We start from the raw sequence: 71,567 nt of genomic DNA on the forward strand, positions 1-71,567 counted from the left end.
TCTTTCACACTCTTGGGATGAGTCTTTGCTCAACTCACAGTTCACCATATGTCGTTTAATGTCTCACTAATTCTATGATGTGAAAATTACTGGGCTTTACTGGAAATGCTGGTCTGTGCTAACCTGGCAGACTTTATAGGCCCTCAGCAACACCAGTCAATCTGGTCAAATAGGGGGAAATTTCAAGTGAAAAGGACTGACCCAAATCCTAAGACAGACCTGAGGTCACACTTATTTCCAACCAAGGCTTCCTATCACCAGGCAACACTGTCCTCCACCACCCTGGCCTCCTCTCACCAGGGTCTCCATGGTGGGTGTGCCCTAAAGTGCATGGTTGAAAGCACCTCCTCACATGGTTTCCATCTGGTATTGAGATGACGGTTCACTGGATTCATCTCTCCGCCACTCAGTCTCAGCACTGCCACTGTTCCGGTTCCAGCTTGTCTCTCTTTTTCTACCTCCTAACCATCTATTGTTTCACCGTTATTTTAAGGACAGAGCACTCTGAGTAGAAATGGGGAAGGGGATCACACATCTCAGCTCCCAGACCAAAGAAACACCCTGGCAGTAAGTTGAGGTCGAGTGTGTCTGCCTTCTCCTGCACAGAATCCAGGGATGGCAGCAGGACGCTTCCTCCTCTAAAAGCAAGGTCATGGGTGTTCATTAGCAATGACATCTGGAGAGAAAATAACGGTTGATTAAATGATGCTAAAATTATCTCATGACTTCTGTCTCTGGTGCAGCTCAGAAGGAAAGAAATCAAGACAAGGATCAATACTAACTGGTGGACTACCTGCCTAAAATAGATGAGAAATATCTCCTTCTCTGACTTCTGTGCTCCCATCCTTGAAACAACTATTCAAGAGGGATGATCCTCAGATCTGCATCTCCAAAATCAAACTTCAACCAGGATGTTCTGGAGAACTCTGCTGATTTCTTTCTAAATTAATTTTAAGAGGGTTCCAACCTTAGGCAGTGCCAAGTCATACCAGAAAGTTATGTTTATTGGTGCTTATTGAGACTTAGTAGGCTAATTCTGGCAAGTTCAAGTAAGTCTCTATGCCATCACAGAAGAAAAGTTATAATAGAAGAAACTTCAAGAGGCTGTCAATGATGAAATCATACTACCGAGACTATCTGAAAAACATGAAAGCGAGCAGCCCAGTCCAGAGACTAAATATTCCCTCTGCTTTTAGTAAACATCTGGGATTTGCCTCAACTTTTACACATAATGGTTTCCACTCCTACAGATGTTTGCATTTTGAAACAGCATTAAGAAGAAACAAACATAAGGAGCATGGAAATCTCGGGAAAGTAAAGGAAAACAACTTTTGAGGGTCATTCAGATTTCCGAATAGGTATGCGTGCTTGAGTGCATTCTAAGTCGCTTTAGTGGTGCTCGACTCTTTGACCAGCGCTATGGACTGAGCCTGCCAGGCTCCTCTGTCCATGGGATTCTCCAGGCAAGATTACTGGAGTAGGTTGCCATGCCCTCCTCCAAGGGATCTTCCCGACCCAGGGTTCTAATCCACGTCTCCTGCAGCTCCTGCGTTGCAGGCGGACTCTTTACCCCCGAGCCACCAGGGAAGACCTCCGAATAGGTATACACATGTGCTTTAAATACAGCACCCGCCTCTCACTGTAGGGGATGTGGGTTCAATCCTTGGTCAGGGAAATAAGAGGAGCAGCTCAGCCCATGTGCTGCAACCACAGAGTCCGCATGCCGCAACCAAGACCCGAGGCAGCCAAAGTAATTAATTAGTAAGTGTGAATGAATGAGTATAGCACCCCAAACGGCAGTGAAGCCTCCCTGTCCTATGTGCATGTGTAGAATCTTGGTTTACCCCCAAACCATAACAGATTCTTGTGGCTGTGCATGATTCTATCTTTTATCTTACATGAAAAAAGGAACATTAATGATAAGCTAGGGACTAGATTTGGGGGTAATGGAAGTAGGGGAAAACCCACATCTTTTGGCATATTTTTTTTTTTACTGTGATCATTGCTAAGGAAACCATTCCCTATCCATACACGGCACATATTTCCCCTACTTATTATTCTCACAGAGCACACAATACCACTTTTATAAACACGAGGACACAAGCTCAGTAACACATACCCAGAAATACTCAGAGCTCTAAAATTGGGAAGAGACTCCTGAGGTTGTCCCAAGCGTTAGGGACCAAGGTGCATTTAGCCGAGAGACAGCCTGCTGCTTGTGGTTAGTACTCACCATCCAACCCAAGGCAGAAGGAATGCCCCGGAGCATCAGAGAAGAGGCTACTTCTGTTCCCACGGCTCATCCTCCATCACGCAAGGATGCTGGAGCTCATGGGTCACAGAATCACACAGAATGTGAGAGGCGGAGGAGCTCTCACCTAATTAAAGCTCCTCCTTTTACATCGACGAAGCAGAGAGGCTTGTCAAGGTACCATGGCCACGTCATGGCTGAACCAAAACCAGGACTGATTTTCTGACCCCCAACACAGGAAGAAGAGATCAGGAAGTGTTGTTGGATGGCTGGAACCAAAAGACTTGTAAAGTCTTAGAGTGAAAAAAACTGAAAAAGAATGGATATATATGTATGTAAATACGTGTATCTAATTCACTTGGCTCTTCACCTAAAACTAACTATATGTCAACTATAAATTTTTTTTAAAAATTAAGAAGTCCAAAGCAAAAAAAAAAATCTTAGAGTGAAATGATACCTTGAGGTCTTACAAGTTCAGCTTTGCCTTGCAGTGCAGAAATCCCCCAAAAGTTTCATTTTTATTCACACTATGAACTTGGGTAATTATGACTCCTTCCTTATTCCACCAACAAACATTTGCACACAGTTCACCCTGACTGAGGACGCGATGGAGTTAAGGGCAGTGTGGACCTTTGTGGCACAGATGTGATCACAATGCTCGTTCAACTCTTAGGAGTGTGCCCAGGCCGCTCCCAAAGCTTTGCTCAGGGCCCTAGAAACTTCCTGGCCCACCATTTTCCTCTCCTCTTTTCAGTCCTCTCCCTCTTCCTGTGCCTTCGTTGGCTATGCTAACATCCAAAGAGATATCTATCCTCTGGAGGAGAGAGAACAGAAGAGAAGGGACAGGGAGCAGCCAAGAAACACCCAAGAAAAGAACCTAGCCTTTGCTGGGATGATATGGTTGATGACAATGATGGTAATGGAGAATTTTATACCACTTTGGCTTTCCATCAAGTCGGCTTTCCACTGCTGCAAATCAAAGTTTTGCTAAATAGCTAGGTCAAACTGCAGCTATCTAAACTCCTCTTCTCCCCTCTAACAGGAAATCCCTTCGATTGCCTGAAGTTAATTAGAAGTTTGCAAACATTAAATAGATTTCTTTTGTTTGCCAGAATTATTGCATTTTCTTTCCCACAAATGCCTTGATTGAAAATATTTCCACACAATGGCATTTATCAATCTGCCAGATGTCCATCAGCCCTAGGAATACGATCCTATTGGTGCTTTGTCTACAATCCATTAGTTCTATCCTTTCCCATACTCAGTCACTAAGCCATGAAAAAATGCACACACCACAAAATACTATTCTGCCTCCACCTTCTGAAAAAATGTTAATCTAATGATTCTGTTCTGTGGCATATAGGAAATACACATGCACTTGAAAGCAAATATAACAAATTTCTCTAGTTTGGATTTTTTTCCTTTTATGGTTCCAAACTCATATATGAGTCAAAGAAACTGCTTTCCTTAATCGTACACTTGATCTCTGGTTAACACAAGGGAGACATAGTCAGTGACAAAAAGAAAGCAAGAACAGTCTTAGCAAACCCATCTTTCTTCTTTTTTTTAATTTATTGGGAGTATAGCTGCTTTACAATGCTGCGTTACTTTCTGCTATACAACGAAATGAATCCTCCAAGTATATGAAAATATTCCCTCCCTCGTGGGCCTCCCTCCCGTTCCCACTCCCCAACTTTAAATTGTAGCTTTCCTCTTCTGTGCTTTTGAGACAGTAATGTCACCCTTGATATTATCAACTGTTTGTTCCCATTGTATTTCTTGTACAATTCCTAATTCTATGATCAAAAACATAATGTTGGTCCTTAGATACTAAGAAACTAGATTTGTCTTTTTCAAGCGTGGTGATAATATTGTTTCACATTATTAAATCATTAAAAGATGTGTGATATAAAAATTATGAAATCTGTAAGATTTTCTCAAGAGCTGTTTTCATAGTATTTTTTATTTCTATACAGATATGTACTTTTGAAAATACTTTCTCATGATAATAGCAGCTAACATTTACTGAACACTTATTTTCTGTTGGACATTGTTTTAAGTGTTTTACATACTAACACATTTCATTGTCTTGTCTGCATTTTAAAGAAGAGAAAACAATTGAGACATTTTTTCCTGTGTAAATGTTAGCTCTTCTATAAATCAGAAATTATCTCACTTAAGCCTTCACCAGTTTGTAAGAAAAATTAAATCTACAGCTTCCTATCTCTGCCACTGTATTTTATCTGTGAAGAAACCAAAACTCATTTATTTTCTCTCAGAGAAGTTATCATGTTTTCAATTTAATTACTTGGTTGTGAAAATACAAAGTCCCAAGTTTTCAAATATGAAAACCAAATGCCAATTAATATCGGTAACAAAAAAGAGAACAATTTGCAAGTTACAGACTGATTTTTCTATTAGTCCTATATGGCTTAAGCATTACCATAAATAAAATATCTGCCTCAAACAGAAAACAAAGAGGATTTATTGAACACAGTTCTTGAGTAAAATACAAAACTCTTGAATTCTTGGATTATGAGCAGAGCAATGGCCTTCCATTAAAGAATGAGTCTTCAAAATATTAAGTTGAAAAACAAAATGCACGTATTTTGCTTCCTTTTTCTTTTCTCACTGCAACCGTTTTGTGTGTGACCTTTAGCAGTAGCTCAAGTGCATCTGTGTTTATGTCTGTGTGTGCAAAGGGCTAGAGAAATAAATGGACAGAGTATCAAGCCCTTGGAGAGATATCCAGACATTTGTAACTGGAAGCCAGATCTTCTTTTAACTCAGAGAAATATTTAGGATAGTTCTAATCCGTAACATTTTTCACTTAGTTAATATATGCCCGCTAAAATACCTTCTCTATTACTGGGGAAATTAGTGCCATTGACCTAGTTCATCAAAGTAAAGTTGCTTTTGGACTTCCCCGTTGGTCCAGTGGTTAGCAATCTGCCTGTCAATGCAGGGACACGGGTTTCAGCCCTGATCCAGGAAGACCCCACGTGCCTTGGGACAGCGACACCTGTGCTGCCCAAATACTGAGCTCATGCCCTGGATCCTGGGCTCCAGAACAGAGGAGCCGCCGCGGTGAGCAGCCCACACCCCTCAGCGAAGAGCACCCCACTCACCGCAGCTAGAGAAAGGCCCTGTGCCGCAGCGAAGACCCCCACAGCCCCGAAAATGAAAATTAGTTAATTAACTTTGTTAAAGTTGCTTAAATGTATTAGTCACGTTGTCAAGTTGCAGAAATGCAAGGACACATCCTATTTATCCTTGCCTCTCCTATAATTCATAGCATAACACCATGACTTGACGGGTGAATCACAAAACTGGAAAATGGGATCCCTGAGTTCTAGTTCTTGGTTCTCCAACTGGCTAGGTGGTCTATGAGTCCCTACTCTAACCCAGACTACAACACCCTCTAAAGCTGAAGACTTTATCTTGACACTGTTCAAGTGTCAAGGCTGTTGTAACTTGAGGCTGTTGTTCAGCCACTAAGACATGTCCAACTCTTTGCAACCCCATAGACAGCAGCACTCCAGGCTTCCCTATCCTTCACCATCTCCCGGAGCTTGCTCAAACTCATGTCCATTGAGTCAGTAACGCCATCCAACCAACTCATCTTCTGTCATCCCCTTTTCCTCCTGCCTTCAATATTTCCCAGCAACAGGGTCTTTTCCTTGGTGAGGACAGAGTAGCTATTCATCAGAGAAAAGAAGAAGTTATGATTCTTTCTAACTGATAATCACAAATATTTCTCCAAACTGGAATCAGAGGTGATATATCATCTATATTCCAATACTCATTAATGATAGTACAAAATCTGCATCATCATTCAGAACATGTTCAGGCATTTTGGAAAGTACTCAACTGGTCACTTGTAGATAACTGTCCTTATTTATACATAGAGACAAAAACTAATATTTCTCAGTAAACTCCTTTCTTACTAGCAACCTTGCAAGGAGAGACCTCTGTTTTACTAAACAAGAAATTAAACATCAGAGAAGTTAGGTAATTTGCTCAAGTTCACATAGCTAGCAAGTGGAAGAGCCAGAATTTAACCCACGATTGATAGGTTTCTTGGATACCAACTTCTTTCTACTATATTTGGCCATCTCAACCATCTCTATTAAAGCATGTACTAAGGTAATACAGCTCCTCAAGGGTAGAAAATGAGTCCTAGTCATCCTTATCTTGCTAGCACCAACAGATAAGTCTACTGAATGAAGGAATTCATGCTCAACAACATGCAGTTTCCCAGCCCTCATTAGTAATGTGCCCTGGACTGTGTTTGCTTCTCAGGGCAGTTGGACCAGGCTCCATCCATAAGCAGCCTTGTTTGTTACCGATGCACCCCACTTTGTCTATGAATGTTATCATTGTCTCTATGTGCAATGCTGTGGGAAGGATTGGGAAGCAGTGCATAACTTGTCAGCATGAGCAAGAGAAAATTATACACTCATTGTAGTCAGAGTGATGTCCAGGCTGGGAAGAAAAGAAAACTTGAAGTTTGAAAGTCACAGCCTAGCCACAGTTGGAGTGGAAACCACAAGATCCAATGGACACCGTGACAATGAACTTCCTGAATCAGGAATGGAGGGAGAGTTCCTTGGCAGGGGAAACAGAAGAAATCCTGCACCCAAAGCAAAGAAGGAGAAAATAACACATTGAATCACTCATCAGACCAGTGGGTGGGGTTGAGGGAGAGCTGGGGGGAGGGGCAGGGAGGTGGGTGATGTGAGCTTCCTAGGAGTAAGACTAGATTAATTTTGCTTAAGGAGTCTTAGGAGACGCTCCCAGCCCCTGCGCCACTCATCAGGGCAGCAGTTGCTGTTTATTATGTATTGTATACCAGCCATTCTACATACATGTGTAATTTCATTTTTAAAATCTCACACAGCCCTCTAAAGTCTATGCATTGTTCTTATTTACACATCAGAAAACTGAATCTCAAAGGAGGTAAGTAACTTGTCCAATGTCCTACACGTGGTCGGAAAGGAATAGCGAGGACTCAATCCCAAGCTGTCCAACTCTAAAGATCACATTTTCCCCATCATGCTTTGCTGCCTCCATCTGAGAGGCAGAGTCTCCTTCGTCTTTCTTAGCACACATCTTCTATGAAGGATTTATCTGACTCCCAAAGCCCTATCATAGCTTATCGAGTCAACGGTGGCACGCACTTTGGAAATGCCGCTGAAGCTCCATGAACGGCTGGGGCTTTGCTGGGGCCTGGAGGCCCCGGGAGGCGAGGTGCCACAGAGCTTGTGTGTCACACCCCTGCCATGCAGGATTTCAGGAGCAGAACAGAGCCCTTCTCGTGGGAGGAGCCTTCGGAGTTCTGGGCTGCCGGGGGGATGGGAAGACATCTCACAGGAGTGTGTGCGTGCTTAGTCACTTAGCTGTAGCTGACTCTGTAACCCCACGGAGCGTAGCGTTCCAGGCCCCTCTGTCCATGGGATTCTCTAGGCAAGAATACTGGAGTGGGTTTATCCATGGGATTCTCTAGGCAAGAATACTGGAGTGGGCTGTCACACCCTCCTCCAGGGGATCTTCCCCACCCGGGGACTGAACCTGCGTCTCTCATGTCTACTGCATTTGCAGACGGGCTCTTTACACTCGCGCCACCTGGGAAGCCTCTCGCAACAGAGCTGTGTCCAGTTAAAGCTTCTACTCAACAAACGAGGAGAAACAGAATTTAAGCTTCCAGAAGTACCTCCATAAATTCTTATAAAACACACTGAGCAGAAAAATGGGATAAAAGAAAACTTGTTCTTTTAGAAGAGCCTTGAATTGCCTTGCAAAGATTTGCATGGCGTTAACTGAGTCTCAGGGAGCCTGGGGTGAGGAGGGTGTGGAAAAAAACCTGAAATTTCCCAGATAAATATTGACAAACAATTAAAAGCTCCTACCACTGGCTGGATCACTGAGCCACCAGCTTTTTACAGAGCTATAATTTGACCAAAAACCTCAGAAAGCCACCCAGAGAAAGACTGCTTAAGACAGCAGAGATAGCAGCATTTTCTTGTTTAGTTTTGTTTTGTTGTAGTTCTGAGACAAACCCCACCGTCAAATTGATTGAGCAGCATATAGCTGATTACGTGTATGGGAGAAGGCAGGGTTTTGATTCTAGAAGATACTAGTAGATACTAGAGGACAGAAAAGCTTAGAAGACCAACAGTTATGGCCGCTTGGTTCTTCTTCGTCAATTCTAATCTCGCTTCACATTTATATCACAGCACAATTCATGACGGCATGATTCCCCAGCCTCCACCCCTCATCTTCTTCGCTTCTCCCCCGCTCCGCTACCTTCCCAGGACCACACGAGCCGCAGGCAGCTTTCACTCTGTTACGAACCACTGCGAATCTTAGCAGCCTAGCACAGTAATCACTCAAGTAGCTCACAGTTGTGTAAGTTAGCCAGCCGTTTGGGCTGGGCTCGACTGTGCTGTCTTTCTGTTCTTGTCTGAGCTCACTCATGCTGCTTCCTAGCTAGTGACTGGTTCTGAGGCTGACTGGCTGTTAGCTGAGGCCACGGGGACAGCTAGGCCACCACCAGCCAGCAGGCTCGCCTTGGCTTGTTCTTAGGGAGCTTGGCAGGGTTCCAGGCTAGAGCAGAAGTGTGCATGGCCTCCTGAGGCCTGAGCTCAAGATGAACAGAATCCACTTCCCTCAAACTCTGTTGGCCAAACAAGTCACAAGTTCAACTAAATTCCGGAGGCAGGGAAACAGACACCATCTATTCATAGGAGGAACTGCAGACTTACGTTGCAAAGGGTCATGGGTTTACAGAGGGACATAATCCTGACCCTTTCTGCAAAATATCTAACATATCTGTGTTTAGGGGATGGACCTCTATTCCTTTGCTTCTCCTTCCCTTTCCTCTGCTTTCCTTCCCCCCTTTTTATTCAATGCCTCACTCAATCTCTATGGGTTTTTACTTCTTTGCTCTGCCTCGGTCTCTTCTGAGACGATCTGGTCAATAAGGTTTCATACAGCTACCTCCCTCTCTGTTTAGCTTCTTTGGGTAATGTCAAATATCCTGCCGACACAAGACAAATAACATTAGGAAAATAGCAGCTTTTCAGAGCCTAAAGAATTCAGTGTGTATTTTTTCCCTAAATTAACAATACACTTTGCACATAGTCCAAAACCCAAACCACTCTCATATTCTTGGCACACTATTTGCTCTCAATAGCTCCAAGCTTCCTTTTAAATCCTCTGTAATACTGCTGGAAATCATTAAACAGTGAGTCATGGAAGCTCTCTGATGGCCTCCAATAATGATTTTACCATCCACCCCAGAGTTTTTTTTTTAAGCTCCATTTAACGAATTTAGTCCATTGCTGAGATTTCTTCTTGGGAGGATCCCAATTTTTCCTTTTTTCCAGGAGGAGCCTTAGGGTCACTGAGCCCCTGGCACTCAAGGCACTGCAGGGGCCAGCTGGCATAGCCTGATAAACCAAGGTGTCTCCTGAAAAAAGCTACTCATTGCTGCTGCTTCTGCCCTTTCTCACATTCCGGAATTTGTTCTGAGATCTCCTGAGCCTCTCCTCTGACATATCTCCTGCTTGCAGAGTTTCAAGAAAGGAGATCATCCTCAGGTCAAAAGCTGGAGTCTGTGCTGGAGAAATGAGCTTCTTAAACCTTCAAGTCTATGTGCATCTGCATGCGTAATAGACCCTGAGAATGCACAACATCAAGCTTCATAATTCAAATATCGGTATAAGTCTGAAAAGACGCATCGTATTTCTTTGGAAATTCTCAGTGTATCTTCATATTCTTTACCAGTTGCTATCATCTTTCTTTTTGTCCCGGGGACAGAGGCAGCCCTACCCCTTTACATGGGCAGATCCATCTCACCAAGTCGTTCCATAGCCCCATCTACCTTGCAAATATCCCACCGTTAGTATTCTTTCTTATTTTCATTTCAATCTCTTCTCCCTTGGATCCATGCCCTCAGCTCCAGACATGATCAAATCCATGACCTCAGCCTGCAGACATATCAAGAGACGTATCAAGACAAATAAACTTTGTCTCACCCCACCTGCGGCCCTTCTCCTGCTGCCTGTCTACTCTTCACATCTCCACTTGTTCGTGTCCCACCCACAGCTCAACCCACTGCAATCTGTCCTCGGGCCCATCTCTCCACTGAGTCAGCAATGGACCAATCAAAAGGCGCCCCCTTCTCTATTTGTCCTCTCAGAAGCACTTGACTCTCTTGATAACTGCCTCCTTCCTTAAACTCTTTCTATGACTCCTCAGAGTTACCTTCTCCTAAATTTATTTCTCTGTCTGCTTTTCTCTATCAGACACTCCCCTTCTTCCACTTCGTCCTTACACGTTGACCCTCTTCCCTCTCTCTAAACTCCCCCTAGGTAAGATTGCCTTCCCCTGTCTATCTTAACAGGCATCTCTCACTAGACGTGCCACAGCCTCTTAGATCCTTCCCAACCCAAGTTTATTTCTGCCTGCCCACAACTTCCTTACCAAACTTGCTCCCCTTTCTGCATTCTTTGACTCAGTTAATGGCAATACCACTTATTGTCTCCCCAGTATTCAGCCTACCTTTTACAGTAATAGTTTTATTTGGGCACGTGGCTATCCAGCCAAGGACTACATTTCCCAGCCTGCCTCATCCGGGTGAGGTCACAGACTAAGTCATGGCAAACAGCCAGTGAGCATAAGTAGTGCCGCCTTCTGAGTCATGCCATATTAACCAGCGTGGGTATTGTCTACAAATGAAAAACACTGAGTAATACAGTAATTCATGCCAAAAATAAAGTTTGTGAGTTTGGTTCTCAATCATCAGGCTCACCCCAACGTCCTTATTTCAATTCTATGGGCCCCACTCTTCCCTGTCTGTGTCCTAATTTTTACTTGAGAGACGTGGCAAGACTGTAAATTCAAACTATATTGTAATTCAGCAACTCACAGGATTAGATGCTGAATATGATTTTCAGCTACAGAAGTCCTTTGCTACTAGACGTTGTAAAAATTCTTCAAGACAACCTTAGAAATTTCTTTGTCTTCTGATCACTCACTGAGCTGAGAATTTAAAACTTGAAACTGCTGTTTTCTTTATGTTTTTCAGGGTACTTTGGAACAAGAAGACAAACCCACAGATCTTAGATTCTTCATGTGGCCCCCACAGTGATTTTTGCAACAGCCACTCACATTCAAAGGCTTGCATGGGTGACCACTTAGGTAATGCTTCCCCTCACCCCACACGTAATAAGAGCTGCCAATGTTTCATCTTTAACAATAACTGATTCTGATTGCCTTCAAAATCCAACCCAAACATGTATCCAATCCTAGCTTCCGATTCCTTGACGATCTGTTTAGAGTGAATGTGTTCAATATTTAAGAATGATGCCATGGATGTTTGGATATTAAAGGATGATACTAAGGCAAAGAGCTCTAGTTCTCTCCTCCCTCTTAGTAACAGAGCCCTGAATTTATTTAGGATGGCAAGAGAGCCAGCCTAAAAGTCACATTTCCCAGGATTTCTAGCAGCTGGCTGTGGTCACATGTCTGGCTAGTAAGACAAAGAGGAGGAATTATTTGAGATTTCTAGGTAGCTTCAAGGGAACTGTCTCAGCAAAGCTGTTTGTCCTTCTGTCTCTCTTGTTTCTGGCCTGCATCACAGATAAGACACATTGCCTCCCAACGACCATCTTAGATTATGACATGATCTTGAGAATGAAAATGTTGGACTAGAAGTATGGGACAGAAAGATACAAGATGTCTGTGTTTCTGATGCTTGCAGAATCTAGCTGCCTACTTTCAGATTTCACTTACATGGGAAAGAAATAAAATCCTCACTTGTGAATCCTCTGTTATTTGGGGTTTTACTGTTATATGCAGCCTAACCTAATTCCAGCTGATACAGACAATGCTTCAAGGACCAAAAAATTTAAAGGAGACAGAGCCTCAGTAATAAAAGAGTGCAGGACAAACAGCAGAGTGATTCCAACACAAGAATGTCTCTCACCTACAGAATTATTTTAATTGCAAGCTTTTTCAATAACCCTGGGAAGTGACTCAATTATATTATCCTCATCTTTCATTGAGATAACCCAGGCAATGAAAATTTAGAGGGCCATGCTAGAAATTTGAGCCTATATGGCAGAAAGATGACCAAAATTCAGAGCACATTTGCCTCTATGTGTGGTTCCTATGGTCACCCAATAATAACACCAAAAACATGGGAAGGCCGTAACAGGACTAGCCAACCCTTCCCTCTTACAGGATAGGGTGAGTTTAGATGATTTATCACCTGATCCCTCTGGATAAACGATATTCCATGAGGGCTTGTCAGGCCAAGTCCCTCTATGGATCATAAAAAAGAAGAGGGTCCTGGAGTCACTTTGGTCTTCTTCTGACCTTCCTGAGAAGCTCTGGCAGCTCTTCTGTTCCACAGGAATTCTGGATCTAATGTGACCATGAGAGTCTGAAAGAAAGGATGTGCATCAACTCAACTACAGGTTTTAACCCTTTCCTTTGTTTTTACAAATTTGTGTTATTTAAGTATAGTTGATTTACAATGTTGTGTTAGTTTCTAGTGTACAGCGAAGTGATTCAGCTTTGCACATGTATATGTATTCTTTCCCACATTCTCTTCCATCGTGGTTTACTACACGATAGTAAACACATTAATGGGCTTCCCTGGCAGCTCAGGCAGTAGGGAATCTGCCTGCAATGCAGGAGACAAGGGTTTGATCCCTGAGTTGGCAAGATCCTCTGAAAAAGGAAATAGCAACCCGCTCTAGTATTCTTGCCTGGAGAACCCCGTGGACAGAGGAGCGCGGCGGGCTACAGTCCCGGAGGTCTCAGAGTCGGACGTGACTCAGCGACCAAGCACACACACATGTATTACCAAGCCCTGTGTGGCACAGTGGGGCTTCGCTGTTTATCCACTCTCCCGACAACAGTGTGCCTGGGCTCATCGCAGACTCCTAGCCCGGTTCTCCCCCAGCTCCTCTCTCCCTCCGCAACCAGTCTCTTCTCTAGGCCTGTCCGTCTATTTCTGTTTTGTGAAGTGAAGCGAAGTGAAAGCTGCTCAGCCGTGTCTGGCTCTTTGCGACCCCATGGACTATACAGTCCACGGAATCCTCTAGGCCAGAATACTGGAGTGGGTGGCCTTTCCCTTCTCCAGGGGATCTTCCCAGCCCAGGGATTGAAGATAAGTGCATTTGTGTTATATTTTAGATTTCATGTGTAGGTGATGTTATACAGTGTTCATCTTCCTCTGTCTGACTCACTTCATTTAGTGTGACATCTCCAGGCCCCTCCATGTTGCTGCAAACGGCATTATTTCACTCATTTTTATGGCTGAATAGGACTCGCTGTACATATATTGTATATATTACAGTATATATATATACATATGTATACATACATATACATATATATACATATATACATGTATATGTATACATATATATTATGTATGTATGTATGTGTATATATACATATATATGTATACATATATATACATATATACATATAATATATATTGTATACATAATATGTATACAATATATATATAATATATATTTTTAAAAGATGTGTTTTATATATATATATATATATCTCATCTTCATCCACTCATCTGTTGATGGACATTCAGGTTGTCTCCTTATCTTGGCTATTTTAAACAGTGCAGCTACTAACATAGGGATGCATATATGTTTTCAAACTATAGCTTTGCCCAGATGTGTGTCCAGGAGTGGGATTGCTGGATCAGGTTTTAACCCTTTTCTAAGAGAGGTTTTTGTTCATTTTCCCTCATATCTGGATGAGCTAGGGATAATATATAAAAAGATTTTGCCTTACAGGTTAGTGACTAGGCCAATTGAGGGTTCCTAAAATTGAAATCAACAAATTAAGATTAGGTTGATGTTTCCGTGGCTTTCCAGGTGGCACTAGTGGTAAAAAAATTCACCTACCAATGCAGGAGATGCAAGAGACTCGAGTTCGATCCCTGGGTTGGGAAGATCCCCTGTAGTAGGAAAAGGCAACCTCCTCCAGTAATCTTGCGTGGAGAATTCCACGGACAGAAGAGCTTGGTGGGCTACAGTCCATGGGGAAGTCTGACAAAAAGTTGGACACACTTAGCATGCACACGTACTTCCAGGGCTATGATGAAAATGGAATGCATTTCTCAGATGCAGGCAAAGACCAGCTTTTACAGTCTGGTTCATCCACCTGGGTGGATACAAGGATTCAGTATCCCCTGCTGATTTAGAAGGTTTGATATGTCCAGTTTTGCATACTTTAGAATACATTTGGACACTGCAAATCCTAAAGGAATAGGCCTTGGTGAATAATAGAAAACATCAAACAAACAAATGCTGCTTTCAAGATGTATATGTCAACAAGTCATTTGATCATAAACTTCCTGTTAGAAACCAACTTGCTGCCACTTCACAGAGGGTTCAGGCTTCTTTCCAAAGCAAATCTTCTACAAGGAGATCAGAGAAACCCCAGGAAGGGAGTCAAGGTTCTAGGAACAATGGATTGTTGATGATTCTAATGTTAGGTTTTCAAATCCTACTGGGGAGTCTTATTCAGACCATTGGCACATTCTTCAGAGGTGTCCAAAAACGACCAACCCATAACTGTGAGTTGAGGGCCGTGATGTTGCCATGAAATAGTCTTTTTAGAGAACAAAATCTTTGGAGCTATTAAACTGATTTGAAAGCAAAGTCTTCAGCAGTCAACCCACTAGTAATAAGTGACTGCATCAGTCCTATTCAAGCCTTGAGCATCCCACTCTACAGTCTATTTGTAGTTCCCTAATTGTACTTTGCCAACAAAAGTCCATCTACTCAAGGCTATGGTTTTTCCAGTGGTCATGTATGGATGTGAGAGTTGGACTGTGAAGAAAGCTAAGCACTGAAAAATTGATGCTTTTGAACTGTGGTGTTGGAGAAGACTCTTGAGAGTCTCTTGTACTGCAATGAGATCCAACCAGTCCATCCTAAAGGAAATCAGTCCTGGGTGTTCATTGGAAGGACTGATGCTGAAGCTGAAACTCCAATACTTCGGCCACCTCATGCAAAGAGTTGACTCATTGGAAAAGACCCTGATGCTGGGAGGGATTGGGGGCAGGAGGAAAAGGGTACAACAGAGGATGAGATGGCTGGATGGCATCACCAACTCGATGGACATGTGTTTGAGTAAACTCTGGGAGTTTGTGATGGACAGGGAGGCCTGGAGTGCTGCGGTTCATGGGGTCGCAAAGAGCTGGACACGACTGAGCGAGTGAACTGAACTGAACTGAACTGAACCACACTGTGCTTGCTTGAGACCTGCTCCTTTTGCCTGTGATGTCCTGCACTCACCCTTTCTTTTTTTTAGCATTTAAATTTTTTCTGATTTATTTATTGTTTTTGGCTGTGCTGGCTCGTCGCTGCTGCAGGGGGGGCCCCCTCTTGATCCGGTGAGCAGGGCCCACCCCCCGCGGCGGTGTGCAGGCTGCTCTTTGTTGCAGAGCCTGGACTCCAGGTCGTGGGCTCAGGAGTTGTGGTGCGTGGACTTAGCTGCTCCTCAGCATGTGGGATCCTCTCAGACCAGGGATCGAACCCGTGTCCCCTCCACTGGCAGGCAGATTCCTAACCACTGGACCTCCAGGGAAGTCCTCACTCTTTCTTTACCTGGTTGCTACCCACTCAGCTAGTAACCCCCTGCTTCAGGGCTCACTTCCTTCAGAAATTTTCTTCAGCCACCTTAGCACCAGGGCAATGAGCTTCTTCTGAGCCCCCCACAGCCCAGGTATACCTTTGCCGTAGCAGTATCACACTGTATTATAATTCTCATATTATTTAAAGGCAGGTTCTGCTGTCGTTTTTATTCTGTGCTGTCTGAGTCCCTAGCATGGTGCCAGGCCTGTAATAAGTCCTCAAAATCTGTCAAGTAAACGAATGAACCAATTACCAGTGGCAGCAGCACAGAGCAGCAGAGCATGACTGGCATCGGGGGTAGCAGCGGAAAACCTGCTTCCAGAGCAAGGCTCCGTCACCCACTCCGCAGATCAAAGCCTCTTAAATTCATGTCAGCGACGAACTGGCGCTTGCCAAGAGCATGGCCAACAACTGAAAGCTAAGGCTCTCGCTTTCTGTCTCACGGAGACGGAGCCCCGTGCTGCTAGAGCTGTGAGCCTCCAGCACCCCTGGCGGAGTTCAGGCTGCAATGAGCCCCTGCGCTCCCGGGAATCTGGCGGGACAGGGCTGTAGGTAGCTCGAGAGATGTGTTCAGTGGTGCAGTGCTTTGAGCATTCTTTGGCACTGCCTTTCTTTGGGATTGGAATGAACACTGACCTTTCCCAGTCCTGTGGCCACTGCTGAGTTTTCCAGGTTTGCTGGTTACTGAGTGCAGTACTTTCACAGCGTCATCTTATAGGATTGGAAATAGTTCAGCTGAAATTCCATCATCTCCACTAGCTTTGTTTGTAGTGACGCTTCCTAAGGCCCATTTGACTTCACATTCCGGGATGTCTGGCTCTAGGTTCGTAATCACACCATTGTGGTTACCTGGGTCATTTTTTGTATAGTTCTTCTGTGTATTCTGGCCACCTCTTCTTAATATCTTCTGCTTCTGTTTCATTCTGACCAATACGAAAAGGCAAAAATACATGCATGAAAGGTGAATTGATGATACTCAGAATAAACTAATGAACATATTTTCATGAGCATCTTCCATGAATATTTGATGCCCCTCTGGAATAAATAATTTGCTGAGTGTATTTTAAATAAGAATCCTATAGAATAGTTCTTCAAAAGCAGCAGCAGCTATTCCATTTGTGCTGTGAAGCAGGGACAAAATGGTTGTCAGGCTAAAAAAAACACAAAAGAATATTGAGGGTCTTCTCAGCAGTGGACACCACTGATGTTGCCAAATTGTAGAAGTAGGTGGACACCTGTCTCTTGGAGCTCATCTTACCACTCCACAGACGGCCCAACTGCCCACACCCTGTGTGTGGTGAAGTGCCTATGATCGTGATGCGGTTGAGGGCCACCCTAAATTATCTGCTTATAAAAGACAGTCCAACAGGCTTCTCTGTGCTCATGTGTTGCTTGCTCCCTAAAACATCTCATATTTGAGAACAAAGGGAAAATCCCAAGTCTCCCACAGAAGGCAGGAGCTAAAGGAAGCCGGATTCCTTGTCTCTTCTCTTCCCTTCCTTTCCCTTCACTTCTCTTCCCTTCCCTTCCCTTGGGGTAGGAGGAAATTTTGACCTGCAGGGAGAAGTTGGTTTCTGCCTCCACTTGTCATGGTATTCTTCAATCTCAGCCTTTGCTGTTTAAGAATCTTTTCTCTTTTGTGTTTGTCAATCCCCAAGAAATGAGTGTGAATACGATTGAACAATGTTGCGCAATGTGACTTTCCTCGATCTTATACAGCTGAGATAGGAGCTCTGTACCCAGAGGCACATGAGCACAGCCTGGGTCTCCACTGCATGCCCAACCTCACATTAGACTCCGCATCCACCTCCTCTCCACCCAGGAGGGGCAGGAGCTGGGGCATTGTGTTGGAGGAACAAAGGGCTTTTTGGCACAGAGCTTGTATGAAAGACCCAAGTCCAAAGTCATAACCTCTGTGGGCCGCTTTTCCGCTTTGTAAACGGCATTCACGCTGTCTGAGTCCCGAACCTACTCCCGTGTGCCCATTCATTTCGCTGAATGGGTCCTCATCACTTAGATTTTGAAGAGTGTAGTCAAGTTGTTAGCTCTGACTAATGAAACTTTCCAACATGTACACCATTTACTGTAAGCAATGCTAGACCCACACAGCTAAATTACATGTCATTTAATCTCCCAAAAAAGCAGGGAACTTAAATAGTGGGATTCAGCTCTGAATCAGTCACTTAACAGGTTTACCCTGTAATCTTGGTGTTTAGTTAACATTCAGCAAAGAGCATAGCCATGCAAGTCATTCAAGGCTGCCCAGTCAGTTGGAAATTGGTAGGTGTGAACACAGAGTATATGATTTTCACAACTTTAAATGAAGTCGTTCATATTTTGGCAATGTTGTGACCACTGTGAATAAACAGAATGGCTCATCTACTGGTTTCTCACTACCAAGAATATAGGCAAAGTTCTGCCTTCATTTTTAAAATGTCTCAAGGTCATGTGATAGGTACGAAATTCACCCTCACTTAAGTGCAAAGCCAGGGACCAGGCACAGTGGGGCACATGGGTCGGGTCCATCGTGGACCCTTGCCTGTGGAGTCACATTCAAGTGGGCGGTGAACACTGTACGAGGCACAATGGGCTGAGTGTCTCCTAAAGAAAGAGTTCCTTCTGCAGAAGGTGGGAGGAAGCTGACCTTAATTCTAACTTGCAGATCAGGGAAGATGACGAAGAGGAAGTGAACCTAAAGGATGAAAGAAATTTCAGTTGGAGGAGAATGCGGGTGATGGCATTCCAGAAAGATGGAATACCAGGAACAATGGCATGGAGGCATGAAAACTATGTAATTATATCAACTCCTAAATCCTACTTACATGCCCTGCCTACACTGTGCTCAAAGCGTAGAGGTCTTGAAAAAAAGAAACCTAGTCCTGCCTCTTCTGTGCTCCAAAGATACATGAAGACTCCTAAGCACTTTTTATCACAGTTACAGTCAGAAGAAACTAAACAATGTCTTCATCGTTCCGTACCGAGACCATAGCAACAGCTTCTTATGGTCTTCTGGCCATGGGATCTGTTTCTAATCCGTCTGTTCACTGAGGCTTCATTAAACTCCCTATAAGATGCGTTTCTTCAGGTAAGAAGAACTCATGGATTGGAAGAACTTACAGCCCTCTTCTAGGGCATCCTAGTACTCACAAGATGAAGTTGAAAGTCCTCAGCCTGGACCTCAAACCTCTCCTTGATCTGGTTTCCGTCGCTCGTTCCATCTTAAACTTCTGCCCCTCCGCATCGTGCAAACCAGGATGGCATCTCATCACTAGAGAGCTACACAGAACTCAGGATGCAGAAAGCAGACAACTCAGGCAGGATTGATCAGAGACGAGGAGACAAGCAAGACCCTGGATGATGTGCCAGAGAGAGAGGCTTGCCAGCAAAGAGCTTCTGGTGAGAGAAAAGACTTTTGTTCTTCTCAGTGAAAACTGCATTTCAAATTTGAACTTTAAAATCAAAATAAAGTCTTAATGAGATTTTAACTCACATCTTATCTGGTCTAGTGAACCTCCTTCACAACTATTTAAGATGATCATTTATTTATTTGCTCAGCAAACATTGAGTGCCCACTCTATGCCAGGCACTGTTCTAAGTTCATGCGGTTACAGTGGTGAACACAACAGAAGTAGCCACAGAGTCTAGTAAAAGCTAATGTGGTAACATCAAAACGAAGTGGTTGTGTAATAAGAAAGAATCTTTGTATGCCGTTACAGGTCAGTCATTAAAGGAATGTTGCCTGTAAGTGTAGATTATATATAACGCCCTGTCTCTGGGAGCCCTGCCTCCCAGGTGAGTGCCAACGGCATGAAGTGTTGGTCGCTCAGTCGTGTCCGACTCTTTGCAGCCCCATGGAGAGTAGCCTGACAGGCTCCTCCGTCCATGGGATTCTCCAGGCAAGAATACTGGAGAGGGTTGCCATTCTCTCCTCCAGGGGATCTTCCTGACCCAGGGTTCGAACCCGGGTCTCCTGCATCACAGGCAGACTCTTTACTATCTGAGCCACCGAGGAAGCCCAGGTGATGAGTGTTCAGCTAAAATACCTTTGTTTAGGTCACCGAAGGCATCCTAACCAGACCCAGCAGCGAATGGCTGCAGGAAGGAAGAAATTAGCACATCTCCTCCAGAGCCTGGCTGGAACCAAGACTTTACCTTCTTCCCTTTTAGTATAAAAGAAGCCTGAACTCTAACTTGGGGAAGATGATTCTTTGGGACATTAATCCATCAGCTTCTCAGTCTTTCTGAATAAAGTTACTATCTTCTTGCGCCAACACCTTATTTCTCAGTTGGTTGGCCTATCGTGGGGTGAGCAGTACAAGACTAGACTCAGTAACAGTCGGGCAGGAGGTGTGTGTGCGACGTGCGCTCACACACGCACACCCCAATACAGCGGAGAAGGGACTAGTAACTAGATGGCCAGAAAAGACAGACGCTCCTTCATCGCGCTGGCAGATTGCCCGTCCAGCACATTCCACTTGCCCTTCTGAAGAAAAGTGATGCCTATAAACATTGCTAAAAGTTTAAATAAGGGCTGGCAGATTACCCACCTACCACATTCTACTTGCCCGTCTAAAGAAAAGTGATGCCTATAAACATTGCTAAAATGTTCAATAGACACATTTCCTTATCAATGTCCCTATTCTTTCTCTTAAAACAAATTATTTTTAGTTCTTTCTGAGATATTTTCCATTGCACCCTTAAATCAGAGTAATGCTGTCACAAGAATTTCAGTCTTATAGAAATTGAGTGTCTGAGTTCAGATCTGCTTCGTTAACAACAACAGAAATCAACTTGGGCTAGCTTTATTAAAAGGGAAATTTTACTTTAAGATTACAAGGGTAATTCATAAAACCCAGGGGCATGAAGGCAGCCAAGCTTCAGAAGGGTCTAGAGCAAAGACCCAGAAAGCCATTGGGGACCTCTTGATTTCTCCTTATTTCTCTCAGTACTCCTGTCTCTTCTCTCTCTCTCTCTCAGATCATCTTTATTTGGGTGATTTGCCTCTGCTTGAGTTTTCACTAACTCAGTTTAGGCCATAAAGAAAAGGTTACTGGCTGTCTCTTAATCTCAGCACCAAATTTCTGGGAGTGAGATTCTAATTGTCTGAGTTTAAGTTTACTCTGTTCTATTCAACAGTAACAGGGCTTGATATCCATAATACAAACATAATGCCAGGATCTTGTTAGTAAGAGTAACATGGTGAGCTGGGAAGATCATCAGAAAGTTGTCTCCGATACTGGGAAAGTGCGATTTTATGAAAATGCGATTCAATAGCTTCCTAGCACTGATAGATTTCAAGGTTCGGTAACTTAAAAGTTACTCTGCTAGAAAGGAATACAAAGAAAAGGAAGGATAACATGTTTAACAAGTAAACCCAACATCCTTTTCCATCCAAATTTTATAGTACATAAAAGCAGTAATTCTCAAGCCTTGTGATCTCAAGGCCCCTTCACAATCTCAGAAGCTATTGATGACCCCAGTAAGCTTTTGCTTATGTGGGTTACATCTATTAATAGTTACCATCTAAACATTGGGCTCCCCAGATGGTGCAGCGGCAGAGAAGCTGCTTACCGACGCAAGAGATGCAAGAGATGTGGGTCTGACCCCTGGGTCAGAAGATCCCCTGGAATAGGAAATGGCAACCACTCCAGTATTCTTGCCTGGAAAATTCCATGGACAGAGGAGCCTGGTAGCCTACAGTCCATGGGATCGCAAACAAAATTAAAATACATTTGAATTGGTTAGAATAAAACTAAAGTCAAGTCCTGTAGAATAATACTAGAATACTAGAATAATACTGGTTCTACTCCAGATCTTTTATTTTATATCTTGACTTGAAGGATTATTTCTTGGAGCCTTGCACAAGTTTCTCTTTTGGTTGAAAGAAAAAGGCAGCATCTGGGCAGGGTGCTTTCTCCTTGGTAACTCACAAATCTAGCCCTATTCTATTTAAACTTCATCTTCTACAGGTGAACCTTTTTACAAAACAGGAATAGAGTCAGAGATGTATAAAATAAATTTATGGTTTCCAAGGGGGAAAGGGGAGGGGGAAGATAAATTGAGAGATTCAGACTGACATATACACACTAGTAAGTATAGAAGAGATAACTAATAAGAACTTACTGTATAACACGGGGAACTCTACTCAATATTCTATAATGATCTATATGGGAAGAGAATCTAAAAAAGAGTTGGATATATGTATAACTGATTCTGTTTGCTGCATAGCAGACAACTAACACAACATTGTAAATCAACTGTACTCCAATAAAAATTAATTTTAAATAAATACATAAACTGCATCTGTTCCAAACTGACAGGAAATGAGGAAGAAGGGGGTGAAATTTTTCTTATGGGGTCCCATCACAACCCATACATAGTAAGTAGTTAAGAGAACAGAAGTCAGATTACTGCCCTCTGGCTTAATAAACTCTCTTCACTCACTTTTCCCAACTTTGGTTGAAGACACAAAATTCATAAGTTATTTAATTTTCTTTACCCAATGCCAGTATATTTTTATAAAATGAAACAGGGAAATATTTCCTTGGACCACATGCTGAGTGGCCAAAGGCAACGAACGTGTTTTATGAGACAATACATTTGCACAAGAAAGAAAAGAGAATAAGACATTACCCTGTGCAGCCACTAGAGTTTCATCCAGGTCCCACACTACCCTGCCAAACTGCTGATCTAGGGCCTGGGACCCAATGTGCCGTAATACAGAGTCGGGAAATAGCTCAGTTACTTGGCAAGCTCAGTGACTTGATTTGGAGAATATCCTTTTCTCCAGTGATCTTTTACACTAAAGCGCTTTCCCATGAGCTTCGTATGGAAACATTCAGATTCCTCCTTACACTAAAATCTCCAAAACCAAACAACTAAAATCCAGTGGCTTTGGCTTAATTTTAACGAGAGAATGCAACAAAACATCCATGTAGGATGACATAAACCAGAACAACAGTTTTGTGAAAATATGATCAGCAGCATAACGAAGCACACGCTGGTAACTTGTTATTTGGATCAAATAACAAAATGTTTGTTTACATGATTTTTTGTTTGTTTGTTTTTCTAAAGCTGAAAGATTCACATTTCTGTTAAATACTTTTCAGATTTTAGAGTGTGCTTCTTCCAGGTTCTCCTGGGTCGGTCAGTGGGTGAGCAGGATATGCTGACAGTAGGACCTGTATGAAACTTTTCAGTGACCACATGAGATCATGTCTAGGGGACTTTCCTGGTGGTTCAATGGCTAAAACTCCCCACGCCCAATGCAGGGGGCTTGGCGTCAACCCCTGGTCAGGAAACTAAATCCCACATGCTGCAACTAAGGCCTGGCACAGCCAAATAAATGACAAAGTAAATAAATGAATATTTGAAAAGAAAAAGATCATGTCTATCCCCTTCATTCCTTACTTACGTAAATGTATTGGCTCTTATAAAAGATACTTGTTGTCTCAGGCCACCTAGCACATGTTTCAAGAAAGTACGTTGCTGTTTCATTGTATAAGAAAATAACGGTGGGAGTTCCCTGCCAGTCTAGTGGTTAGAACTCAGGACTTTCACTGCTGGGGCCTGGGTTCAACCTCCAGTCAGGGAACCAAGATCCTGCAAATTGCACAGAGTAGCCAAAAAAAGAAAATACTGGTATTGGGTAAAGAAAATTAAATAACATGTACTTGAGTCCTGAAAAATATTATTTACATATATTGAGTACTTCAAGGCTGTACATTGTCACCCTGCTTATTTAACTTATATGCAGAGTACATCATGAGAAACACTGGGCTGGAGGAAGCACAAGCTGGAATCAACATTCCCGGGAGAAAGATCAATAACCTCAGATATACAGATGACACCACCCTTATGGCAGAAAGTGAAGAAGAACTAAAGAACCTCTTGATGAAAATGAAAGAGGAGAGTAAAAAAGTTGGCTTGAAGCTCAACATTCAGAAAACTAAGATCATGGCATCCAGTCGCATCACCTCATGGCAAATAAATGGGGAAACAGTGGAAAGAGTGGCTGACTTTATTTTTGAGGGCTCTAAAATCACTGCAGATGGTGATTGCAGCCATGAAATTAAAAGATGCTTATTCCTTGGAAGGAAAGTTATGACCAACCTAGACAGCATATTAAAAAGCAAAGATATGACTTTGCCAACAAAGGTCTGTCTAGTCAAGGCTATGGTTTTTCCAGTGGTCATGTATGGATGTGAGAGTTGGACTATAAAGAAAGCTGAGCACCGAAGAATTGATGCTTTTGAACTGTGGTTTTGGAGAAGACTCTTAAGAGTCCCTTGCACTGCAAGGAGATCCAACCAGTCCATCCTAAAGGAGGTCAGTCCTGGGTGTTCACTGGAAGGACTGATGTTGAAGCTGAAACTCCAATACTTTGGCCACCTGATGCTAAGAGCTGACGTATTTGAAAAGACCCTGATGTTGGGAAAGATTGAGGGCAGGAAGAGAAGGGGACAACAGAGGATGAGATGGTTGGATGGCATCACCAACTCAATGGACATGAGTTTGGGTAGACTCCGGGAGTTGATGATGGACAGGGAGGCCTGGCGTGCTGCAGTTCATGGGGTCACAAAGAGTCAGACACAACTGAGCGATTGAACTGAACTGAACTGACATTTTATTTCTTAATAAAATTATTTGTCATGTATAGTAATATGTTATTTCATTTTTCAAAATGGTAATCATTTAAAAATTGGGGAATTAATATTCAAGCCTTTATAAAATACAATCAAGATGAATATCTCATATTAATAGACAATGTCTTAGAGGATAGGCTAACCTTATCTCCTGGGCAAGTTTAGTCATGGTTACAATATCAGGTTCTATTCATTTTATATCTTATAAGATGCAGAAGTTTGGGAAACTTAGCACTTCAGGATTCATTGCTGAGCATAGACATTAGGGATTTTAGCATTTTCTATATCTGTATTCCAGCAATAGTATTGGGCTTCCCAGGTGACACCAGTGGTAAAGAACCCACCTGCATACGTGGGAGACTTTAACAGTCTCAGTTTTGACCCCTGGGTCCAGAAGATCCCCTGGAGGAGGGCATGGAAACCCACTCCAGCACTCTCACCTGGAGAATCCATTGGACAGAGGAGCCTGGTGGGCTACAATCCATAGGGTTACAAAGAGTTGAACACAACTGAAGTGACTTAGCATGCATACACAACAGTAGTATTAACTCCAATATTCCGTGAGAACCTCAGTACTCACCAAACAAACGAAATGATAGATTGAAGCATTAGAATTTTTACAGGATGATTTACATAATACGCAGAAAGCCAGAATGGGATTTTTCTTTATTTAATGCACAAAAATTTCTTTCTGATCTGCCTCCAAAATAAAGACAAGGGTTAGCCCTAAAGTAATGAAATTTCTCTCTTTTTTTAGATTCAACTCTACTCTTTTAACATTACTAGCCACAAAAATTGAAATCTATTTTAGCACCCACATATTGTGTAAGTTAATATAAAGAGAATACTGAAGGATGAAGTTTAAAGTGAGCCAAATAAGAAAAGTTTTCATTTTTCCATGGAATGAGAAAAAAATTACTAGAAAAGGATTCTTGAAATTTTTCCATTATTCTAAAGCTCCTTATTTGTGGAAACTATCCAATTTTCCAAAGAAAATATTATCCTTAGGGCTTTGTACTAGAGCATATTTATTAAGTTATGATTTAAAAGTTACTGCACTTTTATTATTACTACCTTTTTAACACTGGAAACATTTCTGATGCCAAAGAAAGCATTTTTTATCAGCAGCTTTACCATATTATTTTAATAAAACAAACACAAAATCAAGTTTTAAGATCATTAGGCAAGAATAGATGACAAGATTCCATTTCTAGTCATTACTGAGTAGCTCATATTAGACCAATCCTCTCAAAGTAACAATTATAAACTCTGGACAAAACACACACACACACACACACACACACACACACACACACACAAAACCAGTGTCTGAAGCCATTTGAGAGTAGCCAAAAGCAGGCAAAAAACTGGTTGTCAACATTTAGAGGAAAAGCTTGGCACTTGGATAATTGCCCATTTTTAATGTCTTTTTCCCTGAGTGTAGTCCACAAATGATGTCACTGGAAAGTGACCAAAGGTTGAATAGAAACCTCAGTGGCTCAGTAACGAGAAGACAATATTCAGAGCAACAGTAGGTGAGAAATGGAGGGGGAATTACTGGAAAGAAGAGAGCCCCAGAGGGGAAGCCCCGATTCTACATATAAACGCTAAGAAAATCTCTGGCCAACTCTAAAGTAAGCATAGTTAGGCTAACACCAAGATGCCCAGCTAAGGCTGAAAGAACTAAACAGAAATGGTAATTGCTATATAATGCAGGGGAATTTAGAATTTGAGATTTGATTAGCCAGGTTAATTGCCTGGTAAAACAGAAGGACACTACCCTTTATAGTAACGTAACGGAGGCCAGGGACTCTACAACATACTATTCATAGTATCCATGATATAATCTAAAATTACTAGACATGAGGGGAGATAAAATATGACTCATACACAAGAGAAATGACAGTCAAGTGGAACCAACTCCAAGATGACTTAGATGCAAAATTAACACGTGTGTTAAAACAGCCGTTATAATGGCGCTCAAATATATAAAGCAATATAATGAGTGGACAGAAAACAACCAGAGGTAACTGGAAATTATAAAAGAATTAAATGGAAATACTGGATTTAAAAATATATCTGAAATAAAAAATTCATTGGATGAGCTTAACAGTAGGTTGGAAATAACAAAAGAGTCAGTCAATGTGAAATCAGATCAAGAGAATTATCCAATTGAAGAAGAGAGAAAACATTTTAAAACAATAAAGCTTCAGAGACTTGTGAGCAATAGGAAATAATAGTACATACTAATAATATTACACACCAAGGAAACCAGGATTGAAAGAGACACGTGTACCCTATTGTTCATCACAGCACTGTTTATCATAGCCAGGACATGGAAGCAACCTAGATGTCCATCAGCAGATGAATGGATAAGAAAGCTGTGGTACATATACACAGTGGACTATTACTCAGCCATTAAAAAGAATACATTTGAATCAGTTCTAATGAGGTGGATGAAACTGGAGCCTATGACACAGAGTGAAGTAAGTCAGAAAGAAAAATACCAATACAGTATACTATTGCATATATATGGAATTTAGAAAGATAGTAACGATGACCCTGTATGCAAGGCAGCGAAAGAGACACAGATGTATAAACCACTGTGTGGGAGAGGGTGAGGGTGGGATGATTTGGGAGAATGGCACTGAAACATGCAAATTATCATATGTGAAGCGGATCTCCAGTCCAGGTTGGATGCATGAGACAGGGTGCTCGGGGCTGGTGCACTGGGATGACCCAGAGGGATGGGATGGGGAGGGAGGTGGGAGGGGGGTTCAGGATGGGGACACATGTGCACCCATGGCGGATTCAAGTCAGTGTATGGCAAAACCAATACAATCTTGTAAAGTAAAATAAAAAAAATAAAAATAAAAAATAAAGCTTCAGAGACTTGTGAGAAATAGGAAATAATAGTACATACTAATAATATCACACATGTGATAATACATATATTATTAATATACATAATAATAATACATGCATGGCAGCCCACTCTAATATCACGCCTGGAAAATCCCATGGACAGAGGAGCCTGGGGGGCTATAGTCCGTGGGTTCGCACAGAGCTGGACAGGACTGAGCACCTGAGGACGCACACATAATATTGTAATATTATTATGTGTTATAAGAACAACAGCTTCCCTGGTGGTTCAGATGGTAAAAAATCTTCTGCAATGCAGGAAACCGGGGTTCAATCCCTGGGTCGGGAAGTTCCCCTCGAGAAGGGACTGGCTACCCACTCCATTGTTCTTGCCTGGAGAATTCCACGGACAGAGGAGCTTGGTGGGCTAAAGGCCATAGGGTCACAGAGTCGGACAGGACTGAATGACTAAAACCACACATGTTTTAATAATAATACATATAGCCTCAGATGGAGAGAAAACAGAAGAAGGCGGTGGGGAAAAAAAAACCTTTAAAGAAAATGATACAAAGTTTGGCAAAGGACATACATTTATAGATTCAAGAATCTCAGGGCACATGAAGCAAAATAAATGAAAACCATACTTATGTCATCTTAGTCAAAATACTGGAACCCAAATGTAAAAAGAAAATCCTGAAAGCATCAGAGAAAAACAACACATTATATACAGGGAAACGAGGATACAGATCGTAGCTGATTTCTCATCAGGAAAAAAAAAAGGCCAAAAATATGGGGGGAAAAATCTTTACCCTGAAGAGAAAAAGAAAGAAAGAAGGGAGGGAGGGAGAGAAAAGAAGTAACGACAACTAGGATTCTTTTTCAATGAAAATTTGAAACTGAAGGAAAAGTAAAAACATTTTTTATATAAAGGAAAACTAAGAATGTTTTTTGTCAGCCCTTGTAAGAAATACTTAACAAATGCTCTTCAGACTGAAGTGAAATAGAAACTTGGGTCTCCCAAAAGGATCTTCAAAAGTGATAAATACATGGATAGACATAAAAAACAATCTTTCTGCCCTTTTCCTTAAAATAATATTACTGTTTAAAGTAAAATTTATAGCATTGTATTGAGGGGTTTATTTCGCATGGCTATGTGATATGTATGCCACTTGAGAGGACGATGGAGGAAACTGGGGGTAAGTGCAATAATCAGGGCAAGAAGAAACTTCCTGACCGCTTCTTCTTTCCTTCTTTTTAGAATATTTATTTGTTTATGTGGCTGTACCGTGTCTTGGTTGCGACCCTCCGGGTCGTCAGTCTTCATCGCAGCTGCGGGATCTCTTAGCTCCAGCAGGCAGGATCTAGGTCCCTGACCCGGGATTGAACCTGGGCCCCCTGCACTGGGAGCACGTGGTCCTAGCCACTGGGCCACCAGGGAAATCTCTAGAGTTTTCTTTTTTTTTTCCCAGTGTGCAACTTCCACTCAGTAAAGTGCACAAATCTAAGTGGACAGCTGGATGACTTTTTTTATTTTATTGAATTTACAACTTTATTGATTTTACCATGGTGTGTTAATTTCTGCTGTAGTGCATGCACAGGTTATTTACAGAGGCATTCACCGATGTAACCACCCCCAAAATCAAGATGTAAAACATTCCAGCTTCCCCAGAGGGTTCCCTCGTGGCCTCTGCCATCTGATGCCATTCTTCCTGCCTCTGTCACCCAAAATAGCTGTACCTGTCCTGACAACCATTTTCCCCATGTTTGCTTTTCCTCCGTCTTAGTCTTCTGTTCTGCAAATGTGATCTTTAAGGCTGTATTGGATGGCACCCCTGTCCAAGGCTCACTGGAGGGAGATGTATATCTATTCTTTAATGGTAGAAGAGACAAATTAATTTCTGAAAAAAGGAGGCATGAACGTGAAAAACACCAAAGGGCATAGAAAGAGGAGAGGAAGGGAGATGCTATCTTAAACATGCCGAACCTACCAGCTCCACGAAAGGGAAACAAACACTACCTCTCTTCAAATTTGCCCCACAAGCCTGTAAACAGCCACAGCGCCTGCCTGGGACTATCTCGAAGGACGTCGTTTCCAGCTTTCCCTGATTTTACAGCCTCTGCAAATGGGCTTCAAAGCTCTTCCCCAAAGCAATTCCAGCAGGGCTGAGTGCCCGTGGCAGCCAAGGGCACCCTGGCTCTGAGTCCCAGGACTTGTTCATGACGATGCTGTTGGCCTTGAGTGGAGGCTTGCTGATTAGGACGCGGTGGGTGGGGAACGCAGCGGGCTCTGAAGATGAGTGAATTCATTACTGCGGGCTGTGCAGGAACCGCTCACATCAAAAGCCAGCAGCTCGAAGGCTCTTTGATCTCCAGCTCAGTACCCTTTCCAGTGGCTCCCTCTCTCCTGCCCAGAAAGTTCTTGCTTCTTCCTCCCTTGATTTCTGGGGAGAATTCTAATGAGCGACCTCCAGGCCGGTCCTCCCACCCAGCGGTCTGCAGGAGAGAGGCTGGAGCACAAGCCAGAAGCCACAGTCAGTTCCCTGAAGAGCAGCGGGACCGAAGCCCCTGCCCCAGCCACACAAAGTGAGACTCAGCTTTCAGGAGCAACTCACGCCCCAGGAGACCTGCGCAAGGACACTCTCAGTGGCATCGCTGGGATCGGTCCCAGCTGCAAACCGCTCCAACAGCCAGCAGCCGCAGAATGGCTATTCTGTTATGTGTCCCAACGACGACACAGTATTCACTATGTAGCCAGGAAAGTGGCCGAACTCCATCTCTGGGGAACCACATGGAGGCCTCATACACACATGATACCCAGCTAAAGAAACCAGCAGGGAAATACTAGGTGGTGTATAATCCCGTTTCTATACATTGTAAAGCTTGCAAGGATAAATTACAGGGTTTCCAGATGAAGAGTTAGGTGGCCAAAGCGTAAAGAGAAGCAAAGAAACAACTGGCATTAAAACCTGGAATCTAGAACAGTTATATTGATGAATCTATTTGCAAGGAAGGAAAAGAGACACAGATGTAGAGACTGGACTTGTGGACACAGTGAGGGAGGAAGAGAGTGAGAGAAACGGAGAAAGTGGCATCAACACAGACACCTTATCAGGTGCAAGATGAGTGACTGATGGGAACTCGCTGTGAGTCACAAGGAGCCCAGTCTGGCTCCTGGGATGACCTGGAGGCGGGAGATGGGGGAGCGCTGGGAGTCTAAGGAGGGAGGGGATGTATGTATATGGCTGTATACACACATATGTGTATGTATGTACATGTATATGGATGGATGGATGGATGGATATGTATATGGCAAATCAGCAAATTATGGCCACAACCAACACAACATTTAATTTTTTTTTTAATTTTTAAATTAAAAAAAAAGAAAGAAAACCCAGGAAGAACTGGGAATTCCCTGGTGGTCCAGTGGTTAGGATTCTGCACTTTCAGTGCTGAGGGCCCAGGTTCAATCCCTGGTCAGGGAACTAAGATTCCCACAAGCTGCCTGGGGAAAAAAAAAAAAAGTGAGTTCCTGCTGGCTGTAAAAAAAAAAAAAAAAGCCAGGGAAGGGGGAGGAGTGTGACCAACCGGGGTCTGTGTTTCTGGGAGTCAGGCATGGTCTACTTCTTGATCCCTACAATGGTTTCCTGGATATTCCCTTCTTTATGTTCTATTGTTTTTCCCTTCTGATCTTTTCAGTGACTGTATCACACAGTTTTAATAAAAGGGCTTCACAAAAGCAAAGCCTGAGAAATTCAAGACTAGCTCGGGGAACTGGGGTTTCAAAAAAAAAAAAAAGCAAAGTCTGCTCAGCTGCTGTGATGCCTAATAAAGCTGCAAAGGCGGCCCAAACCCGCAGGCTGTCAGATGCACCAAGAGCGAGCGTGATGCGAGCTGTGGAGATGAACCCCTGCATGAAGGTTTCACAGAAAAGAAGTCTGTCCTTGGCCGCCCACCCTTCGCAGCCCCAGCCTGGGGCTCGGCGGCTCAGAGAGGCTGGGGGAGGCCCACCTCTCCCCGGGAAGCTGCCTGGCCCGGCTCCGTCACTCCTGATGCCAGGAATCCTGGCGGAAGGCCAGGCTCCACGGTGCCTGAAGAGGAGGCTATCGCGCCGCCGGGAGACAAATCCCTGCGGAGTCTGTGCTTCCCGCGGGGAAAACGCTGCTCTCCTCTCCGGGGCCTGCGGGCAGACCGTGCCCCGGGGCGCCCGGCGTGCGACCGCGGGGATCCCTGCCGGTCATCCTCAGGCTCCGGCCGTGGGGTGTGCTTGCCATCAGACTGGATCATCCAGCTGTTTAGCGGCGTCGCAGACAAAACGAATCAGATGAAGGTCGCTGACCCCAAGTGCACCCGACTGGCCCCAAGCGGCTTTGACTTCATGGCAAAGAGGGGGGCGCCCTGACGCCTGTGTCCTTATCCCTAGGTTAGGGATGTCATCAGGTCGTGAGGGTAGACTGCCCCGTCCTCAGAGAAGCAGAAAAAGTCCTTCTGTTCTTTTTCCCTTCACAGCCAATTTAGAGTCTGCTCCTGCCGTAACAGGAGAAGCAGGGCAGGCTTTGATCTGGGGAGGGCCACCGCGGGCCTCGGACGGCGCCGGCCCGCGCGGAGACACACGCGGCCGAGGCCGGCCGTCTCACTGCACCTTCCGCTGCGGGCCTCTGGCGGCCACCCCTCCCGTCTATGCTGTGACCACCTGTGAACTCCCACTTGCCTTATCTCCTGCGTCCCTGGGCACAGGCTCCGGAGCACACGCCCCGTGCCTGGCACGGCGCCCCTGCAGTCATTGGTCCCTCTAAGTGTTTGCAGAGTGGAAGGGAGAGAATCAGCAGGCGCGAATCTCAAAACCATGCGGTTCCTACAGTAGGCGCCTAGTGCATACTTAGCGTACATTCTCACAGCCAGTCTCTGCGGTCAGTGTTGACATCCCCACGTTCAGACTGACTCGAAACTCTCAGAGCCGCAGTTCCTACACTTTTTGGCACCAGGGACCAGTTTCATAGAAGACAGTTTTTCCACATACAGGGTGGTGGGGGTGGTTTTAGTACGATTCCCATAAGGAGTAGGCAACCTAGTTCATGCATGCGCTGGGCACAGTTGGGTCGGAGCACCTATGAGAATCTAATGCCTCCACTCATCTGCCGGGAGGTGGAGCTCAGGCGGTATGAGAACGTGAACAGCGGATGGAAGTACAGATGAGGGTCTGCGGACGCTCCCACCTGCTGCTCAGCTCCTGCCGTGTGGCCCGGTTCCTGACATGCCAAGGACCGGAACCTGGGTTGGAGACTCCTGTCTTAGAGGACTTGCCCAAGGTCACTCAGCCAGCCAGAGTCCAATCTAGACTGGAGTCTAAGGCTGTTGTTCTGTCAGGCCCTTCCCTTCTGTCTCCATGAATGAGTGGGTGAATGGCGTTGATGTCTATAAGACCCTTGAGTCCCCCACGAGCTACTAACACTGCTTCCCAGCAACTCTCCCCTGAGGCTCAGGGGGCATTTTTCATCGGTGCTGCAAGCAGAACGAACCCAAAGACAGCAGAGAAGTGGCCTTGGCACAATTCTGTGAGCTACTTTCTCTGCCCACATCACTACCAAGGCTAAAGCGAATGCCACTTCACTATTTGTGCTTGCTCTGTCCTTAAGCGTGACCATGCTCACAAGTGTTAAGCCAACTCCTGAACTCACCCAGGTCTGTTCTTTGGGTTGTCTGCCCCATCACCTACCTGCCGATGCCTGCTCATCCATCAAGACCCAGGTCCTGCAGGAAACCTCTCCTGGCTCCCTCAACACAGCCACTCACTGGCTCTTCAACCCGTGAGGACTCAGGGGTCACCAGACAGACTGGAGGCTGCAGTAACTGAGAGTCCCTCCCCGCGAGGAACAGCAGGTCAAAACGGGAGGACAAGAACACAGACCCCGAGGATACAACATGCACATCCCGATGTGGCGTAACGGCGGAGCTATAGTGGTGTCGTATTGTTGTCAGAAAAACATGATCTGACTATGGTCACGCTCAGTAGCTCAGTCGTGTCTGACTCTTTGTGACCCCATGGACTGTGGACAAGCCTTGACCGCAAGATTTTTCAGGCAAGAATATTGGAGTGGGTTGCCATTTCCTCCTCCAGGGGATCTTCCTGACCCAGGGATGAAACTCGGGTCTCCTGAATCTCCTTCATTGGCAGGCTGATTCTTTACCACTTTCATCACCTGGGATGGTTAAGTCTCTAGATCTAATTCCTGCCAATTGACAGGAATGCAGGTAATAAAAAGACATAGTAAAAACACTCCAAGAGTGGAATCAGCCAAAACTGATTGTGGAAACAAAACAATTGAGCTGATTTCATCAACAAATACATAGGGATGGTGCAGGGCGGGAAAGGAAGTGATGGGAAATTAAACTTAAGAACCTCTTTTTAAAAAATGTATTTGTAATTTGCAGTATTGATGGGGGGGGTATTCTTGGATTGCAGGAATTGTTGTCAGAGTGTGATTTTGTGTTTTTATTTTATAGAATCACCTAATGTGATATACCAATTTTTATATAAATGACATTTAGATAATTCTAATAACTGTATATTTGACAACTATTAAAATGTTTTACATTAAAAAAGAAACTTAAGAAACCTATCAATCAAATGCAACCATTGACCTAACTTTAAAAATGAAAGTTATTTCAAAAAGACATTTTTGAGATAACTGGAGAAAAAATAAACACAACCCAGACATCAGATGAGAGTAGAGAATTATTGTTAACTTTGTTGGGTGGGACCAGAGTTTTGCAGCAACATTTTTCCAAAAGTCCTTACCTTTTAGAGATGGATCCTGAGGTATTAGTGAATGAAATGATACAGCATCTCAGATTTGCCTTAAATTTCTCTCTCATGAAAAATAACTGTGGGAAGAGATGAAACCAGAATAGAAAATGTTGATAATCGTTGAAGCAGGGAAGGACTGTTGTTACACTCTTCTTTCTACTTGCATATATGTTTAACATTTTCATACTAAATGGTTAGATTTTTTTGTTTTGGCCGTGCCCTGCAGCTTGTGGGATCTTAGTTCCCTGACCGAGGATCAAACTGGCACCCCTTGCATTGGAAGTTCAGAGTCTTAACCACTGGACCATCCGGGAAGTCCAAGCGCTAGATTTTTTAACGTACAGATGGCATGTTAAGCACACTAACATGTCCACGAAGTACACTTACCGTGGAAAAAGGCTGAGGCCACAGAGGAGCAGAGAGGAAGGGGTTCTAAACTCGCCTGAAGTGGTTGGGGACAGCTAGACTCTCCACCAGGGAACTCCGCCGACACGCACCCTTCTGCTTTCTCATGCGCACATAAGAGATGTCACCAATTTATCTTTGAGACCCCAGGACCCAGTATAGTATAGCACCCAGCAGCTGCGAAATAAAAGTTATTGAATGACTGACTTATAATCCTCCAAAGGCCCCTCTGGTGTTCCCATGGACGCAGCAGTGGCAGCAGACACCGTATGTCGGACTGGACTTGAAGGACACAGAGAGAAAACAGTCTCTACTCCCAAAGGAAAACAAGAAACGGCCTGCAAAAGGGGCTCGGCGCGCTCAGGGCTGAGTGAACGGCATGAGATGCTGAGCAGGGCCCCTCTGCAGGGCTCATGTGAGGATTCGTGCATGGGATGGCTCGCAGAGGCGCAAAGGGGGATCCGGGCGCGCACAAATGAGGACCATCGGAAATGCCGGTGGTGGGAAAATGAAGGAAGGGATAGGAGGATGTGGAGAGACCTACCCCACCATGAGGAAGTGTGTAGACCAGAATGGTGGCATCCCCAAGACGCTTCCCCGGGCCATCAAAGCGCACGAGGATTCTTCCGTCATCACTGCCAGGGGCCTGGTGAAGGGCACGCTGAAAGGATCACATTCACAGATGAAAGGGGGCCTGGTAAAGACTTGGGGTTTTTCCAGTGCAAGGCGTGCAGAGAGGCGGCAGAGAGGATGAAAATGCATCACACGGTCCTTGGGCCAATACACCCTCTCTCCCTACGCTGGCTGCCTGTGGGATCCCCAAAATCCCTTTCCTTCTCTGAATATCTCAAGAAAACCAAATGGAAAGATTCCATCTGAATATCGTTTAGGTTTTCTCTGCATGAGCAAGACATGCCCAGCCAAGACTGAGAAGGGACCCCAAGCCTTTCCTCAGGGCTGGGGGAAGCTACTTCAGGCTGACCACCAGCGTCTTTCTGCTCTCTTTAGAGCCTTCGAGGGAGCAGCTTTCCCAGACTGAGCCTCTTAATGCTTGGATGCAACCTGGAGATGGCCAGGGAAACCTCAGGAATAACTTACCAACCCAGCAGGATACAGGCCCAAAGTAAAATTAAGGTGATTTCTATCAATAGAAAGGCTTCCCTGGTGGCTCAGCTGGTAAAGAATCCGGCTGCAATGCAGGAGACCTGGGTTCAATCCCTGGGTTGGGAAGACCCCCTGGAGAAGGGAAAGCTTACCCACTCCAATATTCTGGCCTGGAGAATTCCATGGACTGTATAGTCCATGGGGTTGCAAAGAGTTAGACATGACTGAGTGACTCTCATATATCAATATAAAAATTTATACGGTCCTGTTTCTTGCACATCTGAGTCTGTGGATTGAGATTTATGACCCCCACCTAAGGAACAGACCCTTTTCAGGTCAGCTTAAATAGGAAAAGGGGTTAATGGAAGAATACATGGAAATCTAGAACTCTCCATTGGGCAGGGCCAGGCTTCAAGAGAGGTTAAAACCAGGTCCAGAAGCCATCAGGAGCAAAAGCATCATCTCCGTGTCTCTGTCTCCCTGCCTCTCTTTCACTGTCCTTTCATCTCTTTGCTCTCTCTTTTTTAATATCACTGGAGCACAGTTGATTCACAATGTTGTGTTATCTTCAGGGATGCAGCAAAGTGATTCAGTAACACATATACATATATCCACTCTCGTTCGGATTCTTTTCTCATGTAGGTTGAATATTCTCACAGAGCATTGAGTAGAGCTCCATGTGCTATACAGTAGGTCCTATTGGCTATCTGTCTTATGCCGGGTTTGCCGAAAAGTTCATTCCATAACATTTAATGGAAAAATCCAAACCAACTTTTTGGCCACTTCAATATACAATAGTGTATATATATTAATCCAAACTCTTCTCTCCTGTCCTCTAAATACCAACTTCCCCTATTCACAACATACAATAGTGTATATATGTTAATCCCAACTCTTCTCTCCTGCTCTCTAAATACTAACTTCCCCTATTCACAACATACAATAGTGTATATATGTTAATCCCAACTCTTCTCTCCTGCTCTCTAAATACTAACTTCCCCTATTCACAACATACAATAGTATATATATGTTAACCCCAGCTCTTCTCTCTTGCTCTCTAAATACTAACTTCCCCTACTCACTTGCATACACATAGGCCAAACATGGCTGCCAAGTCTGATTTTTTTGTTGTTTCCAAAAGCAAACAAACAAGAACAATTTTAGTGACTACAATAATATTGTTTGACATTTTGCAAATCCCTTTAGCGGTTTTGCTTAATAGACGATCACTGAATCCCTATCTCTGCGGCGTTACATGGTTTGGTTGAAGCATACGAGACAATTCAGTCTCACAGAGACATGCAGCTAAAAAAGAGTGGCGTATCTTAACAGGCTTTTCCAATGACTGTGGGTAACCTTTGGTAACTATGCCAAAACTCAGTGAACAGTAGTTTCCTAAAGTTTAGAGGCAGTGTGGTATCCGAAATTATATCAATGAACCTTTCTTATTGTTACATTTCAATCCACTATTCTATCCACTTACCCATGTCATTGTTATTTGGAAAATATGGATTTATTGAGGTCTGCATATCTTCCAAATGTTGACACATTTCATATAAATATGTACTTTTAAACCACATTTGTTAATGTCATCACCGATCCCTCCAGAATACTTTTAAGTTTTGAAAAGCTGTCAAGATCATGGTGGTAGTTACAAGTTTCTTGAGATTTTAGTTTTCATTTGGAAGCTCAAGTTTTATCATTGGCAAAAGAAATGCTGTTGGTTATTTTCCTTGAAGCGACAGGAACACTTCATTCATTTTTCAAGAAAATGTCTGCCAAATACGCAGGGCTGAGAAACCACAGTTTGTTCTCTCAAGTAAGAAGTTTTCCTTTAAAAAAAATTTTTTTTTTAATGTGCTTGGTTCACAGCTCAAACAATTACATGTGTGGTTTTCCTCTAGACGGCTGCCTACTTCAGGATGCAGTAAAAGTGCTATATCACACAGAATATTAAAAAGAAGTGTACTTCAGAGTCAAAAGTTAATGAAATTAGTAAATTTTTTTTTTTACCATTTCATCAAGAACACTCTTGAGTGAAACTGGTTTTTGCTTTTCTTTTTTTCTTCTTTTACGTGAGTGCCCAATGTTAAAATATATAATGACTACATTTGAGTGCCACTGACCTGGTTCATGCTAAGATGCTAACTTTTTTGTTTTTTATACCATCAGTGAAAAAAAGAAAGCATAATTTTAAAAAGCAAATAACCTCTTAGCATCATTATGAAAGTCATTTTGACTTTATAGACCCCGTGAAGGGGCCTCAGGGACCCCCAGGGATCCAGAGACCACATTTTGAGAGCTAACATCTAAACCATTCAAATTCAAACAATTAATAAACTCCCTGGGTCCCAATTTCCTATTCCAGGGAGAGGAAATCTGAGTGAGGTGCCTGCTGCTAGCCCTCAGTGTAGCCAGCCATGCGCTCATGGGGTCAGTTGTCTGCTTAGCAATGATCACGGGACCAGAGAGTCTGAGAAGAGAGACACAAGGCTGGCAGAGCTGAGCTTCAGAAAGGGGTGAGGATAAGGGCCCCATGAACTGGAAAAACAAAGAGACGGAATGGTGAGGGAATTCAGCAGGAGTATATCTTGGAACTTGACCAGATAGCTTTTAACAACTGAAGTATATACGAAGGTTTACAGATTCCGAAGTGGTTTCACACACATTACCTCATTTAATCCCTCCAACAGCTTCGTGAGATGAACCTGAGAACAGCCTCTTACAAGTGAGGAAACAGTAGCTGAGAGACGTCAAGGAACTTGCATGGTCTTCTGACAAAGAAGTGACAGAACTTAAGGTCTTCAGACTTGAAGGGAAGGGCTCACTCACCCAGGGCCAGCTGCCTGCCGTGTAGTCATTCCCTAGGTGACCAGCAAGATGTGCTCAAGCCTGTGGCGAAGGACTTGGATGGGGATCCTGCACCTGGGGAGAGGGCGGGTGAAAGAGAATTTCCAGCTCCCTGCCTAGAGCCGGAGAGTCAGGCATCCTTAACTTTCTTGAACTCGGGACAATCGAGGGCTGCAAGGACACTGTGGACCGACTTCCCACCCATATGGGCTACCTCCCCCATGTATATATGGGTCAACTCCCCCATCCATATGGGCTACCTCCCCCATATGGGCTGACTCCTCCATATATATATATAGGCTGCCTCCCCCATCCATATGTGCTGACTCCCCATATGGAGTGCTACTGGCCACTCCTTCAGCTCTTATGGGAACGAGCCTGCCTTCCACATAGGGCTCACTGACAGTCAAGTACTTCCTCCTGTGGGAAAAGAAACTGCTTTCGAAAAACAAAATGTGAAAGGATGTATTACTTACTAACTGTCTGATGTGAATTCTTGTATTCAGACCAGGAATTAAAATATACAGTTTGCTACATTATAAACACTTTTTTTTTCCCTACAGTCAACCAGCTGGTGGACCTTCTCCATGAGAAAGAGCCTTCAGGTCTAAACAGAGAGCCATCCGCTTAGGGAATCTGGCTTTGATCCTTTCTCTGACACGAGCCAGTTTCCTCTAACCCCTCTCATCCAGTATCAGTTTTTAGGATATTATTCCAAAGGGGCTGAGCCCAGAGGAAATGAAGATTAAAGTGATAAATAAGACCAATAGCATGCTTTTTAAATACACAGGCTAAGCGTGGCTTTTCATGAGAAGGTCCAGGCTGAGGTTTAAAGCAAAGCCAGTGAGACCTCACTGTGGAGGACAGCAGGCTGTTATCAACACCCTCAGGACAAGGTGCCCGGTCCGCTGGTCACTCGTGCTCAACCCCTGGTCCTGGAAGATCCACTGGAGAAGGAAATGGCACCCACTCCAACATGCTTGCCTGGAGAAGCCCAGCTCTCGTTAAATTTCTGTTGACAACCCGACACCACTGATGACCCCATTGCGTTCGACTCCTTTTTGCTTTTATTTGAACTGTATCAGTTTTGTTCTCTTTTTTCATTCCTTCTCACGTTCTAATGATTTAAAAAAATAACAATTTTGAAAGGCAACTCATTCCAACTTAGTTTGAGCAAGTTGCGAGGATGAAAATTTAGAAAGAGGAGGAAAGAATCTCAAAACCCAAAGACTTCTGCTTTATTAAGAAGATTTTTAAAAATCTGCTCATCTAGTTCCCTTCCTTGTTAAACAGAGGATGTCCTCTCCATGACAAATTGATGTCCCTTTTTTAGGGGAGAAAGAATAAATAATCTAATAATGACAGTTTAGTTCCCATTTGACATTCACTAACCATGAGTCTGTTGCATTTGAGGTTTCCCACAACAGATTAGCAAGATGGCACCAAAGCTGGGACAAATTACCATGCAAATTACCATCACAAATTAAATTCTATTACTTTGTGAAAATAAATCTAACTAAGTTCTGACCCAGAGAGTTAAAGTGCCAGGGACAGGAAGGATGGAGGAGAGGGGAAGTAGAGAGTGGTTGTGAGTGTGACCACACCATTACATTTCAATATTTTAGAAAAGCTACAGAGTATTTGGGATGTCTGGAGGAATTTTGTGTCTTGCCTCTAGGCTTTCAACAAAGCATTACTTCAGCAGAATAGAGCCTTGAAGTTCAGGATAAGGATTAACAAAAGGATGGGTCTTCTTGGGCCAGCTTTAGCTGAAATATGAAGAAATGCACAAAAGAACAAAGGTTTCGGGGATGGGGAGTGCAATATTTGCTGTGGTTCTGTAGAGCAAGGGTCCCCAACCTCCAGGACCTAATGCATGATAATCTGAGATGGAGATGTAATAATAACAGAAATACAATAAACACAATTCCCTTGAATCATTCTGAAACCTTCCCCTACCCCCCCACCCACCTGGCCCACCCCTCCACCCTCCCACCCACCTGGCCCACCCCCTCACCACCCCCACACCCTGCCAACCATGGGAAAAATCATCTTTCACAAAACCAGTCCCTGGTGCTGAAAGTGCTGGGACCACTGCTGTGGAGGATCTGATATTGCATTTCCTGGCTTCCCCATTGCCACAAAAATGACCTCCACCACAGCTCCCAGGAGTGATTCACCGCTCCCCACTAGACCTCTCCCCACTGATCAGAAGCTTGTTAAACAAGTCATACAGAAGCCTGCAGGTAGCCCATCAAACCAGCCATGAGGAGTGATGCCTCCCACCTCCGCCTCCCCTCCCGTTGATTCACTCCCTGAGTGATCCTGGGGGCCTGGCTCAGCTATTACAGTACTTTACTGAACAAAGCTGTATAAAAGGAAAAAGGAGCCCAGGCAGGAGTGCTAGTTTTTAAAAACCAATTTTTGCAGCCTTGTTTCTACCCATCTTTCATCCCTCTTACATCTCTCCTCCCTCTTTATTCTTTCCGAGCGCCTGCTGGGTTTGCTCAAGGTATATGAACTGCTGTGAGGTTTCTGCACCTTTTCTATCTTTGGAAGCCTCCAGTTAAGCATTTCCCAATGCCCTGATGCTTCACCGCCTGCCCATGCCTGTGTTATCCTCCCAGCTGCCTGGGAACAACCCTGTTTTGCAAGTTACCACATGTGAACGAGCTGGAGTTTTGCTAGGATGTTTTGAAATGATGAAACTGATCTGTCCCCCAAGGAGACTGACTCAGCAAAGATCATTACAAAGACTCCACATCTTATGATCGTGGGAAAGAGAAATTAGAGTTGGGATTAATTTGGAAGATTCCAGTTTTCAGTATTGCACAAGTGGTGCTGAGATATTTTGAAGAAGTCATGAGAAAATAGGATATCTTCCTTAAATTTAAATGTGCATACTGTATAATATACTTATTAAGTCTGAACAGACATGAAAGCTTAGCACTTAATCACTCACCTTCAAAGTAGACTACAAACTTGATATAATTAATCTGAACCCACACCCCAATAGAGAAATCAGTATTACCAATCCACATACATTTTCAAATGGAAAAATTTAGCCACCGTAAGTTTTCAAAACTTGTCCAAAGAAAATCAGCATGAATTAGCAGGTGTGACTTGAACAGAAACAGCACCAGACAAAGGATAATGGAGAGGGGAAAACAAAAATGCGTGAGATACATGCAGAAAAAAGTCATTTTGAAATCTAATAACTATTCCCTCTGGAAGGGAATATAAGACCAGCTTTTAAACAACTATAAGACCAAGTTTTCTTCATAGAATATTCTACTTTGAAATTGATAATATACAAATGAACCAAATTGGGCCAGTGTTTTCAAAAAGACAAAGTTTCCTTCTTGAAAATTGTATCAGTCTTTGCAATAAAAATATATATTTATTATTGCAAGAGGAATATGCTACAGTAATTAATGATGGTTATGAAAGATGTTAATTTTATATGAAAATTAATAAGAACTTTTCAATAGTTAAATATGGAGGGAAATGGACAGTTAATACAACTATACGAGTGCATTTGTGGACAGTTGCAGGAAGAATAGACTTTTATTGAGTCAATAAATGTAAATTCTTATGAAAATAATAATGTAGTCAAAATAGAGAGATTAGATTGTACCCTAATTTTAATGCTTTTGCTGTTATTTGTATACTAGTACAAAACAAAACGGGCTTCCCTGGTGGCTCAGCAAAAAGAATCCACCTGCCAATGCAGGAGATGCGGGTTCGAGCCCTGGGTTGGGAAGATTCCCTGGAGAAGGAGATGGCAACCCCCTCCAGCTTTCTTGCCGGGGAAATCCCATGGCAGAGGAGCCTGGTGGACGATAGTCCTGCGGTCACGAAAGAGTCGGACAGGGCTCAGCGACTGAACAACCACAAGACATTAGATACAACAAGCCTTAAGAACTCAAAAAAATGTTCTTGAGAATAACCTGTAATACTAGCCCATATTGCCTGAGATTTTCTTTCCTTCTTCATCCAAAACACTGTCTTTTTCTCCTTGTTCTCCTTACAGTACTGTACTAGAATAGTTATTAGAGACATTATAAGCCCATGCTAAGAGAGGAACTAAGAATCAGATGAAAGTGAGTTCAGAAGCTGGTTCTGGGACTTTCCTGGCAGTTCAGTGGCTAAGGCTTTGCCTTCCAATGCAGGGGATTCTAGTTCAATCCCTGGCTGGGGAGCTAAGATCCCACATGCCTTGTGGCCAAAAAAAAAAAAACAACCAGCAAAACCCATAAAACAGAAGTAATATTGTAACAGATTCAATAAAGGCTTTTAAGAAATGGTCTGCATCAAAACAAAAAAAAAAATCTTAAAAAACTGGTTCCACTGCCATGCTGAAGACGGGAAAATTCCTAATTTTCTAAAATTGCTTCTTCATCTGTAAAATGGGATGATAAAAGTACCTACCTCTTAGGATTACAGCAACATAAACTCATAAAGTGTTTAATATGCTGTATGTTCTCAATAAACATATGGCATGTATGTGCTCAGTAAATGGTAATAATTAACGTAATTCTCTTTGAAAGCAAAAAATCCCAGCTTCTCAAAAAAAAAAAAAAAAAAAAATCAGTGTCAGCAGCCAAAACATAAACTGAGGGATCTGAAGGGTCAGCCTCCAACAGCTTATTTCCCTCTCCCACGTATGGAGCTAACTGAGGTGTAGACACAGAGGTCAGATGGAGAAGTCGACGGTGGGAGATCAGATCAAGGGCGGATGGAGGTCGGAACATGCACTGAACGACTGACGCGGGTGGGGAAGAGTCAGACTTGGCCTTGGTGTGTGCTCGCAGGAAGTTTGTACGGTTTACCTCCAACAGAGCACAGCTAGACCCCCAGGGGCCTTCCCTCAAGGATAAACCTTAAGACAAGACAGAGGCAGGAGAGGCAGGAAATTCTCTAAAAGAGAAAGGAAGGAGCTGTACAGAACACACTCAGTTTTTCCTCTCTGGGATGGGGAAAGCCAGGGGTGTAACTAGCTGGTTACTCCGCAAGGAAAAATCAACAATTGAGAAAATGTTCTTATTGTACCCTATTCCCAACAGGAAGATTTCTTTGTTTTGTTTTGTTTTGTTAATTTATTTATTTAGCTGTGCTGAGTCTTAGTTGCAGCCTGTGGGATCTAGTCCCCTGACCAGGGATCGAACTCAGAACCCCTGCCTTGGGGAGCTCAGAATCTAGCCACTGGACACCAGAGAAGTCCCAGAAAATCTTTTCTTATTGAGGTTGCCCTCCAAAAACCCTTCAGTTGCCCTCTTTCTCCAAGCAAGCCTTCCTCCATACAGTTCTCCCTTGGTTGCCTCTTCTCCTCCATAGTATAGTTCTCTGAGTTTACTCCCCAGTTTCAGCGCTGCACTCCCAAACTCTGCCCCCTGCATTCTGTACCAGCCCAGGAATCACACAAAGAGGCTCCGGTTCAAAGCCTTTCATTTGCATAGTTCTTTGTACACAATCCTTCCTCGTCACAGAAAAACTCAATTTAGAAGAACATAATGACAGTAAGAGTGTATCAAAAAGAAACTGAGAAAAAACGCTGTACTCAGTCATTCCGTCTTTACTGAGCACCCAGCATGTACGTATGGGAACACGGTGGCAAATTAGACCAGATGCCAGCTGCCTCCCACGGAGCTTCCACCTGCGGTGGGAGAGACAGGGCACGCTGCCAAGAGCGGTCCATCCCTGCACGCGTGGAGGAAAACACTCAAGATCGCAGTTCTCGCCTGGGCTCTGCCACTCAACGACTATGTGGCAAGATTTCCACCAAATGAAAGGGAGTGGGAGTTCCCTGGCAGTCCAGTGCTTAGGACTCTGCAGAAACTGCAGGGAGCCCCGGGTTCGGTCCTCGGTCTGAAAACGGAAATCTCCCATGCCACACAGCGCAGCTGAAAACAAAATGAGGCGATAGTCTTAGAAACACAAGATAGTGGCTGAAGTTCTCAAAGATTTCCTTCACCCTTGGGTCTTCCCAAGGTGATGCTCTCCTGGATGGCAGTGGAATCAAGTGCAGACCTATCTCATTTGGCGGCTGTCCTGGGCAGACACTGATGAGAAACTTAAAAGCATCTACAAGTCAGATATTGCTTCCTTTTATTCTTTTTATTGAAGTGTATTTGATTGACAATGTTATATTCATTTCAGGTGTACAGCCTAGCAATTCAGTATTTTGTAGATTATCTCACATTATAGGTTTTTACAAGATAATGGCTATAATTCTCTGAGCTATACAGTACATCTTTATTGCTTATCTATTTTCTACATAGTAGTTTTTATCTTTTAATCTGGGCATTGTGCCCAGTGATGATGGATAAATGCCTTTTGTAGTCTATTTCTTGCCAAGCAGTTGCAAGCTCAGATGCTTTTGGGATCAAACCAACGTGTAAAGTAACAAATGTGTAAAGCAGTCATAGGAAATGAAACTCAAAACACAGAACACCGTCGAGATTCAGACTCAAACTGTTTGAAAATTGTCTCTTATCTTAATCCTTGTTTAGAGGGAGAGAAAAGTACTTTTTAAACTTAAAAGTAAGATCACGCTCTGAAAGTGACCCCAGTAAGAGTCAATACATAATGGATGAGATTAGCTACCAGTAGAAAACTGATCTAAGGCTATGGCTGAGGAGTCACTACCTCTAGTGTCAGTCAAATTATCTAGAGTGAATCTCCTTCCTATAGCGCTGAAGGAAGGTAAAAAAAAATAGGAAATGTAAAAGATGGCTTGTCTTTCCCACAGCCATTCCTTTCCCTGATTTACCATTGTCAGAACCTACCTCCCATTATAGGCTGTGAAAATGCCTTTCACAGATTCTCTTGCTGCTAGAGAAGGGGATAGTGTTCCAGCCAAGAAGACATGAGGCGAAAACTGCTGAAGGTCATCAGGGAAAAGTTTTCTCTGTTATAATCATCACCTTCACCACCATCATCAACAATAACACTCTCAGAAGAAAGCCTATCACTTCCCTGGACCAAGAGACTAAGGAAAAAGCTGTAAATTCTTCAAAGTGAGTGCACAAAAGTATAATTTGAATTTCAAAAGAGTTGCTATTACAAATCTATGTTTACTCTTGGAGGATGCTTTACAGATCAAAGGGCTGTATCTATCTCTCCAGACACTTTCCAATCAAACTCTGTATTAAATAAGAAACCATGTTTGGAAAAACTGAAAATTCTGAGAGAAAACTGTCACATTCAGAAAAGAGTTGACAGTGAATAGTTTGCTCTGGGACATCAAAGTTTGCCCAGAAACACCTAGAACAATTTTTATGGCAATGTTCCAGCATGATTAGATATCCAGCTTAATAGCAAATAGGGTATATTTGGCAACTGCAGTTGGGGATCGCTGTCAAGGAAAGTATTAGGGTGCAGTAAGTAGAATAACTACATAGAGTAAAACTGTAGCCGCTTCTTCAGCTTTCTCCAGATAAAAAGGAATGTGGTGGTCCAGTGATCAAGACTCTGCGCTTCCAGTGCAAGGGGACATGGGTTTGCGTCCTGATCTGGAGAAACTTTTAAGAATATCTCCTGTCGCTGAAAGGCAGAACTGCTAGGGATTCAAGTCCAGGGCCTCACGCCTAGTGGTAGGAGGGCAGAGGTAAGACTTCTTGTGTTTTTATCTTCAAGGGATGTCCTGGAATGCCTAGATCACTGGATCTCTAAAAACTTCACCAATATGCGAGCCCCTGAGTCTTCTGGGGACTTTTCTCTGAGACGCGTGATTCTGCTAAGGTACCTTCTACTTCCTGCTCACGAGATCCATTCAGCAAGTGCCACATGGCGATCTGATGACCGTTCGCCTGATTGAAGTCCATGTGACAGACAGCAGGAGCATCTACTTAGTCCTGGGGCAAGAGCACGAATGCTGACTGCCGCCCTTACATGACGGTGAACTGCTTTTGATCTCCGCTTTGAGCGGAGATGGAGAAGTCAGAGTTCGCAGGATCCACACCCCTTCATGGTCCAGTTCCCTTAAGATTTACCCTTCACACATCCACCTAATGCTCAGACGTACTCCTCAGCTCCAGCAGTTCCTCCAATGCGTAAGCTGTTTTTTCCTGAAGCGGAAACTGCACTTTCTGTTTGGGCTCTTCTGACACCGACCCTCATTTCTGCCTCTGCAGTGCTAGATTTTGGTGAGAAGAGTCACCTGCCTCAGGTAAACTAATTACAGAGTCTCCAAGTAAGCGAAGTCTCCTCTCTTTAGCAAAGAGAATAAGGATTTTTTCACCAACCTGGAAGTTTAAGACAGTTTGAAAGATTCCATATTCTCAGAATTGTTCTCCTAATATCCCTGTCTTAGATCCCAGAGTTAGACTTGTTTCTCATCAGGATCCTGACATTGACATAGGAGACTTGTCAAACCACACGTTCCGTCTCCTTTGTAATTCTGCCCCCCTCACAAACCTTGGCTCTAATTTTCAGCAGAATATGCCCACAACCACAAGAGATAAAAGTCTCCTTAAATTGTGCCGTGGAGGCCTTCTGCCTTCAGTCAACAGCTGGCTGACCCAGACCTGAGTTATTCTTATCTCAAGGCTGCCATAGCAATTAATCAACGCTCCACAGTCTTTATAATTCTCATTGCCCTCGTGACGTTCAAGTGCAAAACCACTAATAACTTAATGCTTTCCTTACCACTGGGACGTCATCCTAACTCACCATGAATGAGTCTTAGTAACTGTGATGCTATTACACACCAGAACTAATCACCATCCAACCACCAACAGCAACAGAGTTCTTATCGCCATCCGACTGGCAAATGAGCCCCTCTAAAATCCCACGAAGGCTTGCTTTCTGGTGTCATTTCTGACACCAACTATCTCACCCCAGGTTGCCCTGAGAGCTGAACCCCAAACAAGGTCAGTGTACAAGGAGTTATTTGGGAAATGACCCTAATGAGCTGGACTGAGGAACAAGAGGAGTGAGAGGAACAAGACTCCTGAAAGGCGTCTCAGACCGGCTGCCAAGTACAGAAGGAAGCAGTTGTTCACAGGCTCCCAACCCCCAGGCATCAAGGATGACGCCATGGATACTAACTCCCCTGAACTTCCTGTTTTCCCATTCGTGAATGTCCAGAGATTCTGTGGGCATCGGAGAAGCTCTAGGGCAGGAATCAGAGGTTGAAATAAGGTGGTATCAGAATAAAACTGCATGCAGTTAGTCTAAACCTACAGGGAACTAGTTATCACAGCAGTGACCAGAGTAAGCGGTGGAACCAGAAAGATGTACAGTTCACACAAGAAGTGTTCAAAAACTGTTATATTAGAGAAACAAAAACATATCGACTCAAACCAAAAATACATATGTGCAGAAGAATGCTGAATCCTGGAATTTGGCATCTTTCTGCCTCAAATAAGCAGTTCTGACCCCCGATTAAATACAGCTAATTGAACACTTGCATTTTACTCCTCCTGCCAAAATCTCACCAAATGAAAGCAAAAGAATAGAAAAGGTCCCAAATGATAAAGCCTTGAATATTTCTTGTAAACCTGGACTCCCTAACAAAAACAATTTTGTCCTTGATTTTTACTATGTGTATGTCTAAAGATAAGTCATGACCTTATCTTGAGATATAAGGAGCAAAGATAACGAGCGAGAAAGCGAGCTCAGACAAAAAGAAACCACCAGGAACGCTGGAAGTTATAATACAAGTGGGTAAGTAGTCACTGATTTGCTGTTGTTCAGTCTCTAAGCCAGGTCTGACTCTCTGAGATCCCATGGACTGTAGCCTGCCAGGCTCTTCTGTCCATGGGACTTCCCAGGCAAGGATACTGTTGCCTTTGCCTTCTCCAGGGGATCTTCCTGATCCAGGGATCAAACCACATCTCCTGCATTGTAGGTGGACAATCTGGGAAGCCCAGTCATTGGTTTAGCAGAGTGGAAAAAAACTGAAATCTAAGCTTTCAAGTGGGCAGGAAGGAGTTCATGATAAACTTCCACGATAGCCTTAGAAATTGAAGATACCAAGAAACATCAAAAGCAAGCAGAGATGGAGCAGAGAACATAATCATCTTGTAAATCGGTGTAAGAAAGATTTAGAATGCCTAATCATCATTTCCCTCCTCCCCATGCAGTCAAAAATCACTCTTTCCCTGTCCAGACAAAAGACTGTTTCTTACTTTCTGGAGAGGTAGAACCAGACAGACTCCAAGGGTAGAAACTGATTGAGCATCCAATGTGTTTAAACATTGAGGAGAAATTTTCATTACTGTCAGCAACTTTTTGGATGAATTACTGATAGGTCCTGTCAAGAGAGGACCTGGAGACAGAAGCATTTAGTAAGGGTAAGTAAACTTCACCTGCAAAGACAGCAGGCAAGGCAGACCCATAAGGACTAGCTCACAAAATTTAAAACACAAGTTTTTAAAGGGGAAAAAAAAAAAATCACAGAGTTGTCAAGCTACCAAGTTTATATTAATCTGTTCATGATGGAAAAAATGATTTTCTCACATCATTATCTCCTTTATAAAGGTCATGACTCATCTTTAGGCATCCACATAGTAAACATCAAAGACAAAACTGCTTTTCTAGGGAGTCCAGGTTTACAAGAAATATTCAAGATTTTATTATTTGAGGGACCAGAACCAGACAGACCCTGTTATTTTAGGATTGTCTCTAGATGAAAAGTTCTTAGTCTTATTGGAATCAAGGCAAAAATATCATTTTTTAAGTCAATAGTACTTTGCAAACAAGCAGAAACAAACACAAGGGAGGCCGTTACTAACTTCAGGGAAAAGAAACAATCATAAGTGCTAGCTTTTCTCTGCTCTCTCTCCATCTTGGGTTTCACAGCTGACTGTAGACTGCATGGGTCTACAAGCTTGGGTCCTTGGTGTGAAGTGCCCTTTCTCCTTGGACAATCAAGTACCACCATCTGACCTCAACCATTCCGGAATACCATCATCTCCATTGATGTTATTTGTCTTCTGGCTTCTAGTTGTGTTCAGCTAGTGAGGGGTCTCCAACTGCTATAGTATCTACATCAAGAATTCAGAGGGCAGAAGAGGTTGAAATATTGACTCCACCCTTATCCTACCCTCATTTCCAGGCTGTGGCATTTGGGCAGCAGCTATTTCCCCTGAACTACGAAACAGAGGAGACCAAGATCTCATAACCACTCTATACCTGTGGCTCTTTATGGAGCCCATACATGTAGTGGTAAGAAAGCTAAATCCTCATTTAATTTTATTTCAATTTTTTTGGCCACACCACATGGCATGTGGGATTCTAGTTCCCTGACCAGGGATCAAACCTGCACCCCCTGCATTGAAAGCAGGAGTCTTAACCACTGGGCTGCCAAGAAAGTCCCTAAATCCTTATTTTCATAGTAGGAAGTCTATAGATAAGCTCTAAAGCTGAAAAAAGTAATAACAGTATTATTCAGAAATACATAAATACCAGAAAATTGCTAGCTTTTTTATGCATTTTTGAAGGTTTTTGAAAGTTTTTATTTTTTTTAGAAAAGAGGATTAGGAGATGCAGAGAGATGGAATTCAGTAATACTTTTAAAATTATGTGCATGTGTTTTGTTTTTTTTTTTAATAAAAATTGAGTTTGAAACAAGGTCTTCCTAAACACCTCCCCCTGAAACAAGGTCAATGCTGAATTCCCCTTCTTGACCCATAGAAGAAGGGGAAATGCCCAGGTATACCCCACGGTCTGTTCAGACTTAGAAGCAGGGCTCCACTGCCAATGGCCCCGTTCAGGATCGTAGCCCACGGCCTTGGCAGCTGTGTTCAGCCAGCTGAATGCTTTAACTTAGTGTGGAATTCCAGTTGCCTCCAAATGTTTGTTCATCTTTGAGAGACCCCAGTATATATGAAACTAAATCCACAAGGCAATCTTTTTCCTCAAACATTAGGACTTTGTTACAAGAAGATATTAAACTACCACATCTGAACTTAATTTAGAGTGATCATCCCAACATTTTGAGAAAGGTAAATATTAATTTAACTTGATCTGGTAAGTTATTGAAGAAAAATTAACCTACAAACATAAAGCCACTGTAAATTCTTTAAAGGCGTGGGTCTGAAGCTGTCCTCTGGAGATTCAGCCAAAAACTTGAATCTCAAATGAAGTCTTACCTTACTTTGAACATAGGTCCAAGTGTTCACATATGTCCTTGCTCAGTCATGCCTGACTCTTTCGTGACCCCATGGACTGCAGCCGGCCAGGCTCCTTTCTCCGTGGGATTTTCCAGGCAAGAACACTGGAGTGTGTTGCCGTCTGCTCCCCGAGGGGATCTTCCCCACTCAGGGATCGAACCTGCATCTCCTGTGTGTCTTGCATTGGCAGATGGATTCTTCACCCCTGAGCCACCTAGGGATCCTCCCCAAATGCTAACACATTCAGAGAAAAGCGCATGTCAGGAAATTCTCTTGATGATCCTCAGAAAAGCTCCATGTTGGAGACTATCACACTCTTGCAGGGATACAAGGATAGGAAGGGACACGGACAGGGAGAGGATAAGCAAAAAAACTCTTGCACATCCGCTCTCCGGAAACATACTCACTTACTTTTCTTACCTAAATTCCATAGAGACACTGTTTGCTCCACCACTGGAATAGATTGCTGTCTCTTGAGCCGAGCACCAGATGAAGCTGCTAACATGCATTTTGGATTTTCAAAGATGATAGAATCTTCAGCAATACAATCACGTTCAGTTTGGTGAGATTTTCACTCCATGTGAAGCCCTCAGGAATTGATCAGGGCTAGGGAATGGCTTATTCTCACATGTCAGCTCGCGTTCAGGAGGGCCATACACTCACTGAGTGGAATGGTGGGTGAACCCTCACACAGTGATCAAAACATGTCCCTCCTTCTCTTTTTGCAGAGTTTGTAATTTGCACAACTGAATGCACACATAACACAAAATACAGGCAATAGGGAATTAGAAGAGGAGTAATCCAAATAGATACAGTGAGAAAAAATCTTCACAGTACAAGAGTCCAGATGTTCAGGGATAGAATTTTCTTTGTCTGTGGCTGAAATTAAATTTAGCTCTCAAGATCCCACCTCTTCAGACAGCAGAATACTTAGCTGTGCCAATTCTAAAGACTTGAGTCATTTTCACCTCATAATGTAGTCTCTTAAGATTCTCTTCCTTTCCCTTTTCCTTCTTCTCTTCTTCCCAGAATAATCGATGTTCCAGGGGAATTCCGTATCAGTCTGGCATCACAGGAAGGACACTGGTCCACGTGTCGTCTCTGGCCTTCCCGAGGTGTGACTTATTTTCACCAGGTCTTGAGCATCAGCCTCCTGTGATCACGGCCACAGCCGAGCTGGAGTAATCTGTCCCGTTTGCCGCTGTGGTGCTCCAGGACAACCTGGGAACGCGGTGGTCTCTCTCACAGCAGCTGCCAATTGCCTTGCGATTCTTTGCCACGTCTCTCATCCCATCCGTTTGCTCCTTGGCTGGACTGTTTTCCTGTGACTTCTTCTCTGGGTCCCCTTGTTATGCATCATGGAGACTCTGATGGACACATCCACCCTCGTTTATGAATCTCTTTCAGGGTCCCAGGAAGACAAGAAAAATTCTCATCAGATCTGTCCCAGCCCCATGGACTGAGGGATACAGATAGGGAGAGGATAAACAGACCAACTTCACATCCTCTCCCCCTAAACATACTGCACTTCCTTTTCTTCACTGTTGTGACCCACACATCAGCCCAGGGCACATTTCCCAGAGCTCCAGATGGATTGAGGAATCCCTCTGAGATTTCCATCCACATCCAACCAGAATTTTCATTTCCAGAGAAAAGGTGTAAAGGCAAGACTCCATTCTAACATCTCAGCTCTAGCATCCTCTCTCAATGTTCTGAGCCCCCCACCTAGTCCAGAAAGGGGTCTTATATACTCTCTGTCTGGCCTGTGATGTCATGATGCTTCCTGTTCCCTGTGTTAATGACATGCCCTAAATAAAAACAGGCTTTTCTTCCCCCAAACTGCGAATCTTGCAAACCAAAAGCTCTTCAGTTCTCAAGCTATCATCTGCTATAGACTTTTCATTATATTTGAAGAGTTACAGAGATTTCATCAAGTATTCCTTCTGCTCCTTTTTCTTGCCTCCCTTTCCAGGGTTTCCATTATAAATATGTATACTCGATGATGTCCCCCAGGGCTCTGAGGCTCTGATCATTTTCCTTCATTCTTTTTTTCTTTCTCTTCCTCAAACTGGATAATCTCAATTGAAGTATCTCCAAGTTTGCTGATTCTTTTTCTTCTACCTGCTCAAATTTGCCATTGAGTCCCTCTAGTGAATTTTTCATTTCAGTTATTATACTTTTAAAATCCAGAACTTCCGGATATTTTCTACTTGGTGAAATGTCATTCTCCTATTTTTCTTTAGTTCTTTAGATTTGATTCTCAACAGTTCTCTGAATATATTTAAAGTCTCAAGTAAATCCAATGTCTGAGCTTTTTCAGGGATAATTTCTATTGATTTTTCCCCTATCTATGGGTAGTACTTTCTTTTTTCTTTGAAAGTCTATAATTTTTGCTGAAAACTAGACGTTTAAAATAATATATTGTGGTAGCTCTGGAAACCAAAGGCTGTCCCCTGCTCAGGGTTTCCTGTTGTTTATTTACCAACTTTCCTGAAAAAAATGTCTAAAGTCTATATTATTTTCATGCTTGGCCGGTGAAGTCTTTGCTTAGTTAGCTCCGTGGCCAGCTAATGACTGGACCTCTGAAAACTTAAGTGACTGGAGCTAAGAAGCGTTCCCAGCTTTGCTAAAGGTCTCTGTGTCTGTCGGGGCATGTCAGGAAGCTGACAATTTTGCCCCAGCCTTCCCTTTCTGTAGAGCCTCACGTCAGTCAGTGCTGAGAGCCTGAGACTGTCTCAGGTCTCACCTGAACGTGTCCACAGGTCCGGGCATGCACAGAGCCCTGCTCATACACACGGCCCTCCAAATTCCCCGGACTGGGTCAGAGTTCCCCAGAGCCCCTGCCGCCATCTCACTCCTCAGCTTCTCCTTTAAAGCTTTGCAGTTATCCTCTGCCTCAGGCAGCCACAAAGTTAAACAATTGCTCTGAATTTTTCAACAAACATCTCGTTCCAGGGGAAAGGACTCTTTGCACAGGCAATGAACAAGTTCCAAGTTAAAGTTGAATAAAGACAGCCTTGAAATGAGCCTTCCATTATACAGGAGCCATTATAATATAACACAGAAAGTACTATGAAGGAACCGTTATACAGGTCAGATAACGCCAGTCCTCTGGGAACGCGGCTTTAAAGGCGCTGCGACCCCGTTCTGCCTTCTCCAGTGGCTGCCACACTGCCGCGCTTCCCGACTGTGGGTCCTTTGATTTCTGGCTACCATGGAGATGAACAGTGGAGTATGTTAAGATGCCACAAAGCTTGCTATTCTTATTGAGAGTCAGCTGTTTTCTTTAATAAATGCTCCCTGGAGGGCTGTGAGACTTTGATTAATTTCTAGAGTTCTCCCAAAAATTGATTCTATCTTTTGCTAGCTTTCTTGCTGCTTTCATGTAATTTTTTCAGGTCCTGGCTCTGCCCTTTTTGTTTATGTCATCCTATTACATATTTTTTAAGTATTTTAAAATGTAAAGCTAAGCATGACTATTTTGCTTTCCACTGTGACAATGATAATATTTACAGGTATTATCTCAGTTAATCCTCAAAATGATCTTTTTAGATGGGTACTACTATTATCCCAGTCCACAAACAAAGAAAATATAGTATACAGTGTTTAAATAATTTGCCTAAAATCAATAAGAACTAAGTGGTAGAAACTGGATTTAAACTCATGTTATTTGGCTCTAGAATCAAGGGCCATGAGGCATTGTGAAAAAAACTAAGAATTACTAGAATTAACAATATGTCATTTAGTATTTTATAAATACTAACGCATGACATAGACTTTTCTTTATTGAACTCCAGATTACTGTAAGAGCAAGAAGCATTCATACCAGATATTTCTTGTGAAGTAATTTTAATATTTTTGATAAAGGCAAACTATTAAATATATAACCGAAGAGTCTTTGATATTCAGGTTTATTAGAATTTTCATATAAGAAATCTAAAAAATAAAAAACAAAATCCTTTATCAGACATAATTTTGTTCTTGTTGTTCAAGAAGATATTGCCACTATACTTTTGAGATCCAGTCCTCCATCCTGATGCTAACATCTTTTCTGAGGTATTGGTTTAGTTTCAGTTCAGTCCAGTCGCTCAGTCATGTCCAACTCTTTGTGACCCCATGGACTGCAGCATGCCAGGCCTCCCTGTCCATCACCAACTCCCAGAGTTTACTCAAGCTCATGTCCATCGAGTCAGTGATGCCATCCAACCATCTCATCCTCTGTCATCCCCTTCTCCTCCCACCTTCAATCTTTCCGAGCATCATGTCTTTTCAAATGAGTCAGTTCTTCCCATCAGGTGGCCAAAGTATTGGCATTTCAGCTTCAGCACCAATCCTTCCAATGAATATTCAGGACTGATTTCCTTTAGGATGGACTGGTTGGATCTCCTTGCTGTCCAAAGGACTCTCAAGAGTCTTCTCCAGGACCAGAGTTCAAAAGCATCAATTCTTTGGTGCTCAAGAAGACTATCTTTGTTTAACTTTAACTTGGATCCTGCTCACTGCCTTGGTTTAGCTTGTTAAATTTCAATTCAACAAAAATTTGAGAGTGTTTACTTCGTGCCAATTGCTGGGCATACAAGGTGGATAAAGCAGCTTCTGTCATTAAGAGTTTCACAGAAGAGTGGAAAAGTCATGGAATAATGACAGGTATTATAAAAGGGGAAGCACAGATATTATGGGATAATATGACGAGAGACTAGAAAAGGCATTGAGGACAGGACATTTAAAATGAGACCTGCAGGACAGGGTGCAGTGATGGGAAGTCTTGGCAGAGGAAACAGACATGTGAGGGCTGGAGGTCGAGAAAGAATGTGGTTTATTCAAGAACTGAGGACTTATCATGGCCAGAAAACAGAAACTATGCAGAGAGGCCGTCATGGAAATAAAAGGACTTGGCTGAAAGATCTTGTTTGTCCAAAAGCATTTGTTTAGATGAGTTAAAAGTCCCCCAAAGAGAAACATGCTATCTTCATACATAAATATTCTTTTAGCACATCATTAAGAAGTTGCCCAATGGCAGCATATGTGATAGGATTCTACTCTCTTGTTGATAGTTTTAAGTGAAGAATTGCCTGTGTTTTGCAACAGAGCTAAAATCTACCAGGAGAGAGGGACAAAAGATTCATGAGCAAATTGGTAAAAGCAAGCCAAAATATAAAACTTAAAAGAGATACAGAGGGAACGAAAACAAATCTCACCTGAAGACAACAATACCACTGAAGTTATTCCAAAGTCTTCTCTAATTCAGACTGTCTTCTCTGCTTAGGTATTTTACAAAACATCAATTCCTATCTCCATGACAGCTTTTTGAAGTATTACATTTCCTTCTTTCATACGAGGAAACCAAGGTTCAGAACCATATATGACTTCACTCACTTAGGGAGTTCTTATTGAGTGCCTACTACAGGCTGGCTTGTCAGCGAACCTCGGCTAATGGGAACTTATATTCTAGCAGGAACGTATTCAAATTCACACAGCTGGTAAATCTCAGCTGGAAAGACTAGACTCTCCTCTTGCACCACACTGAACAGGAAAGGGCTGCTGTTTCCTTAAAAAGTGATCCAGAAGGCCCTAAATGCTTCACTAACAATAAGCTGTACTATAATATCAGCTCAATTAAGCTCTCCATTATCTGCTGGCAATACAACCAGTATCTTGATTTCTAGCTGTAGGCAAAGATACCTAATGGGAGGCCGATTGAGCCCCTTCATCAGGCAGTTAGAACCATTCAGATCCCTGAGGACCGAGGAACACGGACATCTTCCCACTGGAATGTCACTTGCTTCTTCGCGGCTCCACCTCCCATTCTCCTTCTTTAATCTCTCTTGAAGTGAAGTCCTCAGTCATGTCCGATTCTTTGCGACCCCATGGACTGTAATCTACCAGGCTCCTCTGTCCATGGGATTTTCCAGGCAAGAGTGCTGGAGTGGGTTGTCATTTCCTTCTCCAGGGGATCTTCCCGACCCAGGGATTGAACTCCATTTTCCTGCATTGCAGGCAGACGCTTTACCGTCTGAGCACCAAGGAAGTGTCTCAGTTCCTTGTGTATTCTGAGCTCTCAGGAAAAAGACCTCAAAACCCAGGTCCTCTCTATCTTTTAAGGACATTTAAGGTCCCCTGGGGTCCTGCTCCTCATTCTGATGTGCTCATTTTGGTGTCCTGCTTCCAGGCCTTTGACTCCAGTCTCAAAAGAAAAAGGCAGGACTTCCCCAGTGGTCCAGTACCTAAGAATTCACGTGCCGCTGCAGGTGACGTGGGTTTCATGCCTGCTCTGGGAAGACCCCTCATGTCTCAGGGCAACTAAGCCCGCGTGCCTCAACTACTGAGTTCAGGCTCCAGGGCCCGGGAGCCATGACGAGAGAAAGCCCACACACAGTGGCGAAGACCCAGCACAGCCAAAGCCAATCAGATCAACAAAGCAAATCAATAAAGTGTTTTAAAAATGAAAAGCCTAAGATATTTATCTTCCCTAGTTTTTAAGAGCTCCTCTCACTTCCCTCTGCTCCCATCCCAACACTCTGAATGAAGAGCAATGTTATCCCATGTCATGTGTCCGGAGAGACTCCCACAGACCCACTCCTCTACGATTCTCTGAGCAAGTAAAGGAGGAAGGCACAGGAAAGAGGAAGAAAGCTAGGTTTGTCCTCGGTTCTTCCCTTTGAAATACTTTCCAGGATTGTAGGTGGGGAGGCAAGAGATGAGAAGGGAGGAAATGTATTTTTGTTATTGTTGGTTTGTACTTTTCTTATAGTCTCAAAAATACAGCCTCAACAGAACACACTTTATACTGATGACTTCACCCATGAGACTTTTCTGTCCAGATTTAACAAGCTGAAATTCTTCTCGATTTCTCTTCTATATCCTCACTTTTAGATCCTTTGAAATCTAAGACCGTCTCTATATTTGTATTACTAAGCTGAAAAAAGTGGAAGTGTTAGTCACTCCGGCGTGTCTGACTCTTTGTGAGCCGATGGACTGTAGCCCCCCAGACTCCTGTGCCCGTGGAATTCTCCAGGCCACAATACTGGAGTGAGTGGCCATTCCCTTCTCCAGGGGATCTTCCCAACCCAGGGATCAAACCCTGGTCTCCTGCATTGCAGGCAGATTCTTTACCATGTGAGACGTCAGGGTAGACCAAATTACTAAGTTATTATTAGTTAAATTTTCAAATACATATTAGCGGGCTACTTGGCCAAGTAGGAAGAGTTTTTTCTTAAGGAGATGCTCTTCTGAAAACACAAGCAGATTCATGTAACATCAAGCAATCCTGGAGGAGTACAGACCCTGTCTGCCCTGTGACGTGTGTCTTGTCTTAATATCAGCTCACACAGCATCCCTGGTGTCCTTCTGTGACCTTCGCAGCAAGGAGATGCATATCTAGTGAAATTCATCCAGCCTGCAGTCTTACACAAACAAATACAACTGGAGCAGACGAGAGATTAATGACCCAAACTAAGAGAACATTAGTACAGCACACAACCCTCCAGATTTAACTGCTCAGGAGCTGATGCACTGACGTGCTGGGATCATCAAGAGAAGACACATCACCTGTCTTCTCTCTTGGTGGATGTTGGGGAAAATATGAACACTTTCAGCATCTTCACTGAGACTTTGACATCAAAGCAAAGTTCACAGTTACAGAGCCTCCACATCCCATGTCATTTTGAAGAATTGTTTCAGTTTCAGAGATTAAAGTATATCATGAAGTTCTGTGGAGTCTTCCCCACACCTGCTCTCATCTCCTCATTGATCCTGCCCCTTCTCTTTCTGGATGTAGTCGTATCCTGCATGGACTTTTTCAGTAGCCTCTGAGTTATCTTCCCACTTTCACCTCTCCAATCCATTCTCCACACAGTACTCAGAGATACAACATCGTTCCCCCCCAGTGGCTTCCCCTGAATGAGAAGATAAGGTCTGAGATCCCCAGCATGGGCTCCCCCCCCAGTGGCTTCCCTTGAATGAGAAGATAAGGTCTGAGATCCCCAGCATGGGCTCCCCCCCCCCCCAGTGGCTTCCCCTGAATGAGAAGATAAGGTCTGAGATCCCCAGCATGGGCTCCCCCCCCCCCAGTGGCTTCCCTTGAATGAGAAGATAAGGTCTGAGATCCCCAGCACGGGCTCTGAAGCCCCTCTCTACTTCTCCAGCCCCTGCTTTGCTCTCTAAATCCCAACAATATTCTGACCTTGACTTCTCTTGAAATTCCAAGTTCTTTCCTGCTTCAAAGATTTTGCACACATTATTCTCTTGGCCTAGAATACTCTTTCCTCATGCTTTGTTTGATTAACTTCTGTTCATCCATCACATCTCAGTTTAAGTATCAGTTCCTTAAGAGGCCTCTCCACTCATTCCACCTATCAGAGCTTTCTATCATCTCTCATGGTGCTCACTTTCCAAATTTATACCTTAACTTCTGTGTTAATTTGCCCCAGGTCTATCTACTTCACTATAATCAATCTCTAGGCAGACATGGACATTGATGCCTTGGATCCCAGTTCCCAGTGCTCAGAGTGGTATCTAGTACAATGTGACGTGCTCAACAGATAATTAGTGAATGAGCAGATGAATATTTGTGAAAGGAAGGGAATCATAAATCCCCCAAACATGTCTTGTAGAAGCCTTCCTATAGACAATACGAGACTTCCAGAAAACCCAACGGACCTCCTCCTAAAGGTGTGTCATTCCATGGTTAGTGAAATTCGGGGGTCAGGGGGATAGGGCACACTACCCCTCCCTCTGATATACTGTGCAGAGTCGCTCAGTCATGACCGACTCTCTTTGTGACCCTGTGGACTGTAGCCCACCAGGCTCCTCTGTCCATGGGATTCTCCAGGCAAGAATAATGGAGTGGGTTGCCATGCCCTCCTCCAGGGGGTCTTCCCCACCCAGGGATCAAACCCAGGTTCCCCGTATTGCAGGTGATTTTTTCCCGTTTGAGCCGCCGGGGAAGCCCCTACTGCTCCCAGTCTATTAACTCTGCAGATGCCCTTGACTGATTCTGCCTCCATCACTCCTACTTCCTCCGTCCACCCCCACCCCCGACGACTTGCTCTGAGAAGGGAGCTGAGAGATCTTTTTAAAGACTCTGCCCCTTCATATGGTCACCTAAGACCCTCACTGTCTTCTCCTTTCAGATCCTGTGCCTGTGAGCTACACAGGCTACTCTTGCTTCCTTTTTTTTCTTTTTAACATTTGATTTTTTTGTTTGTTTAATTTAATCTTCATTTTATGTTAGAGTATAGCTGGTTGACAATCTTGCTTCTTGCAGTCATTGCGAACAAGCCCCCGCCTGCCAGCTCCATTCATCAGATGTGCCCGGACCCGGGCTCCGGCCCGTCACTCACCCTCGGCTCTCCGCCCCACCCTAGTGCTCAGCTCGCTTCCGAAACCCAGCCTGGTGTCCCAGTTCCGGCCCCACTGAAGGAGCGGCCCAGCTTAGCTTGCTTCCCTCCTAAGGGCAAAGCCTGCATTCACCTTAAAATCTCTCCTTTGCTGTTTGGAGAACACTGCAGCCTGGCCCACAGCCTCTGGCTGGTGCTCGGGCCAAACGCAGGCGTCCCCACGAGACACAGGCCACGGGAATCCCCTGGTGGCCAGGGGTTTAGACCGGAGCCTCCCCTGCGGGCGGGACGGGCCAGTGGGGGAACTGAGGTCCCACCTGCCAGCAGCATGGACGGGAATAGAAGGTCGAATAGCAGTGGCCCTTACCCACCTCTGCGGCCCCACCTCTGGGGCCCCGTTTCCCTCTGGTCTCCCATGAATACTCCCTTTGGCCCGTCCTTCACACATGTTCTCAGCCCTGAACGCTTTGCCCACCTACTCCACCCCGACCCAACCACCCACGGACTCTGTAACTAAGTCTAATTCCTTTGTCCAGTTAACTCCAGACCTAAGAAGCCCTTTTCATCCCCCTCAACTACTCATCATGACTTGTTCACATTCAGCTCATGAGTCTCTGCAGAAAGATGAAAACAGGACTGACTCAAATTTTTATTCCATCCTTGTAACTTACCAGCTCAAGCAAATAACTTAATACCCTAAAGTCTCATTATAAAAAAGAAACCCTATGAAATGGGAATAATATCCCCTTAGGACATCTGGCTACCAGCACAGATGTGTCATGTCATAAGCATTCAGTAAACGTGCAAGGAGGGACCCTTTTGTCAATAGCAAAAAAAAAAAAAGAAGCCTTTTTCTCCGGCTGCATCAGGTCTCGGTTCGGCACTCAGAACGTCCACTGGAGCTCACAGGAGTCTCTTTAATTGTGGCGTGGGCTCCAGAAGGAGGCTCCATCTGTGTGGTTCATGGACTCAGTTGCCCCACAGCACATGGGATCCTAATTCCCTGACCAGAGATCAAACCCACAACCCCTGCTCTGGAAGGTGGATTCTTAACCACTGGACCATCAGCGAAGTCCCTGGAAGCCTTTTTTTTACACACATGATTCTTTTCACATACATACTAGATGCTGAGAGGAATCATGAGAGCAGCAGAGAAAGGGAGACATACATGGACAGGAAAGCTGATTCTTTGGGCCTTAAAAGATAAGAAACTATGGATTGGAGGGTAAGGAAGGGAAACCCTCCAAGACGGCTAACATGATGAAAGCCTGAGCGCTTGATGACATTGGGGCCATGGGAGGCAGAGCTGAAGCAAATGAAGAGAAAAGCAGAAAATCAGCCCACATAGGAAGAATAGAAGACAAGACCCAAGTGAGATCCAGGTTTTCCCTGCCTCCGTGGCTTTGGGCTCTCCCATCTTGCTAAGTGGATCCTTCAGAGCACATCTCAAAGCGTGTGTTTATTTGTAATGAATGAATCCAGTCCAGGGAGTGACACAGTGCGCACCTCACCCCAGAAACTAATTAATGTTTGTAAAATGCAAATGCCATCTAAGATGGTTGCTGTGAGGATCTCGCTGGAGATCCTATAAATGCTCTGGCCTAAGCCTGGATGTGATGACAGGGGCAGGGACCCCCCAGTCGGCTCCTTGACCTTGCGTCACTCTGCTTGTTCTCTAGATGTTTGCTGGCATCATGGGGAGGCAGCGGTGAAATAGTCCCAGTGAGTTCACATTTGCAAAAGTTCTTGGCTAGTCTATAAAATGCCAGGATTAAAAAAAAAAAAAAGTAGACTCAAGGTAAATTTCCATTTGCGCTTCTTCTTTGAACCTCAGTAACTCTGGTTAGATCATGATAGTAATACCGGTACTAGCTCCAGACACTTAAAACAACACTAAAGCCGACAGGACAGGCATTTTACCTGTATTCTGACACATAGTCTACACAACAGTCCTAAGAAGTAAGGCACTGTTGTTATCCCCATTTTACAGATGAGGAAACTGAGGCACAGAGCTATGTTAACTTGCTCACAGTTGCACACTTAGAGGGGGTGGGTTAGAACTCAAACAGGGCATCTGCCTCGAGAGCCCACTGTCTCAATCCTTTCGCCGTATTGCCGGTGCCACGACGGTAAGCATCCTGACTTCATCCTGACTTCACGGAGAGAGAAATGGAGTTGTGAAGCAATGAAGAGTGGGCTCAGCTCACCGCACGAGCAGATCAGTGACAAAGTCGCAACCTACACACTGGCCCTTCCTTGGCTCAACTTCTCTGCCAACTCATCTCTCTATGAAGATGCTTGTCGTCTTCTCATCGTGCTTCCATTTTTAATGGTTCCCAAGGCAGTGGCACTTGAGGTTGAAGAGACAAAAATACATTTCAAAAACAAGCTGCTCCATCCTCCAGCTAAAATGCCATTTTCCTAAAGCTCTGGAGTCCTAATAAAAATCACAAACAGCCAACCCTAGCCTTTTGGCACACCACAGAGTAATCTTAAGAGTCCAAAGCCCAAGAAAATGGACAGGTCCCTCCTCTTTTGTAGGAGGCCCCTCCTCTTTTGTAGGAGGTCCCTCCTCTTTTGTAGGAGGCCCCTCCTTTTTTGTAGGAGGTCCCTCCTCTTTTGTAGGAGGCCCCTCCTCTTTTGTAACAGGTCCCTCCTCTTTTGTAACAGGCCCCTCCTCTTTTGTAGGAGGCCCCTCCTCTTTTGTAACAGGCCCCTCCTCTTTTGTAGGAGGCCCCTCCTCTTTTGTAACAGGCCCCTCCTCTTTTGTAGGAGGCCCCTCCTCTTTTGTAACAGGCCCCTCCTCTTTTGTAACAGGCCCCTCCTCTTTTGTAACAGGCCCCTCCTCTTTTGTAGGAACCCAGGGACTGTCAGCATCAACAGGTTAGACCACAGGCCTCTGGGCTTTTTTTCAGACTTGAGGTTACACATGTAAAGAGAGGAGAATTTTACTTTTAAACACTTGAAACTTCACAGATTCTTTTTAAAGTCTCATCCTTCCTCCTTCACCAAAAAAGAGAAAATAGAATTTGGGGAGCAAAACCAAGCTCTCAATGGGAGTTGCTTAAAGAATTGGTAACATTGTCCCTGCTTTTCAAATACATATTAGAAATACCCGGGCATCTTAAACGTTGCAATCTTAGAGAATTTCTTCTGGCTTCTGACTTAAGGGCTCACTGGTACCTTAGATTCTGACACAGTTTTAGAAAAGAAAAATCAGGCCGGAGCTTTGTTGTCCTCCAGAAACATCAGCAGAAATGGTGTGGAGAAGATCTAACCAGGGGTGGTCTCACCACTAAGCTGTGAGGATCTGGGGAATGTCTCCATGTCTGGGAGCTACCCCCAGTAATCAGACTGCAGGATGAGGACAGAAGGCAGCCGATGCTATGTGCTAGAGCCAGCCAAGACTGAAGTAATAATAGACATTTCATGTGGCCTGTTCCCTCTGTCGAAAATAGTCCAAAGGTTTTCCAGAAGCGGCAGTCAGAAGCCCTACTCAGAGCCAAAGCCAGCAACTGGAAACAAAGTTGCCAGGCCCTTCTCTCCCACTCTGTGTTGTATTATTTTGTGGGGTTTTTTCCCCCCTTGGTATCTGAAACTTAGATGTGAGCTCTGGTTGATAGAAAAAGCACAAGGCTTTCCTGCTCCTGCCCGTACAAAGGTCGTGTCATTGAAGGCAGAGGCCATCTGCATGGGGAGGGAAGTGGTGGCCAATGGGAAGCAGTTCTTTCCTCATGGGCAGGGTGAAGACCTTCCAGGACGATGAGGCAATCATTTTTAGCTTAGTTTTCAGTTCATGTCCGATTTGGCTTAACCTCCGTATGCTGAGGCTATATGATGGCGTTCAATCTCACCGCCGGCTTGGCGCTGCAAGGCGACAGGCCTGATCTGGGTTAATGCCCTTTTCAGCAGGGAGCAGCTATGTGGAAACGAAGTGGAACACCATGTCTTTAGGGAGACTGTCATTCTATGAGAGACTGACTAACACGGAGCCTTTCCTTTTAGAAAAAAACTAAGCTATGTCTTTCACAAATACTCAGGAAACTGAAGCTCAGCTTCCCTCAGATAAGTTATATGACAAAAAAGAGGAGCCTCTGTTCAAACAAATAAATCATCAGAGGGAACAGTAGAAACATAAACATGAATTTGCTCATAAATATTTCACATTTTTTGACCTTCTCATGAGTTGGTTCTTCCTTAGGTTTTTAAGTCTATACAGAGAATGCCAAGTACACAGGAAGTACCCAAAAACACTGACGTGGATGACTTCATCTGTACCGAGCCAAGCGCATTATCATGTATGTAACTAATGATAGCATGAGTTGAACTAATAAGACAAACAGTGAAATGGCCAAAAATTACTAGCACTATAAACATAGCTCATTCCTGAAGGGAAAGATCACCCCTAATTGGAAGAAGTCTCAAGGTTCACGGTCTCACTTTTCTGAGCTCATCGCACGTATGCAATGATTGACTGCCCTGTACATTCATCAGCCCTGATGACAACCCCATAAGATAAATGGACAAGGGGTATCGTTTGCTCCATATGGTGGATGAAGCAGACCAAATGTGGAAAGGAAGTGACTTGCCTGATGACCCTGAGAAGTCAGAGGAGGAACTGAGATTAGAACCCACAAGCTTCTTCTTTCTGTGCAACCAACCCACAGCCCCTTACTGCAAAGTCAAGCACAACCCCAGATCCTCTTGGAAAAATTGGTCCTCCCTAGTCCCTGCAGACAGCATCATCGGTCTGGGTGCTGGGGGCTGAAAAGAGAAGGCAGCCAAGCTAAGATGCCAACATCCCCAGAGAAAGAAAGAAACGCATACATCTTTAAGCCTCAGAGTTTATTTTTGAAGTGCCCTTCTCAGTAGTTAGATAAACGCTCAGCAATTTGAGAAGAAACTTTATCTTAAAGAAAAATAAGGGATGAAAAGGGCGATTATGAAAGGCTTTCTCCAGATTAAAAGGATTTGAAAAGTTTCTGTTCAATGAACTTTGAATGAAGTTCAAATTCAGTTCATAAGCTTATCTCCCAATTTCATTTTTTAAAGTACCTCAAACATCGACTCCCACTCAACTTGATCAAAAGCTCCTTCTGCTTCAAGAGACCGAACAACAATCAGCCCTCTTGCTCATGTGGCCAAGTCAGTGTTCTTAATCAGCATAAAAAACACTAGGAGCCAAAGGGAGGTTTTTTAATAAAAAGTGGTTTGATGCGGCTCCAGGCTGGTGGCAGCCTTCTCAGCCCAGAAAAATATGCGGCAACTCCTCAAATACGCAAAGAGGCCGAAGAGCAGGGGCGCATTACTGCACAAATATTTCTCAGGCCTCAAGTCCCCAGTTGTTTGGTCCTGTTCTCTCAGTTTACTCCCCTCCACCCTAACAGCACTCCACGTTGCCCACCCTCAATCCGACCAGGATTTCAGTGCCCCTTCTCCTTCCTAAAAATATGCCATTTGGACTTTTCTTCTTCCTGCTCTCAACAGATTGCTCCTAAATCCATTAGGTGGGGCAAGGCACAGACCTAAGAGGTGATCAGGACTGGCTGCTGGAGCCCCAGTACGGGGAGAAGCATGTCCCCAAAGTGGGTCCGCGGGGGGTGCTTCTGCCAGCAGCAGGCCAGCTTGGGGTAGCGGAGTCCACGTGGACTGAGAGGGTGCCCCCAGGGAAGTGCAGCCAAGTGTGGCCCATCAGAGTCCAGGCAGATCAGAGGGCGCAGTGGAATACGAAACCAGTTACACAGAAGTGATAAATCACATGAGTAACTTACTAAGGACAGGGCGAGCTAGGTTTCTCACTGTTGGAGAAGAGTGAAAGTGAAAGTCGCTCAGTCCTGTCCAACTCTTTGTGACCCCATGGACTATACAGTCCATGGAATTCTCTAGGCCAGAATACTGGTGGGTAGCCTTTCCCTTCTGCAGGAGATCTTCCCGATCCAGGAATCGAACCTAGGTCTCCTTCATTGTAGGTGGATTCTTTACCAGCTGAGCCATGAGAGAGTTGCAAATATTGAAACAGAAACGAACTCTGCAGTTGTTTGATCAAAACTGGCAGTATCTCGGTGAATCACGTGGAGAAGGCAATGGCACCCACTCCAGCGCTCTTGCCTGGAAGATCCCATGGACGGAGGAGCCTGGTGGGCTGCAGTCCACGGGGTCGCTAAGAGTCGGACACGACTGAGCGACTTCACTTTCACTTCTCACTTTCATGCATTGGAGAAGGAAATGGCAACCCACTCCAGTGTTCTTGCCTGGAGAATCCCAGGGACGGGGGAGCCTGGTGGGCTGCCGTCTATGGGGTCGCACAGAGTCGGACACGACTGACGCGACTTGGCAGCAGCAGCAGCAACAGGTGAATCATGGTTTCCAAAGTATTCATCTAGATACAGAGATCAATGTGTGTATACCCACATACCTACCGTGGAAGGTAGAGTAATGGATTCCCCAGATGTCTCCTTCTTAATGCCCCAAACCTGTGACTATGTCACCTCACAGGGCAAAAGGGACTTTGTGGATATAATTACGTATCCTGAGACGGGAAACTTATCCTGGATTATCTGGGGGGCAGGGGGGTCCAATAGAATCACAGTGGTCCTTGTGATTATGTTGGAAGGCAGGAGGGTCAGAGATGTTATGACAGAAGTAGAGGCAGGAAAGAAAGATTTGAAGATATTGTGCTGCTGGCTACTTGACATTTGTGACAAAGAGGCCACTAGCTAAGAAATGCAGGCAGCTTCTAGAAGCCGGAAAGGCAAGGAAATGAATACTCTCTGAGAGCCTCTGAAAGGAACACGGCGCTGCTGGCACCTTGATTTGAAGCCTTCTGATCTCCAGAACTTAAGGTAATAAATGTGTATTGTCGTGCGCATTACAGCAGCAGTAGGAAAGTGGTACACGCATGCACTGGTCAGTTCTGTGCAATAAGAGCCGGGAGACGATCCCCAGAAACAGGAGCATGTGTGTCTGCGGGCAGTCCCTCAGTCGTGTCCAGCTCTGTGCAACCCCGTGGACTGTGGCGCACCAAGCTCCTCTGCCCATGGGGTTCTCCAGGCAAGAGTACTGAAGCAGGTTTGCATTTCCTCCTCCAGGGGATCTTTCAGACCCAGGCAGTGAACTCGCATCTCTTGTATCTCCCACATTAGCGGGTGGATTCTTTATCACCACCCCACCTGGGAAACCCAACAGAAGTGTACCCAACTTATATTGTGTTGGCCAAAAACTTCACTCAGATTTTTCTGTAACATCTTATGGAAAAACTCAAACAAATTTTTTGGCCAATCCAATAAATACCATTCTCCACTAAAATGAACCAAGGCTCCTTGGAGAAATGGCTGATTCAGGGCTGGAGTCTGGAAAGTATAGGTAAATTTGCAATATATCTTGTGTCAGAAAGAAAGAAGGGCTGAAAGAATGATGAGGCTTTGTCAAAAGGACATGTAAGTCAGCTCAAAAGGGCTGTGGTTAAACAAATTCAGGAAAATCTGAGCATCAAAATATACAATGATAGTAACAGATTATAAACCATTGACTAAAATGGAAATACAAACCTTAAAGACAAAAATTAATAAATGAATGAATTTGAAGCTTGATTAAGATCAGGACATTTACATCATTACAAAATGCTTCCTCACAAAATACTAAATAATTGCAAAAGGGGAAAAAGGTAACTTTACAACAATGCAGCTTGGCAGATAACATCTTAATCAAAGTATCAAAGTGAATATTATCACTAAAGGGACGAATCAAAATCATGCCACCCAAATGGGTTGCAATCAGAAGACCACATCATCATCAGTCCTGTAATATTCCTGCCAAAGATGTGCAAACTTAATCTACTTGTGTGCAAACATCTGACAAAAACAAACCAAGGGGCATTCTACAAAACAACTGGTCCAGAGTCCTCAGAATTTTTTAAATCACAAACTTCAAGTCAAGACTGAGGGATTTTCCCAGATTGGAGATTACAGGGACGTGACAACTAAAGGCAACACGTGATTCCAAACTGCATGTTTTTTCTATAAAGGAATTTGGTGAAATTTGTATGAGATCTGAGCATTAGATCATAGTAACCTATCAGGGTTAATTCCCTAATTTTAGTAGATGTACTATGATTCCATAGGTCACAGAGGTCCCCAACCTCCGGGATCTAGTGCCTGATGATCTGAGGTGGAGCTGATGCAATAATAATAGAAGCAAAGTGCACAATAATTAATGTGCTTGAATCATTTCAAAACCTTCCCCACCCACCCCCTGGCCCTGATCCATAGAAAAATTGTCTTCCACAAAACCAGTCCCTGGTGCCAAAAAGGAATAAAGTTTTAGGGATTATGTTACTTTCATATGATTCTGGAACAAAATTCTTTGCTTATAACTTTTCTGTAAATTGGAGATCATTTCAAAATATTTTAAATGTATCACCTTTAGTCTCCAATGCTTATTCTGTAATAAGGTCTTCTCCCTTCAACCATGGCTTTAGTTCTCTTGGTAGAAACAAATATTTTTCATTGTCCCGGGAGTCAGAGCATCTCCCATCGGCTGCTCACCTTGGAGAATGTTTTGCATTTGGGGCACAGTGCCTGGCAGGGCTGGCAGCAGCACTGATTGAATCCTGGGTGGCGTGAAATGGTAAGGAGAGGTGTGAAAAGATTTTGAAAAGCAGTCAGAATGTTCTTGCTTCACTTTTTAAAAATTTCCTAACATCTGATTAAAGTACCCAAGTTCACTGTGGAGAGTCGAGAAAGAAAGTTGAGTATTATGTTAGAATTTTTGTTCTACTATCAATTTAATATCACCAGGGCTCTCTGTTAAAAAAAAAAAAAACAAAAAAAAAAAAACCAGATCAATCTTTCTGAGAGACTCAGCCTGAAGGGCTGAGGTTCTTAGAATGTCACTGTTTTCTAAATCCCAGCTCGTCTTTTCTTTAGCTTTCCTTGGCAGATTAATCCCATTTCTCTTGAGCATTTATGTATACTTAGACAAGCCTAAGTGATACTTCAGGCTTCAGAGAAATCTGGCAGAGTGCAAAATACAGTTTAAAGTAGAAATTATACTGGTCCATGTCTCTCCAAGGATTCTGTCCAAAAATCTTATGGCACCCATTAAAAACAAATATTTGTCTTGTTTTTTAAAAAGGAGCTATAAAAGATAATTTGGGACAACCAGGGGAAGATAAATACTGGTTCAGTATTAGAAATTAGGGAATTTATTCTGTTATACATGATACTGGTGTTTGGGTAAGGAGGAAAGTGTCTTTATTTGGGGAATGGGGTAGTGTGTGTATAGAGTATTTAGATATAAAATATCACAATATTGGTCATTTTATTTTAAATGGTTCCAAAATTTGTATATATGCACACACAGACATATCTCTATATGAATCAAATATGGTAAAGTGGAAAACTGGTAACTATGGTTGAATCTAAGTGGTAGGTATATACTGCTGCTCACTTCAGTCGTGTCTGACTCCCAGCGACCCCATGGACTGCAGCCTACAAGGCTCCTCCGTCCATGGGATTTTCCAGGCAAGAGCACTGGAGTGGGTTGCCTTTTGCCTTCTCTGAGTAGGTATATGAGTGTCCATTATATTGATTTTGTGAGATTGTAAATCTTTGTATTTATCTTCTATATTCTAACATCTATCTTCTTTACTTCACTCACAAGCCTACCTTAAACAGATTTGGGGAATTGTGGATGCATCCCATGCTACATACATTTAAGGATGAATTTAGCTGGTTTGTGGTTATACCAGGTTGTTTATGAGGGGAAGACAGGGGGTCTCAAAATCATTGCTTAGTCATTCAGTCATGTCCAACTCCTTGTGATTCTGTGGACTATAGTTTGGCAGGCTCCTTGATCCTTGGGATTTTTCAGGCAAGAATACTGGAGTCAGTTGCCATATTCCTCCTCCAGGGCATCTTCCAGACCCAAGGATCAAACCCATGTCTGTTGTGTCTCCTTCATTGCAGGCGAATTCTTTACCACTTGAGCCATCAGGGAAGCCCTCCAAATCATTATACACCTGCTTTTAAGTTCTAGACTTAACATTTAGTATCCATAGTGCTGTTGCCTTAGCCATCAGGATATCTGATGTAAATGTTCTCATCCTGGAAGAAGCTGGAATGTTAGATGAGCTTGTTCTTCTCTCTCCCGCTACTTTATTTTATCTTTACGTTGTTAGTGCACTATTATTGGCTGTGCCGGGTCTTCACTGCTGTGAGGGTCTTTCTCTAGTTGCGGGAAGCAGCAGCTACTCTCTCGTTGCCGAGTCCGGGGGCGGCTTCTCTTGCTGCGGAGCGCAGGCTCTCTGCCCGCGGGCTTCAGGAGCTGCAGCTCCCGGGCTCTTGGGCACAGGCTCAGCAGCTGCGGCAAATGGGCCGAGTCGCGCTGCAGCATGCGGGATCTTCTCGGACCAGGGGTCAAACCCGCGTCTCTGCATGGGCAGGCAGGGTCTTTACCACTGAGCCCCCAGCGAAGCCCTCTCCCACCACTTTCAAAAGACGCTACTTCTTTCCCAGGGATGTAGAGCGTGCCTCACCTTGCCTCTGCTCCGCGTCTCCCTGAAACACGCAGACAGACCAGCACACCCACAAACACGCACAGAGGCCCCGCTTGCTCGGGGGTCACTTCCTGACTCCTCCAGGCAGAGTCAGCCGTCAGTCCTCTGGGCGCCCACAGCGTTTTGTTCATGCTCCTAAAGCAGTGCTTACCACTTTGGTCATCTATAAGTCTGTTCATCTGTCTTCCCCATAGGTTTTGAGCTCTTCTAAAGGAGAAACCATGTATTATTTCTCTTTTCCAGTGACTGACACACAGTAAGTGCTCAATAAAAGCTTGTAAGTGAAAGAGTGAATGAGGGCATGAATAAAGGCCTTTGAGTTGGGGTCTAGGCAAGCTCTAATAACTTGTCAAACTGTGGGAGCCATCGGCAACGTTTCTAACACCATCCTTGAGATCCTGACACTAAATCTTCAGATCCTGATACTCAATGCCACGCAGAGGCATTAAGGAGCAGCCGCTGTGCATGAAACTAAAACCAAAGAACATCAGAGGCGTTTAAAGGTTGAGGCTCTTTTCCCCAACAAGTTTCGCTTCTTTTTTTCACAGCTTGAAAATCAGATCTCTAATAACCATGCAGAACATCCATCAAACACTTCCATGGGATAATACAAGTCTCAAAATATTCACAAGAGACATATGGACACTCCAGACAGTTGGGGGTGGTGACCAGGCAAAAGCACTGAACCCATCTGGAAAGGAAAGTATTTTTTTAAATCAAATGTCAGCTAGCATTACACCAGACTCTATTCTAAGGGCTTTATGTGTATTATCACATTTAGACCTCACAACAGTCCTATATCATGGGATTCATTACCATCTACATTTTATAAATGAGGAACAGGGCAGTGAGTCACCCACCTAAGAGTCACTCTGAGCCAAGACTATCTTGCTCCAGACTTGTTCACAGACTTGTCCATTGGACGTCGTGGAACTCTCTGTGTACAGA

The 71,567-nt window shown here is 43.8% G+C and overlaps 1 long non-coding RNA gene and 1 other non-coding gene across 2 annotated transcripts; one reads left to right on the forward strand and one right to left on the reverse strand.

Annotated features, from left to right (window-relative positions):
* Window positions 1-30,783: 30,783 nt before the first annotated feature.
* LOC110128378 (uncharacterized) lies at window positions 30,784-56,164 on the reverse strand. Its single transcript, XR_002311148.2, has 5 exons — window positions 55,925-56,164; window positions 38,430-38,682; window positions 35,198-35,314; window positions 33,157-34,325; window positions 30,784-30,945 (listed from the first exon to the last, which is right to left on the reverse strand). It is a non-coding gene; the product is annotated as an uncharacterized lncRNA (long non-coding RNA).
* On the forward strand, window positions 30,853-30,925 carry TRNAE-UUC (transfer RNA glutamic acid (anticodon UUC)). Its single transcript has one exon. It is a non-coding gene; the product is annotated as a tRNA-Glu (tRNA).
* Window positions 56,165-71,567: the final 15,403 nt, after the last annotated feature.

Source organism: Odocoileus virginianus, chromosome 19 (genome assembly GCF_023699985.2).
Source record: "Odocoileus virginianus isolate 20LAN1187 ecotype Illinois chromosome 19, Ovbor_1.2, whole genome shotgun sequence".
Taxonomy (NCBI): Eukaryota; Metazoa; Chordata; class Mammalia; order Artiodactyla; family Cervidae; genus Odocoileus; species Odocoileus virginianus.